Source organism: Clarias gariepinus, chromosome 23 (genome assembly GCF_024256425.1).
Source record: "Clarias gariepinus isolate MV-2021 ecotype Netherlands chromosome 23, CGAR_prim_01v2, whole genome shotgun sequence".
NCBI classification, from domain to species: Eukaryota; Metazoa; Chordata; class Actinopteri; order Siluriformes; family Clariidae; genus Clarias; species Clarias gariepinus.
This window is the reverse complement of record NC_071122.1, coordinates 24,090,931-24,163,019: the sequence shown is the minus strand read 5'-3', so window position 1 is coordinate 24,163,019 and position 72,089 is coordinate 24,090,931. Positions and strand designations below refer to the sequence as shown.

Sequence of the window (72,089 nt, the reverse complement as noted above, 5' to 3'; positions counted from 1 at the left end):
ATGTGGGGATCACCGACTGAGATAAAGAGATGTTGAATATCTCAGTGAACACAGGTGCTAGCTGGTCTGCGCAGGCTCTGAGGATACGGCCTGAGATGCCGTCTGGTCCTGCTGCTTTCCTGGTGTTCACTCTCTTGAAGGCTCTCCTCACGTCATGCTCGGTGATGATGAACGCGCTTCCGGTGCTGGCAGTGACTTCCTGTCTGCAGCCATTAGCGCCGCTAGCATTAGCATCGCTAGCATTAGCATCGCTAGCGTCTTTAGCTGCAGCCTCGAAGCGAGCATAGAAAGTGTTCAGCTCATCTGCCAGAGACACGTCTGCGTTTATCATACCGGATGTTGGTGCTTTATAATCCGTTATTGTCCTTAATCCCTGCCACAGGCTCCTAGAGTCACTCTGTTGGAGTTGTGACTCTAGTTTTCTCCCGTAGCGCTGCTTCGCCTCTTTCACCGCCTTCCGGACGCTGTATGACGCAGCCTTGTACGGTTCCATGTCCCCCGACGCGAGTCCCGTGTTATAGGCAGCGGTGCGAGATCTCAGAGCGTCGCGGATGGTTTTATCCACCCACGGCTTCTGGTTGGGAAACGTTTTAATAGTCTTTTTCTCCACGGTATCATCCGCTAGTTTCCCGATGAATCCCACAACCGCTTCCGTAAACACGCTGACGTCACCATCGGAGCTGTTTCTGAACATGTCCCAGTCTGCGTCATCGAGTGCGTCCTGTAACGCGGCCACCGATTGGTCCGTCCAGCGCGCGACCTCCCTCTGAACCGGAACTTCCTGTTTCAGCCTTTGTTTGTATTTTGGCATGAGGAAGATGGCGGCGTGGTCGGATTTGCCAAACGGAGGGCGAGATTGTGCCTTGTAGCCGTCCTTGACCGTAGTGTAACAATGATCCAGTGTCCTTTCGCCCCTGGTGGGGCAGGTGATATGCTGATAAAAGTTTGGCGCTGCGCGTTTGAGGTTGGCACTATTAAAGTCCCCCGCCACAATAAGCGCAGCGTCCCGGTGTTGTGTTTGTTGTTGTGTGAGTGCCTCATGCAGCTCGCATAAGGCAGTGTCCGTGTCCGCTTGTGGTGGAATATAAACGGCGCTGATTATGACCGATGTGAACTCCCGAGGAAGGTAAAAAGGACGACACATGATGGACAGTAGTTCCAGGTTTGGTGTGCAGGAGCGTGTGAGAGGAACAACGCTCGCGCTGTTGCACCAGCTGCTGTTCACCATTAAACACACGCCGCCTCCCCTTGACTTCCCCGAGTCTCGCGTCCTGTCCATGCGGTGAACCGAGAAGAACTCGGCCGGCTGAATGGCGTGGTCCGGCACCGCTGGGTTCAGCCATGTCTCGGTGAAGCAGAGGAGATTGCAGTCCCGAATGTCTCTCTGGAACTTTACCCTGGCCCTGAGGTCATCGAGCTTGTTCTCCAGTGACTGGACGTTGGCGAGCAGGATGCTAGGCAGAGGTGTGCGGTGTGCACGGGCTCTCAGCCTGTTCCTGACGCCGGCTCGTTTCCCTCGGGGCCGCCGCTTCGCGTCGCGTCCTTTGTTGTCCCTCAGGATCTCACTCGGCCAGCTCGGATCCGGAGTTAAAAACGTCGAATTGTGAGTACATTGTATACCAATAGAAACAAGAGTGTCTCTATCATAACTAATGTACTCCATGGTGGTAATTTGACTGGTTTTAAGACGGTAAAAAACTAACTTAAATAACAAAAACAAAGAAAATCTGGTCGGAGCAGTCGTGACGGCAGCCGACCTCACCGGCGCCATCTTGGAACTCCTTCTCTATTAATCAATATTTGTAAAACATTTAAGCTAACATAATTTTTTTTAAAGGTTTATTTGTTTACTGATAGAAAGGCTTTATAAATGAACACACACTTGATGTACATTATGTATGTACAATATTTTATTGTAATTTCAAAAACATAATAATAATGCGTTTATTCATTTATGCATTTATCTTCTATAATGTTTATCCTGTACAGTGTTGCAGGAAGCCTGGAGCCTATCCCAGGAGTCTTTGCACATGAGGCATGGTAGACCCTGCACAATCCATTGCAGTGTGCGCGCGCACACACACAACGGGCAATTTGGGAATGCCAATTAACCCAATCTGTATGTCTTTGGACTGTGGGAGGAAACCGGAGTACCCAGGAAACGCAACAAGCATGCAAACTCCATACACACAGACACCAAGGTGTGAATCAAACCTGGACCCTGGAGGCCACTGAGCAGCCACTAATCAAAATAATAATAATAATAATAATAATAACAACACAATGAAATAAAATAAATACAGTTTGCCTGCGCTATATTTTACAATGGCTACCGTGTACAGACCCCCATATGCCGATTTTCTTAAAGAATTTGGACATCTGCTATCAGACCTAATTGTTAACTCTGACAAAGTTTTGAAATCAACTCACCGCTGTAATCATACGCTGGATTTAATTATATCTCATGGTATAGATGTCTCTAATATAGAGATTTTACCTCAAAGTAATGATATAACAGATCATCACGTCCTGATATATACTCTACCCGTAGAAGAGATTAGCTGTGTCTCCCCACGTTATCGATTTGTTAGAAATATGAATCCGACTACTAAAGACAGATTCACAAGTATTCTGCCGGATCTGTCCCAATTAGTTATTGGACTCCTAAATGCAGATGATCTAGATGAAATGACTAGCAGCATGGGTACTATTTTTATCAGAACATTAGACACTGTTGCTCCCATCAGATTAAAAAAAAGTCAGAGATAAAACACTTGCTCCTTGGTACAATAGTCATACTCGCGCCCTAAAGAGAGCAACCCGTAACCTTGAGCGAAAATGGAGAAATACTAAATTAGAAGTTTTTCGAATTGCGTTTAAAGATAGTATGTGCAGCTATAGACAGGCTCTAAAAACTGCTAGGACCGAGCATCTTAGCCAACTGATAGCAAGAAACCAAAACAATCCCAAGTTCTTATTTAGTACAGTAGCCCGCCTAACAAAACCTAAGATGCCTGCAGAGAGTACTCCACAACATTTTAGTAGTGAAGATTTTATGGACTTCTTTGATGAAAAAATCGATAGCATAAGGAAGAAAATAACGGAAGTTCAACCTCTAATAGCATCTCTTCATCTAGTTCAGCCTAAAGTTTCACATTTAGTTTTTCAGTGCTTTACAGGTGTAGGACAGGAAGAGCTGTATAAACTTATCACCTCAGCTAAATCAACAACGTGCCTGTTAGACCCAATACCAACCAGATTTTTAAAAGAAGTGATGATTACAGTTGGAGAGCCACTTCTAAACATTATTAATTCTTCATTATATCTAGGTCACGTCCCTAAACCTTTCAAGTTGGCAGTTATTAAGCCGCTTCTTAAAAAATCTAATTTGGACGCAAATGAAATAACAAATTATAGACCGATTTCAAACCTCCCCTTTATATAAAAAATATTAGAAAAAGTAGTATCAGCTCAAATATGCACATTTTTGCAGGAAAACAACATCCTTGAAGAATTTCAATCAGGTTTCAGGCCCCATCATAGTACAGAAACGGCAATAGTTAAGATTGCAAACGACTTGTTTTTAGCTTTGGACCAAGGCTGCACCTCAATTCTAGTCTTGCTTGATCTTAGTGCTGCATTTGACACTATAGATCATAACATTCTCATAGATCGCTTACAAAATCACATAGGTATTCAGGGACAGGCATTAAAATGGTTTAGATCATACCTGTCTGATCGATACCATTTTGTAGATCTAAATGGAGAACTGTCTGTTGTAATGCCAGTGAAATATGGGGTCCCACAAGGGTCAGTTTTAGGACCTCTGCTGTTCTCAATATACATGCTTCCCCTGGGTAACATCATTAGAAGACATGGGATTAGTTTCCATTGTTATGCTGATGATACCCAATTATATATCTCAACAAAACCAGATGAAATACCCAAGTTGTCTAAATTAACCGAGTGTGTCCAGGACATAAAAGATTGGATGACCAATAACTTCCTTTTACTAAACTCAGACAAGACAGAGATATTACTCATCGGCCCAAAAACCAGCACACAACAGCTTTCACAATTCAGCCTGCGTTTAGAAGGATGTACTGTTACTACCAGCTCAACAGTAAAAGACCTGGGCGTAATATTAGACAGTAACTTGTCCTTTGAAAATCATATTTCCAATATCACAAAAACAGCCATCTTAGAAATTCCAAGATTTTTCCATCTTAGAAATATCGCCAAACTTAGGAGTATCCTATCCGTATCTGTTGCAGAAAATCTAGTTCATGCATTCATGACCTCCAGACTGGACTATTGTAATGCATTACTAGGTGGTTGTCCTGCATCCTCAATAAAGAAGCTACAGTTAGTCCAAAATGCAGCCGCCAGGGTTCTCACTAGATCCAGAAGATATGATCATATAACCCCAATATTATCATCCCTGCACTGGCTACCTGTTCAGTTTAGAATTAATTACAAAATAGTATTACTTACATACAAGGCTTTAAATGGTTTAGCTCCCACATACCTAACCAGTCTTCTGAAACGCTATAATCCGCCACGCTCCTTAAGATCACAAAACTCTGGACTTCTTGTAATTCCCAGAATTTTAAAATCTACAAAAGGGGGCAGGGCATTTTCATATTTGGCTCCAAAGCTTTGAAATAGCCTTCCAGACAGTGTTCGGGGCTCAGACACAGTTTCCCAGTTTAAAAGTAGACTCAAGACGCATCTCTTTAATCTGGCATACGCGTAACTTCAGTACATCTATCCTGAATGGCAACTACGCTAATTCTCTCCATCTGTTCTGTACTTTTCTACCCATCCCGAGGCATCTGTAGATTGTACCAGCTTCAGTAGATAAAGGCCAACCCTGTGAGGATCCTAAGGCATCCAGAGAAGGACCAGCTCCAGCTGTATTCTGCTTATTATGGTTGAAGCTACACATCCTGCTCCTGTGCTCCCAGTGATCCAGATCCCATCTGCCCTCTGCATCTACTGACTCATCCCTATGCTGAACTGGACTTCATGTTAATTTTAAGAATTTCTGTTATATTGTACTTTCAGCTGCATAACACACATGGTGTTATATCATCTCTATCTGTTATCACCCAGATGAGGATGGGTTCCCTGTTGAGTCTGGTTCCTCTCAAGGTTTCTTCCTATTACCATCTTAGGGAGTTTTTCCTTGCCACTGTCGCCGTCACCCTTGGCTTGCTCATCAGAGAAATTTAGAAATTCTAGACACATTTTTCTCACACATACACAATTTATTATTATTATTAATATTTTATTGTTATTTTATATATATATATATATATATATATATATATATATATATATATATATATAATTTTTTATTTATTTTATTTTATGTTTTATTTTTTTTATTTATTTGAATTTCTTTCATCTTTGTGAAGCTGCTTTGAGATAATGACCATTGTTAAAAGCGCTATATAAATACAATTGAATTGATTTGAATTGAATAAAAAACAGTTAACCAGTTTATAATAAAGCTCACTATAAATTTAAATAACATCCACATTTTAATTTCAAAAGTGACAGATATAAGCATTAATAAGAATCAGATTAATTGTAGAAATAATTTGTTCTGTTCAGTGTCCATCATTTTGATGAAACTGGAAGCTGCTGAGAGGAGAGTGTGTGTACATCACCTGTGTGTAAATCTCATCTCCATCTGCAGAGAAACAGTTTACACACACACACACACACACACACACACACACACACACACACACACAGTAACATTTAATACACACTAAACAGAGCTTAAAAACTGCCATCTGAGTGTAAAATGTGTTTCTCTTACAGCAGTGATGTTCTCTAACTCAGGGTCGTGTAACATAACATGAGGTTAAGGTTGTATTTAAGGGCGTAATCATTTAAATAATTATGTTTAAGTATTAAATATGCATTTTCTGAATGTGAAAACTACCGTGCATTTTATTTATTTATTCATTTTCTTTTTATTAGTTTATCTTTAAAGAGACAGGCTTTGGTGAGTGGAGGAGCTGATCTAAATCACCTTATCTATCTCAGTATTACAGATCCAATCACACTGAACCCTCAGACACCCTGAACACACGGAAGACGTCTGCTTCTAGTCTCACTTACCTGATTATCAGATGGAGCGGATACAAAAATACTAAATAATTGAAGAAAAGATATACAAAACAGTTAAAATAACTATATTCTTAATTCATTGTAGTTCCTAAAGCAGCATCCTGACTTTAGAACGTGTGAATGAAATATAAACTGACCTTCTCCTCCTCGCTGGGTTTGACTGGACCTACAGTAATAATTAAAAGGAATAATGATTAGATTTTGCATTAAGGACACACTAAGCACCAAGTGCTATAAATAAAAATGTCTGAAAACGTACTGTAAAGTACCAAACGAAGAGGAAGAAAAAGAAAGCTTTATTCCTGCATCATTAATAGCCATATTTGTCTTTTTATTTTTAATTTGACCACATTTCTATTACTGTTTAAATTTATTTTCTGATTTTTAATTATATTTTAAAAGCGATTTTTCCAAATGAATGTAATATATTAATTCATTCTCTACAGTGTGTATCCTGTCCACAGGGTCGCGGGGGAGCTGGTGCCTATCCCAGGAGACTTTGGGTAAAAGGCGAAGGATGCCAATACATGGCACACACTCACATGCTCATTCACACACTGTGGGAGAAAACTGGAATACACAGAGGAAACCCACCAAGCATGAGGAGAACGTGCAAACTCAATGCACACAGACCCTAAAACGGGAATCAAACCCTTAACCCTAGAGATTTTTTTTTTTTTTGTGGTAAAGGCTAGAGTTGGCTAATTGGTGTTTCTCTATAGCCTGTAGTGTGTGAATGAAAATTGGGCATCGAGCTAGCAACCTGACCTCTGGAGTAACTTCTACTGAAACAATAAATACATCTCCAGGGTGGGGAGTCTCCATCACATGATGTACCAGTCGGCACGTGGATGGACCAAAATACAAAAGAATTTTACAGAATATTCACCAGGTGAGCTTCTTGTGGTGATCATGCACACTCATGCACAGAGTAACTTCATGCAGTTGTATTGCATTACTACACTAATACACATGATTAGAGTAAAAGTGAAAAAAAAAAAAAAAAATATATATATATATATATATATGAGATGGACTTAAAGATCTAAAATTCATTCCAGATACACAATATTACCATTTCTCTCAAACATTGTTCACAAATCAGTCTAAATGTGTGATAGTGAGCACTTCTGCTTTGCTGAGATAATCCATCCCACCTCACAGGTGTGCCACATCAAGATGCTGATCTGACATCATGAGTAGTGCACAGGTGTACCTTATACTGCCCACAATAAAAGGCCACCCTGGAATGTGCAGTTTTTTTGCTTTATTGGGGGTCTGGGGACTCAGAACCGGTCAGTATCTGGTGTGACCACCATTTGCCTCATGCAGTGCAACACATCTTCACATAGAGTTTATCAGATTGTCAATTGTGGCCTGTGGAATGTTGGTCCACTCCTCTTCAATGGCTGTGCGAAGTTGTTGGATATTAGTGGGAACTGGTACACGCTGTCGTATACGCCGGTCAAGCACATCCCAAACATGCTCAACGGGTGACATGTCCGGTGAGTATGCTGGCCATGCAAGAACTGGGACATTTTCAGCTTCCAAGAACTGTGTACAGATCCTTGCAACATGGGGCCGTGCATTATCTTGCTGAAACATGAGGTGATGTTCATGGATGTATGGCACAACAATGGGCCTCAGGATCTCATCACGGTATCTCTGTGCATTCAAAATGCCATCAATAAAATGTACCTGTGTTCTTTATCCATAACAGATGCCTGCCCATACCATAACCCCACCACCACCATGGGCCACTCGATCCACAACATTGACATCAGCAAAGCGCTCACCCACACAACGCCACACACGCTGTCTGCCATCTGCCCTGAACAATGTAAACCGAGATTCATCCGTGAAGAGAACACCTCTCCAACATGCCAGACACCATCGAATGTGAGCATTTGCCCACTCAAGTCTGTTACGGCGACGAGCTGGAGTCAGGTCAAGACCCCGATGAGGACGACGAGCATGCAGTTGAGCTTCCCTGAGACGGTTTCTGACAGTTTGTGCAGAAATTGTTTGGTTATGCAAACCAATTGTTTCAGCAGCTGTCTGAGTGGCTGGTCTCAGACGATCTTGAAGGTGAACCTGCTGGATGTGGAGGTCCTGGGCTGGTGTGGTTACACGTGGTCTGCGGTTGTGAGGCCGGTTGGATGTACTGCCATATTCTCTGAAACGCCTTTGGAGATGCCTTATGGTGGAGAAATGAACATTTAATGCACGAGCGACAGATCTGGTTGACATTCCTGCTGTCAGCATGCCAATTGCACGCTTCCTCAATGCTTGTGGCATCTGTGGCATTTTGCTGTGAGACAAAACTGCACATTCCAGGGTGGCCTTTTATTGTGGGCAGTATAAGGTACACCTGTGCACTACTCATGATGTCAGATCAGCATCTTGATGTGGCACACCTGTGAGGTGGGATGGATTATCTCAGCAAAGCAGAAGTGCTCACTATCACACATTTAGACTGATTTGTGAACAATGTTTGAGAGAAATGGTAATATTGTGTATCTGGAATGAATTTTAGATCTTTAAGTCCATCTCATGAAAATCGGAGCAGAAACAAAGGTGTTGCGTTTATATTTTTGTTGAGTGTATATAATAAAAAATAAATTAACTTAATCGACTGACCTGCAGTGGGCTCTTCAGTCGTGGGCGAGTGTGTGAGTGTAGGAAAGAAATCTGACAAAATAAGACATGCAAAAATATTTAAAATATTCAAATGTATAAACAAGGCACATAAAGGCCCAGTCATGTGATTAAATATAACTTACGTATGATGTTGTATTTGTCACTCATTAGAGAGCGAGCAGTCGGGTCAGAGATCAGTGAATAATCACAGCTCACTTCATCACTCTTTACTGACTGCAGACGTCTGAACAGATCATTTCTCTCTGCTGTAAAAATACAAAGCAGATTCCCAGATTGTCTCTTTTGAGATGTTTGGGTTCGATAAGGCTGAGGATTTTCTCCAGTGTAGAGATTACAGCTAAAATCAGCTCTTACTGACTCTGACTCTGGTATTTCACACACAAGTCTGAATTCATCAAACTGATCATCATGAGTGACACTTAGTACCGGTTTCTGATCTGCAGAGGAATAAATGAAATTAAATACATACACACATAAATATCATAAACATAACAGACATTTATGCATTAAACATGTACATTATACAGAGATAGACAAAACGTATAACATAGATCTTACTCAGCACTGTGACTGGAGCTGGGAGAGAGTGAGGAGAAGGAGTACGAATCCCTGATTTATCCACAGTGTAATAACAAATAATATGAAGAGTTCCAGGAGAGCTGCGTCCTGTCCACCTGATCAGTTCAGAACCAGTGACTGAGAGCTGACATGATGGAGAGAGTTTTAGATTTGTGTCGTCTCTCTCTGGGTAGAAATAACACTGAGACACTTTAACACTGTGTGAAACATCACAGTGAAGATACACTGATCCGCTCACTGTGAGAACTTCAGGAGACACGAACAGCCGGGGCTGAGGAACATCTACACACACACACACACACACACACACACACACACACACACACACACACACACACACAGAATACTTACTGTAATACACAGACTAAAAATGAAACTGATTTCTATCGCAAACGTGTAAATAAATACAGAAGTATCTCTAAAAATCTTTAACTTTTTAAACATCTGTTAAAACAAATCCCTCGACTCACAGCACCACAATATCGACTCACATTGAGAGTTAATGTCCAGAATCAGGAGGAAAAAGAGCAGGAGGACGAGCAGAGCCATTTCACAGACACTGAATGAAGTGAACACATCGACACACTCGTCTCAAAATAACGAAATGAAGAAGCACAACATTAGCCACAGGAAAACCACACAGTCTAGTGTTTAACAGAACATTCAGCCCTTCATGTAGCTTAATGAAATGTGACTTTATTGTGAAATGATCAAGCTGATTGTTTATTCAATAAACCCAGAGTGACCAACATTATTACAGTAAAAATCAGGTTAAAACATGACTGAGATAACTCACTCTCAGCCTGTCTGATCATTAGGAGATAAATAACTCTTGGTTAGTAAATAATAAATGAATAATAAAACTCACTATAGATTTAAATGACATGCAGGTTTAGCTTTAAAAAAGACAGATGTAAGCATTACATACAATAATAATTAAAAAGAAAAATTATTAGGTTTTGTATTAAAGATACATGACACACTCGTCTCAAAAAGAAATGTAATAAAGAATCAAAGCATGTAAGCCACAGAAAAACCACTTAGTCTAGCACAGAATTCTCAGTTCTCTACTGCCACCATGAACAAACCAAACACCGGCTGAGTCACACGTACGCCCAGGGGCACGTCAGTGGAAAGCCAAGTGAAGTGAGTTTACATTTTTCTGTGTTTTTTTTTTGCATTTTGTGTAAGATTTAATGAAGACATGGCACCATGTGCCCCAAAAATATTAGCAAAGTATGGTATCTAAATAAAAAGGAAACGGCTTTAGGTTTGGTTTTTAAAGCAGCCGGTCCCAAGAGGAATCATAAATTGAGGTTAAGCAAAGTTTAATGTCTATTCATTACACTTTCTTCACAGGTGACTCAGGTGCTTGTTCAGTCCCTTGTTAGACTGGACTACTGCAACTCACTCTCACAGGTCTGTGTCTGTCCACGATTCGTCCTCTGCAGCTGATACCCCCCCCCCCCTTTAAAAAATTAAATAAATAAAAAATCTCCTTCCCAACAGTGTTTTTGTCTGATGCCACTTAGTTAGTAACCCAGTGTAAATACTGTATCTATCACTTTTTGTAAATGACTCCAGATAAGAGCGTCTACCTAAATGTAAATGTTCATGTCTTTTCTAAATGCTTTGATTGTTTTTATAGGCTGAAATATGATTTTAGTGTTGGAAATTGGTAATATTAGTAATATTTTTGAAATAGATTATCTTGCATTTACAATATTTCCTAAACGAAAACATATATAAATATATAAAATTTCACATATTAAACAACAGGAAATCAGATTTGGAAGACGTTCAATCCAACACACTCATATATGATACAACACAATATATACACACTGTATCAGTAAACTGGGTACAAACACATCACTGTAAAAGGTACCACAATGCAGAAGAACAGACTACAGGCTCCGGCCATGGCAGTGTGAGACACACAGAGTCCATACACCAATCAACAGCTGGCTGGAATAAAGTCCTTGTGATGAAGATCATGCTTAAAAATGTGTTTGTTTCATTTTTATTATAATTTCACTTGAATTCTTTCCGTTTGTTTGTGTAGCTGTTTAAAGGTGATACATTGTGACTTTTTCTTTGATCAAAGTTGTTAAATTCACTCCATTTCCTCACTGTGCCTCCTCTGAGCTAGAGTTTAATTCCTCCACTAGAGGGCGCAAACAGCTAGTCAATACTGACATGAATTATGACTGTAATAAGCTCATGGATTCCATTTTAAACAGATTTACCAGCTCATACTAAAGCTGTCAGACAGTGAAAGGCCTTACTGAGACTCTAATTACTTGTAAAAATCTTTTTTGTGTGTTGTTTAACGAATGATAGTTTAGTTCAGACTTGTAACTGAGACGTGTGTGAGAGGAGAGAAGCAGCGAGTCCAGTTCAGTGTCCATCATTCAGATGAAGCTGGAAGCAGCTGTGTTTCCTCTGAGAGCTGCTGAGAGGAGAGTGTGTGTATACCACCTCTGTGTAAACCTCATCTCCATCTGCAGGGGAACACAACCACACACACACACACACACACACACACACACACACACACACACACACACACACACACACACACACACACACACAGCTGTAACATTTAATACAAAGTTAACAGAGTTTACCAAACTATCATCTGAGTGTAAAATGTGTTCCCCTTACAGCAGTGATGTTCTCTAACTCAGGGTCGTGTGAGGTTAAGGTTGTATTTATGTAGGCTTATATTATGTGAACTGGCTGCTGAAACGCTACAATTTCCCTTTAGAATAAATAAAGCTAGCTATCAATCCATCCATCATGGATCAGCAAAAGAAAACACCAAAATAAACTAAATTTTTTTTAACATAATGCAGAATATACAGTACTTGAATGTATTACCTGCAGCAGGATCCTCTGTAGTGACGAACGTCCACATCGGTTTTAAAAATGTTGTTAAAATGTTAAAATTATGAAATACCAGTTAATTAAATATAAATGTAAAATAGAAACTGTTTAGTTCAAGCACACTGTAGCACATTATATTACATTTAACTGGAAGTACCTGTAAAATGTCAATAAATGATAAATAATCATTTCTCCATAATCAGTATCCATCCTGGGGAAAAATACATGTTTAATATATTTACAGTACATTCAATACAGTAGTCTAAACACAATCTAAAGTTATAAAAGCAAGCTTGTGTGATTAAATATAACAATAATAATAATAATACCTTTATTATAATATTTGTAGTGATTATGTAAGTAGATAAAAACAAATAATGCGAGTAGAAGTGAGAACACAATGATTTTACTTAAAAAATAACTTTCCATCACTACAGTTTTCAGTCCAGTCCCAGGTTCTGCATTCAGATGAGTTTTTTCAGGCATGCCAGGATGCATGATCTGAGTGGTGTTTCAGCTGGAGGGTTATCCCTGATAGCTTAAAATAGAGAAACAAATTTGTTTGTACCATCAAGGACATTATTTGTACTATGGGCAACCAAAATGTACCTTTTGTTTTATAAACTTGCTGGTACATTATTGTACTTTAATCAAAGGTACAAATCTTGTCTTTGAAGATACCAACCCAGTGACAGCCTGAATGGTGTCTAATGTGTCCCTTCCAGAACTATAAAAATAATAATCAATTTATTATGAACATGTATGAAATATGTTTGAACACTGCCAAATATTAAATTACAGTGAAATATTAAGTAATAGTATTTTTTTTCAGGTGTGCAATAAACACATATTTAAACTAAATAAAACACTTCTTTTAGCTGAAAAATCTTTCACAAAATATAATCACACTAAAATTATACAGTATATAAAATACAAATTTCCATCTACAATATAACTTTTCACAAACTGCTTACAATACAATTTAAACTTTTATATTAATTTTTACCCACTTTTAACAAAATATTATTGCATTTACCCAACATTCTTTCAGAGCAGAAATTAAATAAAAAGCACCAACTTGTGTCAACCTGGTGGTTATACATATCTGGAAAACTCCTAAACTACTGAGGCAACTTCGTAAATCATAGCAGTTGCTATTCCCCACTAAAAGGTTATCGTGGGCAGTGGATAATAAATACTACATGCACAATATACAGTACTTAGTATTATGGTCATTAATTGTTTCAAATAAATTAAAAAGAATGCAAAGCTAAATAAGCTAATTTAATTAGCTTTAATCGGGTCTGCAGGTGTTTTTGGCCCTGAAGAAGTTCTGACATGTACTGAAGAAATATAAAGCCACAAACCACATACATAACATTTGTGTACAAGACATTTCTGGCTTCAAAAAGATGTGACAGTCATCCTGCTTAGTCATTCACTGGAAACAATATATTCATTTACACTTTTTAAGATGAACTTAGATGAACTTATTCACAGAAGGCACATTTACGGCATTAATATAGCTTAACGTAGCAGTACGAGTTCTTGGACGTTTCTCCATTCGCGGTGTTGAGTCCAGGTTAGTATGCCCTAGGGCGTACATAAACAGCACGTAGAGTTAGACTTTGTTTAGACACACTAGATAGGAGTGAGAGCTAATTGTTGTACTTATGTTTCGGCTAGTTAGTGTAGTTAGCGGGCATCCCACGCCCTTTTGTTTTCACTTTGTTTATTAGTTTAGATTGACTGCCGCGCATAAGTTAGAAGGTGTTTTGTTTTATTTATTTCTTTGATTTAAGCTCTGCTCGTGGCTCCCACCGTTGAATGCGTATTTGATATTTTGTATATATTTTCTGTAAATATTATTTCTTTCTCTACTTGTACTATTGGTTTCCACTGTGTGTTTTGGTGCTTTGAAATTACTAAAGTTTGCTAAAACTCAGCGCTACTCTCAAGTTGGTCTCATTCTTGTTTATGAGTGACTTCTCAAATAGTAATCAGTGACGGTCTTCAAGATATTATCCTTTCTTTTTTATTTATTTATTTTTCTTATGTCGGCTTCCAATCTCCTTTAGACAAGAGCAAAATAACAACAAAATAGGAAACCGTAACATAATTGGGGGCTCGTCCTAAAAAGTTCACTCTTTACTTTGTACTAACATTGAGGAGGCATTCTTTGAAATTGAACTTGAAACTAAGTGGCTTGGGTGTTTTTGTAAGTTGTGAGTTGGTGCTTAGACAACTCTTAGGTAAATAACGTACCTTAAGAAGCATCAACGCAAATTATAATATTAAGCTTGACCATGGCATTTAACCTGCAAAGTTTTATTGACAATCCCTCATGGGAGGTAATTGAGAAATGCAGGAAAGATGACTTGCTTATAACAGCTACCCACTATCAGATTCCTGTTTCAAAGCAATCTTTAAAGAAGCAAATTAAAGCCGAAGTGATAGATCGGCTATGCGAATTGGGAGGTTTAACACTAGCTGATGCGGAGAGAGAGACTGATCCTCATGGCGAGAGGCAGGATGTGCTTGGGGCAGGTAAAGAGTAGGTAGAGACGGCCGAATCGGACACTAATGTGGGCGTCGGACCTGTTTTGCCACCCTTTGAGCCCTTTTCACCAGGTACTCCTAGTTCAAGGGAGGAGTTACATACAAAGGTGAGACTGGCACGGCTCCGTCTGGAGGCAGAGGAGCGAGCACAAGCCCGCCAAGCAGAGTTGGATCTGCGTCTTGAAGTCCGCAAGCTCGAAATTCAGGCTGATAAGGAAGTGAGGCTGCGTAAATTGGATATTGAAGCAGCTATGAGCGCTGCAATTCCTCCTGTGCAGCCAAGCTTTTCAGCGGTGAGTTATAATTCGACTCATTCTGGCTCCACCACATTTGATGTGGGAAAACATATTGCTTTGGTACCCAATTTTAGAGAATCAGAAGTGGACAGCTATTTTAACGCTTTTGAACGAATAGCGACTTCTTTGGGTTGGCCTAAAGATGTGTGGTCATTGCTACTGCAATGCAAATTAGTCGGCAAGGCTTTAGAAGTCTACTCTACTTTGTCGTTGGAAGATGGCTTAAAATATGATGTGGTTAAGTCAGCCATACTCAGGGCATATGAGTTAGTTCCAGAGGCCTACAGGCAACGGTTTTGGAATCGTAAGAAAAATGCCACTCAAACCTTTGTAGAATTTGTACGGGAGAAGTCAATTCTTTTTGACAAATGGTGCACCGCTAGTAAGGTCGACGACTTCACTTCACTTAGGGAGCTAATGCTACTCGAGGACTTCAAGCAATGTCTTCCGGAGAGGATGGTAAGGTATCTAAATAAGCAAAAAGTGACAACGTTGTCGCAAGCCGCAGTCTTGGCAGACGAGTTCGTGCTTACACACAAAAATGTTTTTCAGACAGTTGGAGTTGAAATGAGTTCAGTCCCCAGGGCTGTAGTGAACGTTCAGCCACCCAAACAAAATGGTGATCAGCCTAAAGAGATTCGAGAATGTTTTTATTGCCATAAGAAAGGACACGTAATAGCTAACTGTCTAACCCTGAAGCGTAAACAGCAGTCTCAAAGAAAGGAGGTGGCATTGGTTAACTCTGCTAGCTCATGTTTGTTATCTGAAAAGGAATTGCCAGACCCCACTTATTTGCCTTTCTTATTTAAACGGTTTGTTTCATTGACTGGTAAGGAGGATGACCAGGTAGAAGTCCAGATATTGCGCGATACAGGAGCCACACAGTCCTTTATACGTACTGACGTTCTGCCCTTTTCAAGTCAATCGTCAGTCGGATCTAGCAGGCTAGTACAGAGCTTCAGTATGGAAGTTATGAAAGTACCCATACATCGCATTCACCTTCAGTCTGATGTGGTTACTGATTTTGTAGAGGTAGGGGTATGCCCTGCACTACCAGTAAAAGGTGTATCTTTCATCTTAGGTAATGACCTGGCCGGTGGTTAGTGCTACAGCACTTCGAGGTCTATGTTGGTTCTTCTACCCATCCTGTTGTGGTTTACACAGATCATAACCTGCTAACTTTTATTTCTCGTATGCGGAATCTCAACATTAGGTATAAAAGAGGTACGGATAACGTAGTGGCAGATGCGCTGTCCCGAGTTTAAACACTAGAATGTGGTGGTATTTTTTTTTTGCAAACATGTATGTTTGTTCTTGAGGGTGTGGGTGTTACGTCCCGCAGTAGTTTCGGGCATTTCGCACGTATTTTAGTGCCTATGTCTTTCCAGGTCTTTTCAGCGCCACTCTCGAGTTGGTCTCATTCTTGTTCATGAGTGACTTCTCAAATAGTAATCAGTGACGGTCTTCAAGATATTATCCTTTCTTTTTTATATATTTATTTTTCTTATGTCGGCTTCCAATCTCCCTTAGACAAGAGCAAAATAACAACAAAATAGGAAACCGTAACACTGTTCAACTGACGATGTGACATGGTATACCTTGCATTTCCATGGTGTTTTTTGCTGCCTACCTCACAGCTTTACAATGCACACAGACCTTGTGAACAGCAAGGGCAACATTTCTGTTAGCCGAGTCAGTCCATGTGTTGGTTGTACACAGACACAGGTGCAGACAGAGACTTATTGTGTGTCCATCCACTTTAAAAATACAAGAGATTCGTCCCGAATCCAGACCCCAGTTGTGGTCTAGGTTCTCATGCGGACAGGAATCTCGGGGTGACATCATCAATCTGTGTTTTTCCATTACAGTGATGGCTGTCTGTTGCCTGCCTACTTGTTTCCATTTGCTTCCTATCAAACATGTGGCTGATCATTTTCGCTGTTACAACTATTTAGAAAAAAAGAAAAAACAAAATGAGCATGATAACACAATAAAATAAATAAATGTACTGTATATCATAACTATCATCATCATCATCATCACCATCACCATCATAAATCACTTATGACCATGCAACATATCATAAATGTTAGCCCATGGTGACTCAGATAATTTCTTATGTACATTACAGATGTTCATGAATATCATCTGTGGTGTAAATGTTCTAACATGCAGTGGCGGCCGGCCCATAGGGGGCGCTGGGGCACCGCCCTCCCTGATAAGAGGGGCTAAAAATGTAAAATATATTTTTACAAATTAAAAATGAAACAAGATAGAAAATTGTAAAAAGTGGGTCACATCTGTCTTAGTTTAGGAGGAATAAAATGCAGGGGTTTAAGGAAACCTGGAGCCTATCCAGAAGAATTTGTGCAGGGTTACATCGTGGATGGGGTGCCAATACATCAGAGGGCATGCACACACACTTTAAGTACCCGTTTACCCCGAGGAAACCCATCAAGCAGTGGGAGAACATGCAAACTCCATGCATACAGACGAGAACCCCAACTCTGGTGGCCACTGAGCCACCCCTAATAATAACAATAACAATAACAATAATAATAATAATAATACGTCTCCTCTTTTATTTATACAATGAAAAATAATTAGTTCATGTCCAGCCTTAAATTAATACCTGGGCTGGTAAATAAATAGGGGGAATTCTAATTATGTAAATTCTAAAAAATTTAAAAACTGCACCTTAAAATAAATTAAAATATGAAATAAAAAAATACCATGGAAATAAAAATAAAAAATTACAGACAACAGCTTGCCTTTGGAGAAACAGATTATATTCAAGCTCACTAAATGACATGCAGATTTTAGATCCTAAAGTGGCTGATATAAGCATTAATAAGAATCAGATTAATTGTTAAAAATCATTTGTTCTGTTCAGTGTCCATCATTCAGAGGAAGCTGGAAGCAACTGTTTTTCCTCCTTGGAGCTGCTGAGAGGAGAGTCTGTGTACATCACCTCTGTGTAAATCTCCATCTGCAGGGGAACCGTTTATACACATACACACACACTTAGGCCTTGTTCACACGGCGTTGAATTTTTGGATAAACGAATGCACTCTGAATGTCCTAGACCTGCGTATTTATACGGCGTCAAAAAGAACGTTGCATGCAGCTTTTTCTTGACTTTCAAATCCCAATGAACTCAAGGAAAACGCTTCTAGTGCGTTTTCTTCGCAGTAGCGAAGGACAGGATATATCCCATGATCCTACATGCTATACATAGGGAAATGCGGAAAAAAAGCTAAATAAAGTGACAATTAGTCTCTCTTCATGGTTAACACCAAATCGCATATTGGTTGATCGCCGTGCAATGTGGCAGTGCACCAGCTGCAGCAGACAATCAAAAGTGGAAACTGACATCCGACAGTAATTGAAAAACTTGAAATTTTCGCATTTCTTCATAAACCACAAAAAAAAAATTCCTTCAATCCGACGTTGTGCAGTCAGAGGGTGAACCCAGTAGCAGCAGCGATTTTTTCTCTCCCTACGTCGCCGTATTACGAGAATTTTTAAAAGAAGAAGTTTAATGTCTAATATAGGGAAATGGTCCATATTAAAAGGAGGCACCTCGAATAAAACAACACGTTCCCGACATTGCGTCCACAGGTTAACACACAAACTACAATTTGGGGTGCAGGCTGGCATTAGACAGAGCCAAATGAATGCCAGTGTAGAATTTAAAACATAAATGCTACACTACAAAATGCGGCCTTGTTCACATGGGCATTAAATTTTTGGATAAACAAATACGCTCTGGACGTTCTAGACGTTTATGTTGCGTTTGGTAGTGGTGCTCGATTGACTTCCACACTGGCGTTCGTTTGGCTTTGTCTAACGTCAAAAAAATCACCGCTACTGAGTTTACCCTCTTTATTTTGCTTTTTTCCGCATTTCCCTATGTATAGCATGTAGGATCATGGGATATATCCGATCCTCCGAAGCGTAAAATGAACGCCAAGAAAACGTACTAGAAGCTTTTTCCTTGTGTTCGTTGGGATTTAAACGGCAAGAAAAAGCTGCATGCAACTTATTTTGACGCTGTATAAACGCACAGTCAGACAAAAGCATGGCACCAAAGCCCGTGTGAACACGCCCATTGACTCCTATTTGTAGAAAATCCTCGCCGCTTGATCCGGGTTCAATGGACGCTACGAACGCCAGAAAAACGCTCGGTTTTAACGCCTGTGTGAACAAGACCTTAGCTATAACATTCAATACAAAACAAACAGAGCTTAAAAAGAGACAGTGTGTGTAAAATTCTTTACAGAAGTAATGCTCTATAATTCAGGCCATGTTAACAATGTTATTTAAAGTTGCAATTAGTTTAAATAATTTTGTCAATATATTAAATATGCATTGAATGTGGTGATTGTGGTGTTTTATTTATTTGATTTTTAAAAGAGACAGGCTTTGGTGAGTGTTAAGATGACTGCTTCTATTTAACTTACCTTATTATCAGACAGGGCGGGTACAAAAGTACTGAATAGTTGAAGAAAATATAAAAACAATATTAAAATATATATTCTTAATTCGCTATAATTCCTGAAGCAACATCCTGACTTTAGAGTGTGTGATTAAAATATATCTAAAACAGACAGGTTAAACTGACCTCCTCCTCTTGACTGAATTTTACTGGACCTACAATCATAATAGTTAAAAAGAAAATATTGGGTTTTGCATTAAAGGCACAGTGAGCACCAAGAAATGTAAATAAAAATGTCTAAAAAAAAAAACTGAAAAGCGGTGCAGTACTAAATAAGGTAGAAAAAGAAAGATTCATTCTTTCAAAACAAATTGTCTTAGGATAACTTTTATTACTTAGTGGTGAAGAGATCTTGATAATGGAATAATGAGAGATGATGGACATTAGTTTAAGCCATAAAGTGATGTAACACTAGCCGAACAACATTACAACATGTAAGTTGGGATTTAATTTATTAAATATAATATATTTAGATTCTTTCTCTAAATATCTCTAGTCTTTTTTTAAACTGACTTGACAGCTTTTTTCTGTAAAGTGCAGTATATAGAGAGTGTAAATACCATGGATTTACTAAGAGTGTAGCCTTTGTTGCAGCCTAAACTATACAGTACGGTGGAATTGTATTGCATTACCACAATATATAAATTAACAAAGTAAAATGACACCACAAAGTTCTAACTTCAGTCACTAACCCGCTTTTGATTCTTCAGTTGTGGCTGAGTGTGTTGGATGGAAACCTGACAAAATAAGACATGCATAAATATTAAAAATAATTTACATGTATAAAGCAATGCACATAAAAGTCCAGTCATGTGATGAAATATAACGGAAATAACTTTACACACAGTGAATTTTTTGGCCGTTACTAAACCAATTCAAATGACCAGAGTAAAATGAAGACCTCCAGTGTAATGTGCATTAAATCTGAGTCAGTTACCAGTAGTAGGTCTGTTCGTTGTGGATGACTGTGTTGCTTCAGGAAAGAAATCTAAAATACATTTTTTACAATTAAAAAATACATAAAATGTCAATAAAAAAAATTGCACATAAAGGACCAGTCATGTGATTAAATATAACTTACGTCTCATGTTGTATTTGTCACTCATTAGAGAGCGAGCAGTCGGGTCAGAGATCAGTGAATAATCACAGCTCACTTCATCACTCTTTACTGACTGCAGACGTCTGAACAGATCATTTCTCTCTGCTGTAAAAATACAAACCAGATTCCCAGATTGTCTCTTTTGAGATGTTTGGGTTCGATAAGGCTGAGGATTTTCTCCAGTGTAGAGATTACAGCTAAAATCAGCTCTTACTGACTCTGACTCTGGTATTTCACACACAAGTTTGAATTCATCAAACTGATCATCATGAGTGACACTTAGTACTGGTTTCTGATCTGCAAATATAAACAAATAAAAAACATGAATAAATATGTATGACAATAACAGTTGTATAAAAGGAAGCAGCACATATTATCCATTCATCCTGCAGTGAGAGTCCTCTTTAAAACCAGAAGATGCGAGCACATCACCCCTACAGTATCTTATCACTGCACACTGCATTGGCTCCCAGGAAAAATTTTCATTAATTTTAAAATACTACTTTTAAAATATAAAGTATTAAATGGTCTCGCGCTGCAGTATCTGAGTGAACTGCTAGTGTCTTGTGATCAGCCGCGTCTACTTCGATCAAAGGATGCAGGCTGCTTGTCAGTACCATGTATTATAAAAATACAGCAGGAGACAGAGCCATCTTCCTAACAGGAATAAATTTAATTTTATCTTGTGGTTTTGTCTTGTTTGCTTGTGTCAACAGATCTTCATGTGTAAACATTATTTTAGTTGTCATTTGCTTAATGTAATTAAGTGTAATTTTGGTTACACATATTATTTTTGTAAAAACCTAACAACATACTGTATCTAAGGCAAAAATCAATGTCTTTTTTTCATGTTTCCTCTGTCCCTCGTGTATGAAAGTTCTCTTGGGGAGATAGGGAAGTTGGTTATCATCCGATTGCGGCTTAGGAAAGTTCATGACCGGTGTGCGCCCTTTCTCACTTCTTCTCCGACCTGCAGACTGTCGTTACCTTCTCGGAACCTCACGTCATCGCTATGGCTTTGGGGAGGCAGTAGATTTTTTTCCTATACGGGTGTCGTTTGTTTTAAATGTAAAGTGTAAAAATCACTTTAAACTTCATAGTAAACAAGCTGACAATCAGGGAACCTTGTGATTATTATTATTTGTTTTGAATGTTTCGTAAGGAAAATTATGTAACTATTTTTAGGTCTTTTTCTGTTAGGATTTTAAGATTTTTCTGATTTCTGAAGTGAGAATATACTGTCAAAAAAGTGAAAAAAAAAGTGAAAATAAAAGTCAGTAAAAAAAAAAAAAAAAGTAGACCTAAATAAATACATGTAATACAATGATGTATAAAATTAGATAAATGTAACATATTAATTCTGTGATAGACCAGTATGATTTAAATTTCATTAAAATATATTTAGTAAATGTAGCACATGTTTGTTAAATGATAGTTTAGTTTTCAGTTTGTTCTAACTTACAAATTTTTAAACTTATTTTCATTTAGGGTAACCATTGCATTCACTTGTGATTTTTATTACATTTACTCCATTTTATATGTCATTGTATTACTGTACATGTAGTTATTCTATGTATTATAGTTATTCATGTAGGTCTACTTTTTCTAACTTTTACTTAATTAAAAAACATAAAACATTAGAAATAAACAATAATAATCGGGAGATGGGGTCAGCCAGCATACAATCCCCCTAAAGCAGCAGGCAGGGTTGAAGGCTTTGATTAAGTGCTCAATTGTGGTAACGTGGCGGTGCTGGGGCTCAAAACGCCGACCTTCCAATCAGATTTATGTAACTGTATAATTCATTCACAAAGGTTTTACTCATAAAACATATTATTAAATGGTGTGTGTAACATCAATCTTACTCAGCACTGTGACTGAAGCTGGGAGAGAGTGAGGAGAAGGAGTACGAACTGAGAAATCCACAGTGAAGTAACAAATAATATGAAGAGTTCCAGGAGAGCTGCGTCCTGTCCACCTGATCAGTTCAGAACCAGTGACTGAGAGCTGACATGATGGAGAGAGTTTTAGATTTGTGTTGTCTCTCTCTGGGTAGAAATAACACTGGGACACGTTGACACTGTGTGGAACATCACAGTGAAGACGCACTGATCCGCTCACTGTGAGAACTTCAGGAGACACGAACAGCCGGGGCTGAAGAACATCTACACACACACACACACACACACACACACACACATTACAATGTCAATTACTGAAATGTACAATGTCCATTTGAATTAAATGCCAAACTGATTCCAGTTGTAATTCCTGTGATTTGTGTAAGCTCACAATAAATTATAACTACTTTTTCGGAATATCATACACAAAACAAAATCACGTTTGTTTTAATAAAAAAATAAATCAAACATTAACTGATTCATTACAATTGTGTCCCATTTTCTTTGCTAAAAAAAATATCACACATAATTTACAATGTTTGTTGTTTAAAAAAAGAAATGCATAAAATTATCACATCTTACAAGTGTAACATAATGAACATTAAACTTCATTTTTTTCTGTTTTGTTTTTTAAAAAGTAACAACTAAACAGCAGGAAATAAATAAAAGTAACTTAGATTTAGTGGATTTCTCAGGAGTGATGGACGACTGTGTGAATGTAAAAGAGAAACCTGATAGACGGAAGTTTAAACATCAATCAATGTTATAAAAGCTGAGGAATAACTTAAATATAACTTACGTATCATGTTAAATTTGTCACTCATTAGGGATCGAGCAGTCGGGTCAGAGATCAGTGAATAATCACAGCTCACTTCATCACTCTTTACTGACTGCAGACGTCTGAACAGATCATTTCTCTCTGCTGTAAAAATACAAACCAGATTCCCAGATTGTCTCTTTTGAGATGTTTGGGTTCGATAAGGCTGAGGATTTTCTCCAGTGTAGAGATTACAGCTAAAATCAGCTCTTACTGACTCTGACTCTGGTATTACACACACAAGTCTGACTTCATCAAACTGATCATCATGAGAGACACTTAGTACTGGTTTCTGATCTGCAGAGGAATAAATAAAATAAATGGATATTTTAAAATAAAATTAATGAATTACACTAACATGAATGTCACAGTACATTAAGGTAATTTTATGATTCACACAGACAGTAATACGTACATAAAGTGCATATATTATATAAAGGTCTACTATAAGTTGTAACACAGATCTTACTCAGCACTGTGACTGGAGCTGGGAGAGAGTGAGGAGAAGGAGTACGAATCCCTGATTTCTCCACAGTGTAGTAACAAATAATATGAAGAGTTCCAGGAGAGCTGCGTCCTGTCCACCTGATCAGTTCAGAACCAGTGACTGAGAGCTGACATGATGGAGAGACTTTTGTATTTGTGTCGTCTCTCTCTGGGTAGAAATAACACTGAGACACTTTAACACTGTGTGGAACATTACAGTGAAGATACACTGATCCGCTCACTGTGAGAACTTCAGGAGACACGAACAGCCGGGGCTGAGGATCATCTACACATACACACACACACACACAGATCATGTTTTTATACACACACTGAAGATCAAACTGAATGTAAGTAATTTGTTATAATCTTTTTTTATGTAAATTCAAAAGTACTTCTAGAATTACTTTAAAACTCACAGCACCACGACTCACATTGAGAGTTAATGTTCGGAATCAGGTGAAAGTAAAGCAGGAGGAGGAGCAGAGCCATTTCACAGACACTGGATGAAGTTAACACACCGACACACAAACGTGTCTAATGTAAGTACATCAGAAAGCAGAACATGTTAGTCGCAGGTAAACCACATAGTCTAGCACAGAATTCCCACTTCTGCAGTTTCCATGTAACTATATTAACTACGCAGTAGAGTAAAGAGCTTTATTGTCATTTTTACTCCATACAGTAGAACAGTGTATTGTTCTCTAGGGCTTTGGTGCAGTATAATAAAAGAAATAATAATGAGGTACAAGATGCAAATTAGGAAGTAATTCACTTCACCACACACATATAGATAGTATAAGTATATTGTATTATGGAAATGAGTACAGTAATTATAACAAATGACATCACTGATAAAGGTGGCATATCACAGCAAACACAACAAACTCCAGGGTCCAGACCATGGAAGTGTGGGACACACTGAGTACATACACCAAACAACAACTTACTTACAGTCGGCCAACTTCTCCACCATTGGAGAGAAATTGTTCCAACTGACTCAAGGAAAAGACTCCATAAATGACTGTGTTGACTTTTCGAACCCTAGCAGCCTCCGGTGGTTGGAATAAAGCGGCCGTACGATTCCGTCAGCTTAGGAAAATTTATCAGCACATCCATCCAAGTCTCCAATCGTCTACAATTTAATTTATTATTTATTTAAGCTGGTAAGAGGAGAGTGTGTGTACATCACCTCTGTGTAAATCATCATCTGCAGGGGAACAGTTTACACATGTAGCCCTGTGCTTTACTGTATGTGTATATATTTGTATGTTTTATTTTCAGTTGTAGAATGTTGAGAAATATAAATTCTAAATGTACTATGCCGACATGTATTTATTTTCTGGAGGCCTGTATTTTATTTGAATGTTTAAATGTTTCTTATTTTATTTTAAAAGTGTATGGTGACCTGTGTACCCTAATCAGTTAGAGGGGAAGCAGGAAATTATGGGAAGAAGAGAGGAATTAGTGGAGAGCAGACGGCTAATCTAAGCTCATTAACAAGAGAGTAAGAATTACACAGTTATTTCCCGCATCTAAGTTTAGAAGTGGACTGATGATGATATAAGTTTACCGGACTGATAAAGTGCATTATTAGTGACTGTGTGCGTGTGATATTCGCCGAGTTAAACCTGCCGAGAGAGCATGCCTCCGGGAGCCATCTGGCCGTCATTTTGACTACGTGAGTCCGACGCGGTTTTATCCTCAGTGCACAAGGACTGCCGACTGCATTGCTGAGACAGCGAACTCGAAATTCATCTGGATTAGGTGGATTCGACAAGGGTTTGGTGAGTCCGCGTGAGAAACGACTTTTTCCCCTCATCTGAAACTTCAGGTACCTGCTCCATTTTGTTTGCTCCTAGAGTGAAGTGACCGCTCATGCACCACTCCCAAGCATCGTAATCAGGCCTGCAACGAGAGTTTAATTTAAGCCCAATCCCAATTCTATTTTCTCCCCCTTCCCCTACCCCTTGCCTCTTCCCCTAAGAAATGGGACACCACTACAACACTGTTATACGTCATCATACGTATCCGTTAATTTACATGTACACATATGGCCGTAAGCAAAACATACAATGCGTTTTCAAATGCTTGGCAAACTGCCGTGCTACTAACCTTCCATATTTGTTTGTAGCATGCAGTAAAGTGTATATGACAAAAATATATTTTTGTAATATCGTGCAATCAGTGCTATGGTCGAAGAATCGAAGAAATTCTACAATGCCGTACGGTGTTGGGGGCGTGTCAGAGTGAGGGGTGGGAGATTTAGCAGCGATGCTGATGGTCTTTTAGTTCTTTGCGAATGCAGAGAAGTGATTAATCCTAACTCCACCCCCCGAAGTTACGCCTGCTGATAGTGATGCTGTGAGAAAAATTGTGACAGTTGGCCAAGCCCTAGCTGCCCCTGAAGATTTCTCAGCTAGGTTGAGGAACTTTTTAATGGCTGACCCCAGTTGACTTACAAGGTTTGTGCAGTCCCTCTTCTCCTCCACGAGGGCCTGATGAGTCGGTTTTGCGTGCTATAATTGACGTTGTCAGCCAAACTAGCAAAAGGCAGACTGAGGAGTATGGTTATCGCCCTCCCCGAATTTTTTCAGGCATCACTCCTACTCCCGTTGGGGAGGATTCTGTGGAGTACTGGCTTGAACAGGCAACTTTAATGGTTCAGGAGAGTGAATTGGCTAAGCAAGTAAAGAGATGTCGAATCCTAGAGTGTTTGAGAGGGCCTGCTTTAGAGGTTGTAAAGTCACTGCGACTCGGTGAGCAAGGTGCCACTGCCAAAGATTTCCTTGACGCACTGGATAGTGCATTTGGTTCAGCAGAGTCTGCTGAAGATCTTTACTTCTCTTTTCGTCTTATTCATCAGAAGGCTGGTGAGTAATTGTCAGACCATGTTCGGTGGATTGAACCCTTTCTGGCCAAAGTAGTAAAAAGAGGTGGTATTTCAGCACAAGGTGAAGATAGGGTAAGTGTAGAACAGCTGCTTCGTGGAGCAATTGATTCAGACTTAAAGTTATTGCAGCTACGGTTGAAGGAGAGACGAAGTGATCCTCCCAATTTTCTTGATTTGCTTTTTGAGATTAGAATGGAGGAAGAGCACCAGCGAACACGACAAAGAGTGAATGCTCGTGTTCAGAATGTTGCTACTCGAGATAAATCCGCAGAGATGAGTATAGACATTGAAGGGCTAAAGGCTGATTTTAAAGCTTAAAGGACTCAAGTGGTTAAGATAAGTAAGAGATGGCCCTCTGCTGAGAGAGCTGTTGCTCCCCTATCAGCGGTCCAGATGCCTCAATCTGGCCCCAGCAGATCTGAAGCTGTTGCTTTAAGCAGGGCTTAAAGTATTCCGGCACCGTGCCGGATCTCCGGCGTGCGGCCGTGAGGGGAAAAAATTATAATATTTTAAAGCCTGCGCATGCGGTTTAATATTTTCGAGCCAATTTATTTCACCTACCAATCATATGAGAGGAAGAGCAAGGTGCCACTGCCAAAGATTTCCTTGACGCACTGGATAGTGCATTTAGTTCAGCAGAGTCTGCTGAGGACCTTTACTTCTCTTTTCGTCTTATTCAACAGAAGGCTGGTGAGTAATTGTCAGACCATGTTCGGAGAATTGAACCCTTTCTGGCCAAAGTAGTGAAAAGAGGTGGTATTTCAGCACAAGGTGAAGATAGGGTAAGTGTAGAACAGCTGCTTCGTGGAGCAATTGATTCAGACTTAATGTTATTGCAGCTACGGCTGAAGGAGAGACAAAGTGATCCTCCCAATTTTCTTGATTTGCTTTCTGAGATTAGAATTGGGGCCAGGGGTAGCTCAGTGGTTAAGGCATTGGACTACGGTTCGGAAGATCCCAGGTTCAAACCCCACAACGACCAAGTTGCCACTGTTGGGCCCTTGAGCGCGGCCCTTAACCCTCAACTGCTCAGATGTGTAATGAGATAAAAATGTAAGTTGCTCTGGATAAGAGCGTCTGCCTAATGCCTAAATGTAAATGAATGGAGGAAGAGCACCAGCGACCACGACAAATAGTGAATGCTTATGTTCGGAATGCTGCTACTCGAGATAAATCCGCAGAGATGAGCGTAGACATTGAAGCTGAAGGCTGATTTTAAAGCTTAAAGGACTCAAGTGGTTGAGATGAGTAAGAGACAGTCCTCTGCTGAGAGAACTGTTGCTCCCCTATCAGCAGTCTCTCAAGCAAGGAAGGAGAACCCATACCTCCTTGACAAGTCTGGAGACACCGTGCACATGGTTTCCAATGCTGCCAAGGCCCTCATGAGTCCGTTCAGCACAGAAGTGGAAAATTTCTGCTCCGATGTCTATTATGATATTGAGAAGTCACCAAAACAGAAGGAGATTTTCTCAGAGTTTCAGAGTCTGCTCCATCTTCCTTCCAAGAGCTTGATAAGACCTATTAGCAACAGATTTCTTCAGATGCTGGAGGTGTGCACCAGGCTGAATGAACTCATGGATGTACTGGTGGTGCATTATTACTATGTGCTGGATCCAAATGAAGAACACAAATACAGGTAATGCTTATCATTTTGTAGTATAAATATAAGTATTTTTTTAATGTTCTGTCTCTGCAGTTAACCATTTTTATTGTATTATATTGCATGTAGAGTGATGTGCTAGTTTAGAGTGTTGTTAGATTTTATGTAGGAATAAGCAATGAAAATAGCCACAGTGGTGTGTGTGTGTGTGTGTGTGATACAGAAGCCTTCTTAACGAAGTGCTGACGTGATATGCATAACAGTTGAGGAAAAGACCAGAGTAGAAATTCTTCAACAAGAACAAGCCACAACATCCCGAATGGGAACACAAGCCAACCTTGACCGGAAGGCACGAATCTCTGTGCTCTTTACAGAGTTTGACCGATTCAAAGTCATGGTCGACATGTTCAGAGATATCTTGTAGCAGGCTAACTTTTGTAGGCAAAAACTTTAGGCTAAATGTAATGAAAGCTGTTGTTTTTTTTTTTTACAAAGGGAACAGCCAGGTCTTCTCTACAGCAATCATAACCAGCTTTAGAAGTTATGCATAGTTATATAGAAGTGTTCAAATAAATAGCAGTTTATTGTTAAAAAAAGTGAATAAAGTGAAATTATTTTTAATCAGTATGTTATTTCCATATTTCAAATGTAATGAAAAGATTAGACATTCAATTCCAAGGCAAAAAATGTAAAATACTTTATTAAGTCTGCATTTTTTTTTTACAGGAAATAAAGAAAAGGAATATTTATCTTAAGAAAAAAATATAGCAGTGTTGCGATTTTTTTCTTTTTTCTTCAGCCACAAACATTGACATACACTTAAAACATTTTAAAGACTTAACTGATGATAACATCTGATTATGATCTGATTAACATCTGACTAAAACAATGATTATGCACCAAAATATTACTTCAGTAATTTAAAGTTAAGTTAAATCTTGAAAAATGTCTTAAGTTTATGTCAAGTGTTTGAAAAATCTCAACACTGCAATTTTTCTCCTTTTTTTGGGGCAGATTAATATTCTGTTTCCTTTTCTTCCAGTAAAAAAAAAAAAAAAAAACTGCAGACCTGGTCAAATTCGTTAATAATTTAATTTGGAGTAATTTACATCTGATATATGGAAATAAAAGCTATTAAAAGTATTTATACTTTATTCACTTCTTTAAAATGCACTGCTATTTATTTGAACTGTATGCAACTTGTCTTTAATTCTGTTTTCTTGTTGTGTTTTCTTTACGCATGTGAAAATGTCAAATAATTTTTTTCTTTTATGTTTGCAGGCGTACTTTCAACATTTTAGGGATTTTTGAAAAAAATGCAACATGAAAAACCAATGGCGTACTTGCTGCACGTGGAGATGGTGGCCCTAGTTCAAGAGCTCTTTAGCAAATTTATGAAGCTATCCCACTGAGTGCAAAGGATATCATCAAGGTTGATGTCTCGAGTCAAGATTTGCAACTATCAGACAAAAGGTTGTCTGTTGGAAGATACTGCTACTCTGCACTAAACATGGCCCGTGTGGAGAGGAAGATATGGGTAAGAACCATTTACAACTCACTCAGAGAAGGATACATGAAGTCAACAAAGTTCCTTCTCAAAAACCTTCCTCTGGACAACAAGATAATCACCTCACTTTCTGCACTCACTCCCTCTTTGATTCAAAATGACTCCATTTGTGGGGCTTTTATCACATTAGGAGAGGCCTTGTCTAATGTGACCGCACCAGAGGAGATTGGTCAACTAGAGGAAGAGATACGGGCGTACCAAATAGATGTGGACCTGGTAACGTGTGCCCAGAACTACATTGAAGAGGAAGGCTGAGTTGATGTAGTTTGTTGGAGCAGAGTTGTATCCATGAAAAATCCAGAAAAGGTGTGAGATTTCCCATTCTGGGTCAGCTGGTCAAAGCACTACTTAGCATTTTCACAGGCCCCCTGGTTGAGGGATCATTTAATCTCATGGATGATATTCTTGAAGCAGACAGATGCTCCATGAATGTGGAAACTTATGAGAGCCTTGCAATTGTAAAATCCATGATTAAAGCAAGGCAGTGGACAGCATCGACAATGACAATAGACCAGCCATTAAGGTGGTCTTGCCTGTCATCGTATCAAACATATCAAAAACATCTGCAGAAAAAGAAAGAGGCACAACAGGCACAAAAGAAGAAAAGGGTGAGTGAGGCAGCAAGGATTCGGCCATCACAGATGGCAAACAAACTCATACGGCAGGCCAGGAATATCGCTGGATCAGCCAAAGCCTCCTCTAGACGAGCCAAACACTCATCCTCCTCCACTGGACCATCCAGACCCTCTTTAACCTCCTCTGGACAATCCAGACCCGCACCAACCTCCTCTGGACCATCCAGACACTTACCAACCTCCTCTGGACCATCCAGACCCTCACAAACCTGCTCTGGACCATCCAGACCCTCTTCAACCTCCTCTGGACCATCCAGACCCTTACCAACCTCCTCTGGACCACCCAGACCCTCACCAACCTCCTCTGGACCATCCAGACCCTCTTCAACCTCCTCTGGACCATCCAGATCCTCACAAACCTCTACTGGACCAGCCAAACCCTTTCCCCCCTTCCTATGGACCAGCCAAAGCCTCATCCTCATCATCTGGACCAGCGAAAGCCTCATCCTCCTTCTCTGGACCAGACAAAACCTTTTCTGGACTAGCCAAACTCTTTCTCCCTCCCTCTGGACCAGCCAAAGCCTCATCCTCATCATCTGGACCAGCCAAAGCCTTATCCTCCTCCTCTAGACCAGCCAGACCCTCAGCCTCCTCCACTGTACCAGCTCCATCTTCTGGTCCAAATGTCTTCAAAAGAAAGAGTTTGCAGGACTTTGCTTACAACCCAGAAAAAGAAAAAAAAAAGTGCTAATGGCCTTGATTTCACTTTTAATCTTCAGTTTAGCAGTTCAATTCTTTAGCACTTCGAGCACTTGTTATTTAAGCACTTTAAGCACTTGCTATTGTTTAGCAGTTTTTAAAGCACTTTAAGCTTTTGTTACTTTATTTTTGGTATTTTTGTCAATATTTGAAGTAACTCCTTCAAATAAAAAAGTCCCCCCCAAAAAAAGTTCAGGCTCAGGATTTTTTTTTTACTTTAACCTCTGTTTAAGTAAGAATGTTAGAAGATTAAGCTACAAATTAAAGTCTAAGGGAGTTGATGCAGCTGAGCCAGTTGCCGCTGTTGGAACTAAGCCTGATGATTGTGGTTCTCCTAGGAAAGTGCAGAGCCATCGAGGTGATGATGTCCGCTTCTGTTACAGGTGTGGGGAAGATGGCCATATCGCTACCAGGTGTTCCTCTGATGAGAATGAAAATAAAAAGTGATTAGGAGACTTATAGCTTCCCTTAAAAAAGGATAAGTGTGCCGCTGACAATAGATCTATTAGTAAAACCGCTCACTGTTTTGCCAAGAAACAGGCAGTGCACGCTAAGACTTCAAATCCATTTTTGGCTTATTGGTCCTCCATCCACTGTGCAGGTTAAGGTGAATGATCACCCCTGTACTGCAATTTTGGATAGTGGGTCACAGGTGATCATCATTTTCGAGAAATGGTATGAGAATTACTTATCAGGTATAGCCATACAACCAGTGTCTGGCTTAGCCATCTGGGGACTCAGTGATACAAGTTACCCATAATTAGGATATGTTGTGGTTGACATGCAGTTCCCAAAAGAGCTTGTTGGTAAACCAGAGACACTAGCTGTGTTAGCGTTGATTTGCCCTGGGCCTAACACACCAGACCAGGTCCTTGTTATTCTGGGCACCAATGCTAGTTTGTTCCATAGACTTGCTGCGTTATGTGGTCGTTCAAAGAGTGACGCTCTGGCTCATGCATTGAATGTCAGCAGTGTAGGGCCCAAGAGGGACCTTGCCTCGCACAGCCTTAGTGATAGGGACACAGATGACATGGGATAGGGACATGAGGTGGATGGGCCCTGATCAGCTGTCCCTCCCGCCACAAGCGTCTTGTTGTGTGCTATGCCAAGTGGACTTCTGCAAGCTAATGCCTAAGGGTATTGTTGTGGTGGAGGTGTAAGCATATTTTAATTAAATATATTTGTGTATGCAGCAATGTAACAATATGATAATATTAATCAACATAATATTAATCTTAGTGAAATAATATAAAGGTTAAGTGAGAAAAGCAGACAGGACGTAAAACATAGCAGTAAGAGAAGGGTTAGAGTGACCCAGATAAGACAAGATAAGGTGCCAGGTGTCGGACTTGGCCTAATGAAGGATTGAAACAAGTGTTGGATACACGTATACATGTCTAAGTAAAAATATAGACAAATATCCAAGAGACACACAATCAGTTTTAGGAATACTGAGTTTAATAAAAGTAGACACAAAAATAAACTAGTATGTGCATCTACCAAATAAAGAGATGCTCATACATGGTCTGTCTCTTGAGAACTGTAGAATAAACCAGGAACAACCAACTGATAGAAAAAACCAAGGGCAAAGCAGGGAGGATAGAAAAATCCTGGAAAAACCAACTAAAACCCAAGGACAGAAGAAATAATCAGGTGACAGACACCAGATAAGCACAAGAAACTAGAAACCAGATAAAAAGAGGGGCTAACGAGGTGTACGGGAAACTATGTAATAAACTATACACTGAAACTAAACTTGAAAGAATCAGGGGAATCTCCCTGCGAGACAGTGTGTGTGTGTGTGTGTGTGTGTGTGTGTGTGTAGATGGCCATGTGGGCAGACTGGACGGGCAGATAAGAAATAGAAAATATCTGAGACACAGAGCTAGTCTTGTGAATAAAATATTTTAATAAGAGTAGACAAAGAATAAAAAGGCATATCTACATGGTAATAATATAAAATACAAAGTATAAAAGCCCAATGTAAAATACAAAACATAAGGGGCCAGGGTAAAAGCATCAATAGAAATAAAATTCCTCAGAAGGAACACGGTCTGAACTGCTCTGGCTGTCCGAATCATCCAAAGGGATGAAGTCATCAATGGAGAAGTCGCAGTTGGCTATAAAATAGAATAAAATGTATAAAAACATTGAATGGGGTAAAATAAGGCAAATAAGTAAAATAGTGTAAAGGAGATGCTTACCCATGGTTGGTCTCTTGAAAAATGAAGAACATACAAAAGAAAAACAAGGAAAAAGCCTTGAAAACAAGCGGCACCCCTATATTTTTATAAAAAGATATGAAAAGTGTAAAGATAATAGAAAATAATTATTAAAGAAGATGTATTATAATGGAGAGAAGTTTCGAGCATAGTAAGAGTCAGATAAGCGCAGGGAGAAGTCAAATAACGAGGTGTAAATATAAAGGGAAAGAGTTATAAGCATGGAGAGGAGTCAGATAGCGAGGTGTAAGACATAATGGTACAAAATAAGAGAAATGTAATTTTAATGGAAAAATTAATTGATAAAAACTGAATTATAATGGATTATAATTTTGCTGTGGTCAAACGAGGTGAAGGTACAGGGGAGGAGACTGGAGATCCCCCTCTTAGAAACTGTATAAAAGGAGCATGATTTTGACTGTGAATTCAGTCTGGACTTGGCACTGCTTTGGTTCTGATCCAAGGCATGGCTAGGCTGGCTCATCTGGGTTCTTATTGCTGCAATAAAAGCCTGACTTACTTCATCCAGCTCTGTGTGGTGTAATGTTCTTTAATTCTTCTTTAATTCTCTTTGTTAATGACTTGTTAACTGATTGATATTTTAAATTAACAGCAACATCAACAGGTGGAAGAATTTTCTCCCACATTTATTGGTGACCCCCGACTGCGATTGCCGTTGAGGGGTGACCCCTCTGGGGACCTGGGACCACCGCGGGCTGACAGACCATTAACTTGTGCCGGCATAGAAAAGGTAAGCAGAAAACCTGTTTGATCAAATTTCTGCATTAGAAGTTCATGGTCTGTTAGTGTGCGTGTTTCCAGCTGGAGGGAGTAACTCCTAAGGTATATTGAACATATTTTGTTGAATGTTGCTAATATTGATAAAATAAGCGCTACATTTATTTTAATATAAAAAGACTGGATGAAGTAACAAAGAACTGGGAGATCTCCAAAAGTTTTTGTTTTCTGATTTTTGTTGCTTATATTCTCTTTATTATTTTTTTTGTGTTGTGTGACATCTGAGGTAACGCCACTTTGTTGGGGCTAGAGCCCGTATATGAGGAATCGCCAACAAGTGGGGCTGGACCCAGATGGTCCGTTTTGATATATGGTATAAGAGATCTGAGGTAACGCCACCGTGTTGGGGCTAGAGCCCGTACACGAGGATTCGCCAACAGGTGGGGCTGGACCCAGATGGTTTAAAGTCCTGCAGATCACTAAGTAGAGGACGGAAGCAAATCCTCAGACGTGGCAGGTGGAAAAAGTCCTGTAATAAGCCGCTAGGTATAGAACTCATTAAAAAGCGAGGTGTTTCTAAGACGCGGAGCTGAACAGGTGGTTATTGTGAAAAAGTCCTGTAGGTGGTTGTGCTGTAATCTCGAGTCCTAGGGCTAGAACCCACTTGTGTGAGGTATCGCTAGGAACAGTGCTGCAATCACATTCCCTAGGGCTTGAACCCATATATATGAGGTATCGCTAGGGAACGAAAGGAGATTGCTATTTGAAAATTCCTACAGGTGGTATTGAAGTTTTCTGGGCCCAGGTTGTGTTGTGTGATAAAAGGTTTTACTGTTGATGTTGTTTTGAGTACTCAAATTGTTAAAAACTGTTGTGAAAAGTAAAAAAACGCTTGTGCTGTGTGTCTTTTGTATCTGTGAGTGTCCTTTAAAAGTGTGCGTGCATTAAATTTATGTGCACAGTCCTGAATTTATGTGTATGTGTAAGAATATAGTAACTGATACGATATTAGAGATAACTTAATAAGAAGATAGAAGAATTCAAAAACACCTTTTTGGATTTTCTGATTTGCTATAATTATTAGCATAGAGATCACTAGGCCATTTTTAGGGGGGCCTTAGCCCCCCTAACATTTGTACTCAGCCCCCCTAAAAATTCTCTATAAACTTCACACACATTGCTGGTCGCCCATCGTCCCCTTTAAATTTGATATGAAAGCGATGACAGACTTCGGCTCCTTCGTGTCTTTCAGCGGGTCTTTAATTCACCATCACAGAGGGAGGATTAAGTCAAGGTGTGTTTTTCCATAAATTGTTATATCTGCATCAGTTCAGTCCTTTTTCATAAATACAGTTTACTAAATATCATGAGGGATTAATCAGTTAAATCTTCGCTGTGTTCACCCTCATCACACCAGCTGTTTCCTCTAGTGAAAATGAAGCCCTTAATACACTCTATAAACCTATAGTCTACTTTATACAACAATTATGCCGTTACTGTTTTAATTGGAAAAACTGTCTATATAAAACATTGCACAGTGCATATGGCATTAACTACCATAGAGTTATACACATAAATTATTAAAAATACTGACAGACAACATTCAGTGCACTCGGTTTAACTGTATAGCAGTGTGATTTACAGAGATAGAAAAATAATTTTTTGTAATAAATGTATTGTATTAAAAAATATCCCAAATCGTAAAATACATTTATTAGTCTTAGAGTAGGGGTTTTGTCACTTTGATTTAGAAAAAGTTACTTTTTAATGAATAGAAACAACAACAAAAAAAGAATGATAACATTGAAAATGATTAACAGATAAATGTTTGCCACAATTGGCACCCACACAGTTTATTCCATTGTCCAGCCTCATAGGTGTGTTGTTTATTTTGCTAATCGATGTAAGTTTAAAGTTATATGCTGTTTTCTGGTTAAATTTTTCTGATTGTACCTGTACATAGAAAAAGGTTTATACAGTAAACAGTGTGTGTGCGTGCATGTGTGATCAGAAAGACTTATTTAAGTACTGATTATGAACAAGCCAAATATGTGTTAAACATCTATGGGGGCTGAGCCCCCCTTAACTGAAAATCCTAGAAACGTCCCTGATTTTAATAAATATGATAAATACATAATAATAAGTTTAAATAATAGCGTATAAGATAAAAGCATATAAGTGATACATATAATATTTATAGTATTAAAGGAAACGTGTGGTTATGGTACGCGCCGTTAGACATAGAACTCACTGTGACATAAGCTTCCTCTGTAACACGAAAGTGGTACAGGTGTTGAATGTACCAGCATAGTAGTATTATAAAATAATAATATTTTTGGATTAGTGTACATATGCGCAGCAACATATTAGTTATTGAAGATAAGCTTAAGTAAGATATAAAAGGTAACTTTAAGTGTTGTGTTGTCAACGACACAATACTAAGAACAATAAACATAGTGCATAAAGTAATAAATGCACCTAGGTTACACATAAAACAAATATTAAATATAACAAATGGAGGAGATCAGATGATAAGCGGAGTTAGAGAAATTAACTGGGATGAGCAGATAAGAGAAGAAGAAGTTTTAACTAAGCGCGAACAGGGGTTTAGAATTTTGGAGTCAGATCAGAGTGAAAGATATAGATGTTTATTGAATAATCCTGAGAAGGATTTACTTTTAGAAAAAGAGTGTGACAAGGGAGAGTGGATACATAGGCTCTCATTAAGACCTGTTGTGTTAGATCTTGACGGCAACACACACTTTATTACTTACATCATATTTTAGGATGGAGAAATTATTTTTTCATTGGGTTAGTTCTTAGAGAGATTCGTTTAAAAGTAATAAATAGTACGATAGAATTTGGAGGAATAAGTGGACCCCCCTCCACTTCCTTGTTTAACGCTCATTTTACTGCTGCAAGCATACCCAGATTTTGATATATTGCGTTTAGAGGAAAGCGCGGGAGGTTGGAAAGTAAAAAGATATAGACTAATAAGAGCAGAGGCAGGTCCGGTAGTGCTGAGTCGTATGTGGGTGATTAATAACAATAGTGAATTTGCGTTAATACATGTGGGACCAGACGGGAGAATAATTTTTCAGACCCTTGACAAGATAGTTATGCCTCTGATATTGACACCAGTGGAATATTAATGCTTAAATATGTATGTATGTGTGTATATGTATGTATGTGTGTATATATGTATATTATAAATCGGTAGCAGCTAAAAAGTACACAGTAAGGGAGCTATAGGGAAGAGGCACAGGAATTTACACCATAAATCAAGACAGAGGTGTGTGATGGGGAAGCTATTCTGCAGTAAACAAAAAGCAAAACAAATAAAAACAAAAAAAACATGGCCAAAGCCAGCAACACCTGCAGACATAAATTATAACTAAACATAAAGAAGATGAAAAATATTAGAAAGTGCATGATAAATTGGCATGACGGGACATCAGGAGAATTGCAATGGCTTAAACAAGGAACTTTTAACGAAGAATGTTGTAAGGAAGTAAAAAAAAATGCTCAGACACACAACTACAGGAAAGGGTAGCAAAAAAAAAAAAAAGGACATTGTCGAATGGTTTAATAAGTAAGAATAAGAAAAGGATAAAAGAAGACAAACTGAAGAAGAAAAACAGGAAACAAAGTTAGAGAAAGAGGATCAGGAGTCAGGAGGGAGCGAAGACAGGAAAGAAAAAGCTCATGAGGGAAGAAAAGAGAAGACAAACTCAGAGACCACCACCATACACTGAGGAACACATACAACAGAGGAATAGGGGAATGTACCCACTACAGGAGCTGCATGAACAAGATAAAGGAACATGGGGATGTGAAGGACATGTGTTGGAAGAAGGAAAAAAAAAAACTGATGTCATTTGACTCTGAGTGGATGCCCAGACAAACAGAAGAAACAAGACAAGAGTCAACAACTCCCAGGCATGATAGTGACAACGAAAAAGAATGGAGTGAAGAAGAAGAAAAAGAGTCACACATACTAACAGAGAATGAGGAGCTGGAGAGAATGAGAAAACAAAGTACACAATACCTGAGGGAAAGAAAAGGGCTCGGAGATAAACGGCAAGCCATATCTGACAAGGGAATAATGGAACAAGTGGAATGTGCCATGAAGGAAAGAAAGAGAGAAGAAGAAGACCTGGAAGAAAGGGAAGACACAGACGTATGTCCCAGAGAATCATGCTCATCGTCATGTCACAAGTCTGACACAGAAGAGGTAGAAACCGAGGAGGATAAGATAATCGAAAGAGCTCAGAAGGAATGAGTGAAAAGGAAAGTAAAAGGGTTCATGACCATTGAACCTAAAAAAGATGCAATAAAAAGAACAGAAAGGAAAGACCAGATGAGCACTTCAAGACGCAGCGTTTAAACATACCCAAGAGGTGGAGAACGCACGCAAAGACGACCAGACTGCAGAAGAGTGACCCTGCCATTGCACTGCATCATGTATTATGACACAGGAAGTCAAGATGAAGAATATGCACAGCTGTGGACCGATGTTATGGAAGACTATCACATATATGGCACTAGGAGACATAATCTTAGGTGCCGCAGGAGCAGCCATTACTGTACATTTGACTGAACAACTGGAACACTGGCATCAAGCATCTAACACAGCACCTCACATTTCTCTGCTAGTGGGAGAAGAAAACACAATCTAAAGAACTATGACTGATGATCAAGCAAGCAGCTGAAGTGACTAGGTGGGAACAAACCTCTAATCCTTCTGTACATATTTTACAAGATCAAAGATTTTTTTGAAAAAACATTTTCAGGATTAGAATGAGGGTAACACACACAGAGATAGATGGGAACATGCTGTTGTCAACACACCCTCAGAGGGGGATGTGTAACATTCTGTTGTCATCGCACACACAAATGTCATTTAAGATGGCAGGACGGATAGATAAAAAAGAATTAGCAATAGAGGAGGAATAGCTGAAAACAATCCCAGAGAAACTATGGACAAGACATTCCACAGAGGTAGGATTAGTTAAGGCTGGAGGACAAGCGTTAATAACAATAAGACAAATGCAACATTGCCTCATCAAAGACAATATCCACTGACACCTCAAGCTATAACAGGTATTAAGCTTACAATAGACGGGTTATTAGAAGCTGGAGTATTAATGCCCACTAAAAGTCCTTGTAATACTCCAATATTTCCTGTCAGAAAGCCAAATTAGATAATAGAGACTTGTGCATGACTTATAACCCATAGATAAAATTGTAGAAGCAGAATTGCCTGTAATGCCTGATCCTCACACACCACTGTCTAATATATCAGAAGATACTCAGTGGCACACTGTCATAGATTTATGTTTAGCATTTGTTAGTATTCCACTACATATGAAAATGGACAAAGCTAGTAGAAGAGAATTGAAAGGCCTAGAAACATCTAGACACATATCTCCTGAACATATAGAAGCAATATTAAAAGCCCCTAAACCACGGACTATAAAATAGATGCTGTCTTTTCTAGGTAGGATTTAGTAGAGACTGGATTTGTGATCCATTGAGAGCAATAGTTAAAGCAGCTGAACAGACAAAAAAATAGTGCAGTGTTAGAATGGACACCTGAAGCACTGGAGGCTTTTGAACAGCTAAAGAGAGAACTCTGTACAGCACCAGCACTCGCTAGTCCAGAGTATAATAAGCCATTCCACCTGTATGTCTCAGAGTGTAGCTGTTTTGCCACAGGGGTTCTGACTCAACAACAAGGTCCTAGCAAGCAACCAATCGCTTATTATAGTACAGCGCTTGATAATATTGGAAAAGGCATGCCACCCTGCTACCGAGCAGCAGCATTTGTTTATTGACAAGTCTCATCAATTACCATGGGACATCCAGTCGTATACCACCCACCTATTACATGCACTCCTGACCAGCCATAGTTTGTAATTACAAATGCTAGAAGAAAAGAATATTATGTAATACTTTCTGCACCTGAGTTAACTATATATATATATATATATAGACACGCCAAGATTTAGAGAATTAACCTCTGTCACATGAAGATTGTATATTTTTTGTAGATCGGTTGTGTTTTAGAGATGGGGATAGCAATAAAGCAGGCTATGCGATAATAACAGCAGCTCTAGATGGAAAAGCATTTAGAATAGTACAAGCAGAACATGTGCCACTACCTTGTACCAGTTAGCCGAGTTGATCGCTTTGTCAGGCGCCTGTAAGATAGCAGAAGGAAAAGCATGTACAATATATACTGATTTGGCTTACGCATATGGAATATGCCATTTGTATGGCCCCATATGGGCACAAAGAGGTTACGAAAGAGCGGACGGAACATCAGTAGTACATGGAGAAGCAATAGCAGAGCTATTACATGCAATCAAACTACCATTAAGTCTAGCCATAGTCAAATGTGTACAGCACATAGAAAAGATAGTACTTTTGTTAGTGATGGAAATGAAGCAGCAGATGAAGTAGCAAAGAAACCAGCAGTAAAACAGATAAACAGGAAGCCAGAATAAAAATAATGACACTAATTTATGACAAAGTACAGATGGGCGTTGTTTTGCTCCACCAAGTTTTCTCATAACCTTGATAAAACAAGCTCATGGTAAAGATCATGTAGCAAGAGCTGGGAAGTGATAAAAAGAATCCAAAAGAATGGTGGTCACCCTATTTAGGCCCCATGGTTCATCGAACGCTATCATAGTTCTGCGACATCTGTGCTAGATTAAACAATAGAAAGCACTTTACATCACCAATAGAACATATTCCAGAACCAGACGGACCATTTAGACACATAATGTGTGACTTTGTAGACATGGGTGAGCCTAGGTTCCAAGAAAAACAATACATCTTAGTGGTTGTTGATAGATTCAGCAGATGGGTAGAAGCTGTAGCAACAGCTAAGGAGGATGCAACTGCTGTAGTAAAATTTCTATGTAGAGAAGTAATACCAAGATTTGGAATCCCGGACACCCTAAGCTCAGATAACGAAAAGTACTTATAAACAAGGTAATACAGAAACATCAAGCATAGATTCGGATGTGTATATTGCCCCAATCTACACTGGTATCTGGTAGAGAGAGAGCGAACGGAATTTTAAAAATGAAATTGGCTAAAATATGTGCAGATACAGGTATGAGCTGGTCACAAGCTTTACCGCTAGCTCTAATGTGCATGAGATCGCAAACTAACCAAAACGCACATTTAACACCGTATGAAATGCTTACTGGCAGACCAATGCTGACATCCTTTGTTCGAGGACCCTATAAAGGTCCATCTCACGAATAACTACAAAGTGAACTTGATCATTATGTAAAACACTAATCTGAAATACACAAAGTTATTTTCCAACAGGTTAAGGGAGCGACAGTGCTTGATGACAACAGGCAGAGACCAGCTAACGACGCAGAGGAGACAGACGAAAGAACAGTGCTGCCTGGTGATTGGGTATTTATTCGAGTGTCCAGAAGAAGGTGGAATCAAGCTAGAAGAGAAGGACCATACAAGAATGGACCCTATAGAACCTGTACCAGAGGGGGAAGCAAGGCCGTATCCACAGTAGAAAATCTCCTGTACGATCTGCACCGAGATCTGGAAGCAGACTACGGCACGGACCCCCAGGAAAGATGGGATGCATTACGACATGATCTGGTCGACTGGTATCCACGCTACCCAACACAGCCTAAGAAATTCATCACCATAGCAGACGTAGTGTCTCAGGACCTCAAGTGGGTTACAGCAAAGGCACGGGACATGGTTTCCCTTGATGAGAACTGAGGACTTCTAGAGACAACATCATACCAACTAGGGAGATACTTTAAGTTTGGCTGCTGCACTACTGCAAACGGTAAAGAGCATGGCGAAAGGTATGGACTGTTGGGACGATTGAATTCGAACATGTCTATCTAACAGCATTAAAGACCATAACTAAGGTACGGTTGGGAGAAGACGTTTATGAACAGATACTCCGATCGCCACACAACGAATGTTGGATGCATTGCCCACGCCAGGGCACTGGTTAGATCTTCTTTGTCAAGGAGGAGACAAACTGTTGGAGACGAACCGCTATCATTCCTCCTGACCTGTACAGACTTACACATCCTTGACTACACTAAGGAGGACCGCAAACTGATGATGTACGAGGGAAGTGAAGACCTGGACTCTCTATCTTTGTTCTACAGGGACCCTAATTCTATGTTCGACCCGTCTTTCAATGTATACGTATGATATTTGCTTTATATCCAAAGGGTATAGAGTTCAGGTGATTCAGGTGAATACACTGTCGAGCATAAGATGCTGGCAAGGTGTGGAATTTTCCCTCTGGATTGGCTAAACTTGAGGGTTTTTCGCCCACCTCTGAACTCATCATATATACCCATCATATATACCCGTTAATTACTCATTATATGTACCCGCTATTTACTCAGGTTTGTAACCAACATTTATTTCTCATTTACTCATTATTACTTCTAATTTAATCACCATATGTTGACACCTGATTATACTGTATACGTTTATGCTTACTAATTTCAGGGTGGTCCGTTGATTAAGGGGGTAATATGTAAGAAGGACAGAAATATGTAAGAAGGACAGAAATATGTAAGAAGGACAGTAATATGTAAGAAGGACAGAAAAATGTAAGAAGGACAGAAAAATGGATTGATAAGAAAAGTTGCAGAGTTTTTCTTTATGCGACTTAAAAGTCGCAGAGGGGGAAATATGTAAGCATATTTTAATTAAATATATTTGTGTATGCAGCAATGTAACAATATGATAATATTAATCAACATAATATTAATCTTAGTGAAATAATATAAAGGTTAAGTGAGAAAAGGCTACAGGACGTAAAACATAGCAGTAAGAGAAGGGTTAGAGTGACCCAGATAAGACAAGATAAGGTGCCAGGTGTCGGACTTGGCCTAATGAAGGATTGAAACAAGTGTTGGATACGCGTATACATGTCTAAGTAAAAATATAGACAAATATCCAAGAGACACACAATCAGTTTTAGGAATACTGAGTTTAATAAAAGTAGACACAAAAATAAACTAGTATGTGCATCTACCAAATAAAGAGATGCTTATACATGGTCTGTCTCTTGAGAACTGTAGAATAAACCAGGAACAACCAACTGATAGAAAAAACCAAGGGCAAAGCAGGGAGGATAGAAAAATCCTGGAAAAACCAACTAAAACCCAAGGACAGAAGAAATAATCAGGTGACAGACACCAGATAAGCACAAGAAACTAGAAACCAGATAAAAAGAGGGGCTAACGAGGTGTACGGGAAACTATGTAATAAACTATACACTGAAACTAAACTTGAAAGAATCAGGGGAATCTCCCTGCGAGACAGTGTGTGTGTGTGTGTGTGTGTGTGTGTAGATGGCCATGTGGGCAGACTGGACGGGCAGATAAGAAATAGAAAATATCTGAGACACAGAGCTAGTCTTGTGAATAAAATATTTTAATAAGAGTAGACAAAGAATAAAAAGGCATATCTACATGGTAATAATATAAAATACAAAGTATAAAAGCCCAATGTAAAATACAAAACATAAGGGGCCAGGGTAAAAGCATCAATAGAAATAAAATTCCTCAGAAGGAACACGGTCTGAACTGCTCTGGCTGTCCGAATCATCCAAAGGGATGAAGTCATCAATGGAGAAGTCGCAGTTGGCTATAAAATAGAATAAAATGTATAAAAACATTGAATGGGGTAAAATAAGGCAAATAAGTAAAATAGTGTAAAGGAGATGCTTACCCATGGTTGGTCTCTTGAAAAATGAAGAACATACAAAAGAAAAACAAGGAAAAAGCCTTGAAAACAAGCGGCACCCCTATATTTTTATAAAAAGATATGAAAAGTGTAAAGATAATAGAAAATAATTATTAAAGAAGATGTATTATAATGGAGAGAAGTTTCGAGCATAGTAAGAGTCAGATAAGCGCAGGGAGAAGTCAAATAACGAGGTGTAAATATAAAGGGAAAGAGTTATAAGCATGGAGAGGAGTCAGATAGCGAGGTGTAAGACATAATGGTACAAAATAAGAGAAATGTAATTTTAATGGAAAAATTAATTGATAAAAACTGAATTATAATGGATTATAATTTTGCTGTGGTCAAACGAGGTGAAGGTACAGGGGAGGAGACTGGAGATCCCCCTCTTAGAAACTGTATAAAAGGAGCATGATTTTGACTGTGAATTCAGTCTGGACTTGGCACTGCTTTGGTTCTGATCCAAGGCATGGCTAGGCTGGCTCATCTGGGTTCTTATTGCTGCAATAAAAGCCTGACTTACTTCATCCAGCTCTGTGTGGTGTAATGTTCTTTAATTCTTCTTTAATTCTCTTTGTTAATGACTTGTTAACTGATTGATATTTTAAATTAACAGCAACATCAACAGGTGGAAGAATTTTCTCCCACAGAGGCAAGTGATGCCACACCATTGCCGCAAGGTGTAATGGTTCAGCCTATGGTAGCTCCAGTTAGTGCCACTGACCCTAGTTGTTTCTCCTTGTTAATACAGAATAAGACGAAGAAAGAGGTTGGCATACCCCGAGGTACGCCTCTGGGTAAAGTCCAGACTGCTGAATTGACAAGTCCACGGGTGGAAAGGCGAGCATCTGGAGAGGTAGATCCCTCTGCACTGATTGTGTGCGTATGTGTATTGACTATCGGACTCTGAATATTAAGACAATACCTGATCAATACTTGACTCTGCGCATTGATGATGCGTTGGATTGTTTAGCTGGAAGTTGCTGGTTCTCTGTGTTAGACCTCCGTAGTGGTTACTACCAAATAGCCATGGCGGAGGAAGACAAGGAGAAGACTGTGTTTACTTGTCCGCTCGGTTTCTATCAGTTCGAGCTGTAGGCTGTAGGGGACATGAACTTGCTACAAGTCCTAGTTTATTTAGACGATTTGATTGTGTTTGGTGCGACGTTGGAGGAGCATGAGGAGAGGCTCATTAAGGTTTTAAACCGCCTCGAGGAGGGGGGTCTCGAAATGTCATTGGACAAATGCCAGTTCTGTCAGCCCAAAGTAAAATATGTGGGTCATATAGTGTCTGCTGATGGGATTGCCATAGACCCATCTAAGGTGGAAGCTGTAATCCGGTGGCCACTGCCCACTAAGTTGAAGTCGTTGAGGTCATTCCTTGGGTACTGTGGTTACTATTGCAGATTTGTTGCCAGCTATTCTTCTGTTGTGAAGCCACTGAATGACCTCACTAATGGTTATCCTCCTGTAAGGAAGGGCAAAAAGCTGAATATTATGGGAGAAAAGCATTACAGATGGAGCCACGCCAAATAGCCGCGGCCGTGTGAATTGCGTGCGAATGGCGTACGGCTGCCCTATGCACGCCGTAGTCCCCCCTCCTTTTTCTTCGAGAAAGGCGTGTCAAGATTTCACAGTAAACACGCCCATTCAAGCCTTATTTATGCATTTACCTGGTTCCACCACTAGATGGCGCTTCGTTCTCAAGGACACGTTAACACAAGCCAGCAATTTAGCTGCGCTGAGTTGCAATCACGTGATTTTAACAACCCACCCCGCTGAACTGACGCTGCCAAACTGCACTAGAGATAAAGATGGCGGCTTAATGGACTATTCGCGGGAAGTGGTGTTTTTATTTATAAAAATTTTTTGGGATTAGTTTACAGTTTATTTCCCAGTTTAGTTTTTTATCGGCCGTTTTGAAAATCACTGGCAGCACCAGCAGAGGTCAGATGTAACTTTAGATAACTTAATGATCTGTTTACCAAGTCTAGAGTTAACATTACAGCTTACTGTCAGTGTCACAAACTCACAATGTCACTCCTCTTTAACTAAAAAAGACACTAAAGCTTAAAAAATACTATTAATGTCCCTATTACAAAAGCTGCACTACCGGATGAAGAGTGTTTGTGCTTTATAAAAATGCCTTTAGAGTCTGACCGCGTGTTGTCTGGTGTAATTCAGCATTTATTTATTCTTTGGGTAAGAGTTAATCTGCAGGTTATATCCAGTGGCGGCCGGCCCATAGGGGGCGCTGGGGCACCGCCCTCCCTGATAAGAGGGGCTAAAAATGTACAATATATTTTTACAAATTAAGTTTTTAAATTTGGTTTACCCACCAGTATGTGCCTACATGCGATATGAATAACATATACAACATTTCCCACCTAGTGACATTCATTCACCAGTGAATTTCCACAGACAGACTTGTATTGTTTCTGTCATGGGGCGCTGAGAAAAAGCGCCCCTGAGTGCAGCCAAATAGCCCGTCATGTACTGTTGCTAGGGTAAATTAATAAATATGCGGCCAATCAGTTTCTCAAAATTTTATGGTCTTGGGGCGCTGAAAATTCTGCCCCAAGCAGCAGAAAATACCGCGAGATTTAAGTAACTGTTTTTTTTTGTGCGAACCACTTTGAGATGCAACTTTGCTTGAAAGGTGTTTGGTTTTAAATGACGATGTAGCGTGTCCGAGCTAAGTTTTAAGCTAACAGAAGAAGAGTTATTTCTTGTTGTGTCCGCCGCACCTTGATACACTTACCGGTCCGGGCCCGATCGACCGGGAGAGACAAACACACACACACACGCAGGCATGATGTCTGAAGATCCCGGTTAATCTCAGCAAAGAGAGCACATTTAAACGGTGCTACGTCCCGAACATCAAAAGAACCAGTCATTAACATGTCAGTCATAGAGGGACCCGGAGACAGACAGGTGAGAGGAGATGCATTTACATTCTCCTGATTAAACAAAAGGATTCTAGCAGACAGGAGCCATTTGGATGTATTCTCGTCTGGATACAGGATATAGAAGGTATTACCACAGAAGGCATGAGGAAGCACAGTGAGGGGTCTGTTCTTAAGGGACAGGAATCTTCTTAGTAGATTACATTGTCTTACTACATTATAAAACCTTACAAAAGGTGATCCAGCTGATCATGCCCTTTGATGTTGATTATTGTATTTGATACTCTCTTAAGCATGCATGGCGTATTATACAAGGGAAATTTGTTAATTTACTTTATCTGAGAAACTGGTGATTTTGAGGAGGAGATTAAATCATTACTGTTAATTGTAATCATCGTCTGACTGTTGATTTTAATTCTTATATTGGACTAAGCAAAGAAATATTTTGTCACATCAGCCCCACCAGGAAAAATTTTTACCAGCCGCCACTGGTTATATCTGTGAATATTATGTGATGCAGTTCATGAAGGACACAAGCTGAGGATAGATGTACAGGAGCTCGCGAGCTAATCACTCATAACCAGGTTTATATTTTTCTTAATTTGCCCGTGACTTTGCGCGGTAGCGCGAGCGCTTAGTTACCGAGCTGGATAAAAACTCTGAAGTGTTTATCAGTTAAGGAGTGGGGGGAGGGGGAGGTGTGTGTGTGGGAGGAGGTGTGTGTGTGTGGGGATGTGAAGGGGGCTTCAGTACTCGGGAAGTTATAGTTTGGCTTCAGAGATGAACTAATATATACGAGTGTTATATCGCCTAACTTATTTGTATGAAAAGCGCATTTTAATTTAATGCAGACGATAATACAGACAGACCGGGGTTAACACTAACAAAGTTCAATGGTTAAAGTTATCCCAGTTTATTTACATTCCAGAATTTCCCAAAACAGTATTTTACACACTCTGTGGTGTAGGTTTACTAATATCTTTTATATTTATTACAACTAGATATTCTGTAAAGTTTATTTATCTTTGTCTTCACTAAATTATCCTGTTTTCTTTAATCAGAGCTCTGCTGTGGAGGATTGGGGGGTCAGACGGATGACGGTTGGCCTTTTGGAGCTACTGGAGGAGCCTGAACAAGCTGTTGAGGAAGCTGTAGGAGGGATGACGTCACAGTGCGACAGCTTTAGAATGATGTTTGGTCAGGTCTACTGTATATTCTGAACATAGAATTGCAAAACGTCTGATACTTTAGGGGGGAAACAAAGAATTAAAAAGTTCCATCTTTAATATTTTTTAAAAAATTATATTTTAATATAAAAGAACCAGGTAGAGACTGATAAGCAGCTGGTGTTATCCGGGTATTTTAAAGACCTTTAAGCAAAAATTAAACATGTTTTCACCTGTTTTATACAAATTATTGTTTTACCTTTGACTAGTTTTGGAAGAATAAATTATATTTTTAAAGTCATGTGTGCGTGTTTTAATTGTTGGAGGATTGTTTGTGTATTTAAAAATACATTTACGTAAACCAACAACTTCAATGTGCAAAAAACGGTAACGCTCCGGACGAGCGTTTTTTAGGGGGGGGGTACTGTAACGGTTAACCCCGAGAGGGCGCCAAAGCGCCTGGGTTTGTTTTATGTTGGAGTTTATGTTTAAGTTGGACTGTGAGTCCCAGACTGCACCTCGGTCAGGTGACGTGGGAAGTCACCTGAACCGAGGTAAGATAATTAAGTTAATTATAAATAGCCTGACTGGAGCGCAGTCAGGCGTCTAGCTTTTGTTGTAGTTGTTATTTAGTTGATTTATGTCGGTGTTTATTTATGTGCTTTAATAATAAAAGCCATTACTAAACCGCCAGCTCGCCTCCTGCAATTATGCCATGCACACACACACGCCGACTGAAGAATCGTGACAAGGGGTATAACCTTGTCACTTTTTAATAATAAAAGTATTATTTTATGTATTTTATTTTTGTGTAATTTAGTTTTTTCCAAAAGAAAGACATAAGAGCAAGTAAAGAAATTAATTTTTATATAAAATTCATGGTTGTGGAAATAATTTATTTTTGAGTGCTTACTCATACAAGAGCACACAAACTCCTAGTTATATGCATATATTGTGTTATCACTGTTAGTTATACGAATTCGGGCATCCCATTGGGGAGTTAAATCCATTACATGCTTGTTTGCGCTACACACACACGCATATTATTTAAAAAAATATATAATATATATTTTTACAATACGTAATATAATAATATTTCTATAGTACATAACCTCACAGAAGAAACGGCCGATGCAGGTAATCAGTCTGTTAGGAAAACTCCAACTGCACTCACACAGCATTAAAATTCCCCAAGTGAAGAAAGCTGCAATTACAGATGAGAAGGCTTCTATTCATTCATCATCGAGCAGAGAAGGTAATAATCATTACAATATGAACTTACAGGCCTTAATTTATTATTAGAAAAGAGAAACCAAAGAGGAAATAATGCTGCATTGTAGAGGTCTGGACTCTGATCAGAAGATATTGATTAATTTATAATTAAGAGAATGTTAATACAGAGAGAGAGGGAAGGAGAGAGAGGGGGAGAGAGGGAAGAGAGAGAGCAGAAGAGAAAGATAAACAGTAAGGTCTGGTCACAGTCATATAATGTATAATGTGAATGTATATTAACTGTAGAGTGCAAGCAAGACTCCGGCAGGACTAACTATGACATCATAACTAAAAGGGAGAGCCAGAAGGAAACACAAACATGAGGGCTTCGTGAGATGTAAAGCAACCAATCACCTCACTGTCAACAAACCTGAGTGATCAATGAGAGTGAGGAAGACAGCATCCAAACATACCAGTTCACCATAATACTCTACGTCCATGAGTCCCCCAGATCTGCTCCTTTACCTAAGGCTAATCTATTTATAAAAATGCTTGATTAAATAAATAGGTTTTTAGCCTGGACTTAAACACTAAGACTGTGTTTGAGTCCCTAACACTATTTGGAAGATTAATTCCATAATTTCGAGGCTTTGTAAGAAAAAGCTCTGCCCCCAGCTGTAGTTTTCATAATACGCGGTACTGACAAGCAGCCTGCATCCTTTGATCGAAGTAGGCGTGGCAGATCATAAGACACTAGCAGTTCACTCAGATACTGCGGTGCGAGACCATTTAATGCTTTATATGTCAAGAGTAGTATTTTAAAATCAATGCAAAATTTCACAGGGAGCCAATGAAGTGAAGATAAGAGGGGTGATGTGCTCCTATCTTCTGGTTCTAGTAAGGAATCGCGCTGCTGCATTCTGGACTAGCTGAAGCTTATTTATGCATCTAGCTGAACAACCAGACAGTAAGGCATTACAATAGTCCAACCTAGAGGTGATAAAAGCATAAACTATTTTTTCTGCATCGTTTAGAGACAATATATTTCTTATCTTGGCAATATTTCTGAGGTAAAAGAATGCTATCCTGGTAATATTATTTACATGAGCTTTAAATGAAAGGCTGAAATCTATAATCACACCGAGGTCTTTTACTGGTACATTTGATGGAACAGAAAGGCCATCTAAATTTACAGAGTGATCTAGAATCTTAATTCTAGCTGTATGCGGTCCTATGACTAGAACTTGTCTTATCTGGATTAAGCAGAAGGAAGTTAATTAGTATCCAATTTCTTATGTCCTGCACACATTGCTCAACTTTAGTAAGCTGGTTTATCTCATCAGGTTTTCCTGAGACATATTACTGTGTATCGTCAGCATAACAATGAAAACTAATACCATGCTTACGGATTATGTCTTATAGATATTTTTATTCATGTATTAGTGAAATAATAAAACAGTCTGTGGAATAACTTAAATATAACTTCTGTATCATGTTGTATTTGTCACTCATTAGAGAGCAAGCAGTCGGGTCAGAGATCAGTAAATAATCACAGCTCACTTCACAACCACATTGTTTCTTTGTCTGATTAACCTTTTATTTATTATTCATTAGTTATATTATCATTAATTCATATTACCAATGTTTATGATCCATACTAGCCCACTGGATTCTTCACCCTTCTTCTCTTAATCTCATAATTATTCACATGTGGGTTGTCGAGCTGGGCCACATCTATTGCTAAGGCCTACTTAATTTCTTGTTTTTGATGGGTGATTTGGTAAGCTCCTCTTTTTGACCAGATTCAATTCAATTTTATTTATATAGCACTTTTAACAATGGACATTGTCTCAAAGCAGGTTCACAAAATGAAAAGAAAATTTATGGATGTGTGTATGAGTGAGAAAAAATGTGTTTAGATAATAATAAAATTGTAAGATAGTCCCTGATGAGCAAGCTGAGGGTGTCGGCGACATTGGCAAGGAAAGGAAAATCTCCCTGAGATGGCAATAGGAAGAAACCTTGAGAAGCAGCATATGTACTGTAGATCCAAACCATCATAAAGCAGAATCCAGCTGGAGATGGTCCTTCTCTGGATGCCCCAGGATCCTCACAGAGTTGGCCTTTGTCTACTGCAGCAGGCACAATCTCCAGATGCCTCGGGATGAATGGAAAAATAAAGAACAGGTGAAAAGAATTAGCGCAGATGCCATTTAGGATATTAGCAGCACTAGATAAGAGTGTGCATTTAGATGTACTGGAGTACAAGGTTATGGGATGAATTATGTGTATGCCAGATGTGTCTTGATTCTGCTTTTAAACTGGTAGATTGTGACATTCCATCACGTCACTTTACTTCACAATCTTTCTTTTAACCTTGTAACACTATGTAAAAATTGTGTTTGCACAATTCTAAAAATGGAAAGTTTATTAGGCCTTTGATTTCCTTCTTATTGGCCTGTGGTGTGTATTTAATGCTTTATGAATTACTGGAGTATAACTAAGTCTACTAATCAACATGGATATCTAATGTGTAAAATGTGTTCTAATTCTATTATGCGTTAATGATTATGTGTGTAGTATATTGCATATTTCAAATATTTAATATTTATTATTTCATATTTTTCTGTGCACACTTTTCTTTTCTACTTTATGTCTCTTATAGTACTTAAACTGATTATTTTTATGGCCATACATAAATAATTATTTTCATTTAGTCTGTTAATAATTTTTTTCTAAAAATGTATACACAATCTCTAAACAAAGACAAAGTTAGTTTTCCCATCTGTGCTAGAACGTACTGCTGCTTAAGGGAAAGTTATTAATACAGTAATAACTTCTCCAGCTGGTTAAGAAAGTCATAAAAGTTCCCTGATCACAGCGGCTTGTGTTTAGTTTACATCTGTTAAAATTTTTTTTTACAATATCTGTAATACAAGAAGAAACTTTTCTAAATGATATGTGAAAAAGTTTTAGATCAGAGAATGTGCAGTCAGTCAGTTTTCCTGTGTTTATGATAAAAGTTTCTCCTGCAACTTTATTAGTTGGAGGAACATTAACACAATTAAGGTTAGTTTTTGTTGTAACCTGGAGCAAAAGTGTTATAAATATAAAAAAATATATATTTATGCTACTGCTTTCTGGACATTATTTTGTATTTATTGAACTTGTTGCAGAGATTATTAAACTGCCATATGTGTTCGCTTAGCTGGAAAAATGTTCAAATATCACTCGTATTTCTACCAAAGTGTGAACATGATGGATATCGTGGTTTAAAAGAACATTTCAGAACAATTAGAATTTGAGAAAATGTTAATAAGTTATATTCTTTTGTGGTGGTTCTGCTGGTTAGTCAATACTACTTATTACTACCACTACTAATTATTGTTGTTGTTGTTATTATTATTATTATTATTATAAAACAATAATAACACCTCAAATTGCAGTATTGCATTATTTATACTAAAACAGAAGACCAAAGTAAAATTAACTACAATAATTTAAACATAATGCAGAATAAACCTGAATGACTGACCTGCAGCGAGTTTCTCTGTAGTGATGGATGTCTGTCTCAACTCAGGAGACGACTGTGTCAATTGAGTAGACAAATCCAACATGCAAAGGGATTACATGTCAGGAAAACATAACTGACTTAATATACTGTAAGTGTAGATTGGAGTCTTTATATCTGCACCACACTTTAATATATATTATATAATATTATGACACACATACATGTATTGTAGCGCTTAGACAGCACTGTGATCACAACCAAACACACAAATCACTCAGGCCAGGCCACTAAGAAAATGGTACAATTGATGAAACTTGAAACGCTGCTAAAAAAAAAAAAAAAAAAAAAAACAGTATATGAAAAAACTAAATATAATTTTAAAAGAAGATATTATAAGTGGTTTCAGAACTTAAGGCAAATCTGATTTAAACAGCTAGTTACACTAAATAAATACCACAATCATGAAGTACATTAATTTAGTGGAACCTCAAATTGCAAATAACAGCAAGACAAGCAAAGATTTTTAATAGATTTTGACTTGAAAAACGAGCAAGTTTTGGTGTACGAGTACCGAGTATCATGTATCACACATGCGCTTCTTGTTTTGACGCCACATGATCACAACTGAGCCAACGTTTTTTCTTTGTCTTGCGCTGCGGAATCATCCCTCCTGCTGGGTCTTAGTGCGCGTCTCTTACTGGTATAATCAACATCTGTTTACGCATTTTCTCCCTCAGTCTGTCATTATGTGTGCGCGCGCGCGTAATTTGACACGGTGCCGGTTCACACACACTCTCTCTCTCTCTCTCTCTTCTCGCCTTTTCGTGCTCTCGGACTGATTTATTGTAACCGGTGAGACTCATTTCTCCCTCACACACACGGACACATAAAATATACCTGACTTTAAACATTTTATACATTCACTTACACACTGAAAATATTCTATACTGTATAATATTTTTGGTATAAATATTGGTATCTGGTGCAATGCAGTGTCTATTTTTTGTACAATACACATAAGCTACTTCCGCTATTTTGTTTGCATCTACAAATGTTCATAGATCCCGTTTGTATCTGCGGAAATTCAGAACTCAAATAATCGTAAGTCGGGGACTACCGGTATTACAATACAGTGAGTCATGCCTCGCCAAAAAAGCTTTTAGCGGATCAAGAAGTGTTGATTTACATAATGCTGGAAAGGGTAGAAAGTGATTTCAATACTTTAGAAATTCACCAGCCTATAGGTAGACAAATGGAAACAGTTTGGAACTGTGACTACCACAAATGGGGACGAACAGTCAAAATAACCAAAAGACCACAATGGAGACTCATCAGTGAGGTAAAGAAACAACCGAGAGTAACAGCCAAAGATTTAAAGGCATCATCAGAACTGGCCAACATCTGTGCTCACGAGTCTAAAGTACATAAAATATTAAAGAGGAAGGGTGTCCATGGCAGGACACCACAAATGAAAACTGCTTACCAAAAATAACTTGGCTGCCCATCTGAAGTTTGCGAAAGAGCACACTGATACTCCGCAGCTGGCAAAATGTTTTGTGCACTGATGAAAAGATTGAACTATTTGGATTGAACATGCAGATGAGATAATGCGCACTACAAGCTTTAATCCAGATCCAGTAGAAGAGTAACACCTTATGACCCATAGTTAGCACATCTGGATATACAGACAGTTTCCTGCTGTATATGATATGTTTATTATGTTATGTTGCTGATGTATGCAATAGGACACATGAATGTCTTTCTCCCAGTCATTACACATGTAAGCTGAGAAAAATTGTGCGTGTGCATCTTTCATTTAAATACCTCCCTTTTCAGGTATGAGACCTTCATAATAACTGCTCATGATTACATGGGCTTTAAGTAACTGTATGCAAACATCAATGAAAACCTTTGCAGTACTTTATGCTTAATTATTAAGAAGTTATAAAATAAATTGAATGATGCTAACCACATTAGCCTTGTTATGCTAACCGCATGGTAGTCTACATACTGTAGTAATGGTTCACGGTAACCATAGTAACAGCTGCATGGCGGATTCAATTCAATTCAATTTTATTTATATAGCGCTTTTAACAATGGTCATTGTCTCAAAGCAGCTTCACAAAAACAAATTCTGTAAAATGTTGTAGGTATACTGTCAAAATCTATATCACCGAGTGAAAGAACTGTTATTGATGTATGTGTTGACTGGGAGTCTGAGTATAGTACAGTAGGAACAAGCTGAATTGCAGTATCTTTAATTTTTGTTTGTTTATTCTGTTTCACATTATTTATGAGTTTCACATTTTTGTAGTGTATGTATGTATATTTTTATAGCTTACATTTTTTATTTTATTTTATTTATAGATCATTTGTTTCTTGCAATTAAGTACTGTATTGTTTGTCCTGAGAGATCTGTGAGAACATAATGCCATTTGTTTTTGCCATATTTGTGATTTGCATTGTATGAAGTTATGCTGATAAACCAGTCATTGCACATGTAAGCTAAGGAAAGTTGTGTCTGTGCATCTTTCATTTAAATACCTCCGTTTTTAGAGCTTTTACACATTTTTTCAGGTCTGATCCACACCTACAGGAAGCACCTGGTTGAGGTTTTTGCTGCCAGGAAGGGCAGGGTCACTTCCTTTTTCCACTACCATTTTTAATGTTGGATGAAGACATTTAAGATCAGAATTTTATTTCTATTTCTACAGTTTTAGAAAAGACATTTAATTAACGCAAATAATCCCAACATCTGTTACATTACAGCTGTTCATATAGCATGGCACTGCACTTATAAAGCTCATGTTTATTTGTAACTCTATGTGTAGCTTCCTCCACTTGCTGAGACATCTTCACATTCAGCTGGTGAAACTGAGGCACATGTAAAAGCATCAGCTGATTAACTCAGTCTATGAGCTCTATTCAGTCACGCCACAATTACACACGAGGAGATCTCGAGCCATTTTAAATCGAAAAGAAAACTCTTACATTAAGGGATGAAAGAAAAAGAAATACTGTATATAACAGTATATAATCTGTAAGGTGTAATAAAGATCAGTGTTTTTGCGGCAGGCTGTACACTGGGTCTTCAGTTTTAGCGATCACTTGCGTGTCAGAGATGGAGTAATGCTCGTAAATAACATTGTCCTGTTAAAACAAAACAAAATGTCAGATGTTATCAGTGTCTCTTTTTGATAATTATTCACTTGTCATGCGTTCATATGTAAGTATAATCTGATTAGATTGTTTTGCAAAACCCACTGCTGAACACACGCCTGACTGTGCTGCAGAAATCTCTAAACCCTGACGAGAGAGCGGCCTAACAGTTTATTTATCAGCCTACTCACCAGTGTTTTCCTGTCTCCTCTGGGGTCTGAAAAATTTACACATAGTGACATGATATTCAGATTATAAAACTGTTTCAGACAGCTACATCAATAATTCTTTACTGGATTAGATTTTTACTTTAAGGGGGAAAACATAAGTCTTGTTCTTAATGTTTTAAAAATTATAAAACACATCAATTATCTATCAACTAGAAGATTGGTTCCCAAACACCAGTTACCTTCAGTGGTTCAGTAGATTTAGACTTTCATTAATTCACCTCGACACTTAATGGATGTTTGAGACCTGAGTGTTTCTGCAAACTCTTTCTCTCTGTTTAGTGTTAGATCCAGTGTCTGACCTCAACACCTCCTTCTTTATAGCTTTAATAGCCCTCTGGGCTGCTCAGATCACCTTATTGATTACTCAGTCATATGTGAAATTGCTTGATGCAACCAGACGAGCTGTTAATCACGTGACTACAGTCACAAGGCCCGCATTTCATATTCATATTTACAAATTTCAGTATAATTTACCTAAAGGCTGAGACCGTGAATGTACTGAGCTGATCATAGAATTTTCTGAAGTTTCAGCAGCTTCTGAGCCGGACTAAACAGCAGGAAAAAAATGGTAAACTTTATGATTCCTTCTAATTTTAACAATATATTAACTTTTATTAATTCATAATAAAACACAGTGCCTTATTTATGAAGCAGAAATGCTACTTACATTATTCTTGTCAGACATGGACATCATGACTCCTAAAGTGAAAGAAACAATACTTTTTCATCTATGTATTTTTTTTTATACTTTTTCTGCTGATTCGTAAACATAGTCATAAACATACCCTGATCACAGTGACTCCTGTTCAATTTACATCTATTGAAAAACAAAATCAATAATGCAGAAATACACGGCTATTATACACTTCAAATTCAAATTTTATTCGTCACATACACAAACATACACAGTATGATATGAAGTGAAATGCTTATACGTTGACCTTTATATTACAAAAAAAGGTTCAAAAAAAAGTTTTAGTGCGAATAAGAAAATAAAAAAAACTTTTAAATTTACATAATATAGAAGCAATAAAATAATGAAAATAAAAGAGTAGAATAAAATAGAAATATAAAAAATATAAGAATATATAATAAAAATAGGAAAATATATATAGTAAAATGAAATATATTTGAAAAGTAATGTAGTGCAGTTTAGAACCATGTTCAGTTATTGGCAAGATAATGTGCAATGTTGCAGTTTAAGTTCACAGTGTGTAAAAATGTGTGCATGACACTTATATACACAGTGTTCAGCTGAATGCAGTGAAGCTCTAACCTTGCAGGCTTCTTCTTCCCTAAAACCACAAAAACACATTTTTATCAGCACAATCAAATTTATCAATTGTGTCAAAAATTTTGCTTAAAGATGAAGTTAAAGACTTACTGATGCGGATGCAGAGACAGACGATCACCAGTCCAACCAGCAAAACACAGACACCAGTAACTGACAGGACGCTAAGCAGTGACCCTGAATAAAATCACACACGTAGATAAATAAAGTGTTTTATTCTCCTTATACCAGAGCAACTTGCTAGCCATTTTTATTAATTAATGAAGGACACTGTATCACATTATATTACGTGGACTTTTACGTATAGATAGGTAAATGTTATGTAGCACTTTTTGACTTTAATGTAACACATCTGACTATGTCTAATGTTTGTGTGTGTCCATTTGTCTAAGTATGTGTGAGCACATGTGCTTGGTTGAGTCAGAGTCTCTATCGGTAAACACATGTGTGTGCACGTGGGTATGTGTGTTAAAGTCATCCTAAACAGCCCCCCCCCCTCCCCAACCACTGCCTTCTCCTCTCCTGTCAAGGTTTAACTGTGTAAATATATATTTATTAATAGGAATAGCAGTTTAACACTGTATATATACATACAGTGGCAATATGTTTAACAAGTACTGTACTGTATATGAACATTTTGCAATTTTTTCGTTTTTTGCATTAATTTGTCAAAAAATGTGAATTGACAAATTAGATGTGCTTAAAATAATAACACAAAAACATTTTGATTCTGATTTCATGTTTTTTATGAGAACAAACAGAAAAACATCATAGTGCAAGTGGGAAAAAAAAATATGAATCCCTGAGTAAATGACCTCAAAAAAGCTAACTGGTGTTAGTGAACCCGGAGTCTTATTAAGAGCATGAGTTCGGAAGTGTGGACTAGAGCTACTTTAAATGACTAAAAACTATTTAAACTTTTTATGTTTAAGCCATGACCTCGCCAAAAGGGGCTTTCAGAGGATCTCTTATCAAGAATTGTTAATTTTTATGAAGCTGAAAAGAGTTACAGTACAAAGAGATTTCTAATACTTTAGAAATTCACAAGTCGACAGTTAGGCGAATGGAGACACTTTGGGACTGTGGCTACGCTACCAAAAAGTGGACAACGGTATTGGCAACAATGGTTTCATGAGTTATTTACAAGTTTTTGACCACTTATAAAGCAGTTATTAGCAGTTTGCTAACTGTAGCATGGGAGATGGGTGGTCTCGTAGGGTGTCTTGCATTGAAATCTGCTGCAATGACCCGGTTACTGTGTTCACCGGACATCAACACACAATTTCTATCCGCTCCTCACGTGTCATTAGTATGTAAACTGCTAATAACTGCTTTATAATTCCCAATAAGTTTGATGTGTCACATGACCCTCTTCGTATTGAAAAAACAAAAGTTGGATCCAAAATAGCCGACTTCAAAATGGCCACCATGGTCACCACCCATCTTGAAAGATTTTCCTCCTCACATATACTAATGTGCCACAAACAGGAAGTTAATATCACCAACCATTCCCATTTTATTAAGGTGTATCCATATAAATGGCCGACCCTGTACAGTATTTGTCCATTCTCTTGACTTAACCATAAAATTTTACCATAAAAAAGTTTAACATTTGAAATACATGTGTAGATTAACCCTCTGTGATAAAAAAAAACAGCATTAGACAGCAGCAGATGAAAATTAACTCACATGATTTTTTAGTACTAATGGGTGACCGTGTGAATGTAGAAAAAAAACCTAATGCAAAAATACATGTGAAGAATTTTAAACAAATTAAAAAAATTACAAAAGCAAGCTCATGTGATTAAATAAAACTTATTATAACTTTATAACTTTTATTATAATATTTGTGGTGATTGTTTAAGTAGATAAAAGTAAACTTTAAAAGCTACAGAAAACAAATATTTGTCACGGTTAACTCCTTGCCTTAGTTTAGTTATTGTACAGTTTAGATCCTGTTTTGCTTAGCCTTTGGTTTCTCTTGGAACCCGTGTTGCTATCCCTTATTTACTTTATGTAAGTGATTGTTCTGTCTTCCTTTATTAAAAGACCTTTTCCCACCTGATCACCTCTGTCGCTTTACGTTTCTCAAAGCCCACACAGCACCCGTTACAATATTATAGTAAATCAAAAGCTATTTTGTAAATAAAATCACTGCTCGGTTTACTTTAAGTTGATGACTAGGGTTAGCCCTGGAACCCTGGAAACATGTGAAGCCAATACAAATGATACCATGTAAGGGAACTATAAAATATTTATAAATCTATATATTACAGATTATTCACTAGATGTGTTTCTTGTGGTGATCATACACTCTTATGCACAGAGTAAGATTCAAAGGAGATACTGAAAGTAGTTTTAGAGCAAAAGGCAAATCTGATTTAACCAGCTGGTTGCATTAAAAATGCACAACAGTAATGCAGTTGCATTAAACTAATAAAAACTACCAGAGTAAAAGTGAGAACACAAAGTTATAACATATAAGGAAACGTCAGCGACTGACCTGCAGTGGATGAGTGTGTTAGTGTAAGAAAGACACCTGATAAATAAGGCATGCAAAAATATTTTTTTTAAATATTCATATGTATAAAGCCATGCACATAAAAGCCTGTTCATGTGATTAAATATAACTTGTGTCAAGTTGTATTTGTCACTCATTAGACATCTTTTGAGATGTTTGGGTTCGATAAGGCTGAGGATTTTCTCCAGTGTAGAGATTACAGCTAAAATCAGCTTTTACTGACTCTGACTCTTCCTGGAGGAAACCCACCAAGCATGGAGAGAAAATGCAAACTCAATGGGCACCGACCCTGAGGTGGGAATCGAACCCTCAACCATAGAGATAAATTTTATCTCTTAGTGGTGAAGACTAGATTAGGCTGATTGGCGTTCCTAAATTACCTGTAGTGTGTGAATGCCAATCGGCCATCGAGCTTCTTGTGGTGATCACACTCATGCAGAGAGTAACCTTATGCAGTTGTATTGCATTACTACACTAATACACATGATCAGAGTAAAAGTGACAACACAAAGTTCTAAGATAAAAAAAATAAATTAACTTGATCGACTGACCTGCAGTGGGTTCTTCAGTTGTGGGCGAGTATGTTAGTGTAGGAAAGAAATCTGACAAAATAAGACATGCAAAAATATTTAAAATATTCAAATGTATGTAAAATATTCAAAACAATGTAAATAAAGCTCTGTCGTGGTATTTAAGCATAACTTACGTATCATGTTGTATTTGTCACTCATTAGAGAGCGAGCAGTCGGGTCAGAGATCAGTGAATAATCACAGCTCACTTCATCACTCTTTACTGACTGCAGACGTCTGAACAGATCATTTCTCTCTGCTGTAAAAATACAAACCAGATTCCCAGATTGTCTCTTTTGAGATGTTTGGGTTCGATAAGGCTGAGGATTTTCTCCAGTGTAGAGATTACAGCTAAAATCAGCTCTTACTGACTCTGACTCTGGTATTTCACACACAAGTCTGAATTCATCAAACTGATCATCATGAGTGACACTTAGTACCGGTTTCTGATCTGCAGAGAAATAAATGAAATTAAATACGCATTAAACATGTACATTATACAGAGATAGACAAAACGTATAACATAGATCTTACACCGCACTGTGACTGGAGCTGGGAGAGAGTGAGGAGAAGGAGTACGAATCCCTGATTTATCTACAGCGTAGTAACAAATAATATGAAGAGTTCCAGGAGAGCTGTGTCCTGTCCACCTGATCAGTTCAGAACCAGTGACTGAGAGCTGACATGATGGAGAGAGTTTTATACTTGTGTCGTCTCTCTCTGGGTAGAAATAACACTGAGACACTTTAACACTGTGTGGAACATCACAGTGAAGACGCGCTGATCCGCTCACTGTGAGAACTTCAGGAGACACGAACAGCCGGGGCTGAGGATCATCTAAAGTACAAACACACACACACACACACACACACACACACACACACAGAATACTTACTGTAATACACAGACTAAAGATGAAACTGATTTTTGTCGTAGTCTTTGCGAATAAATGCAGAAGTATCTCTAGAAATCTTTAGCTTTTTAAACATCTGTTAAAACAAATCCCTCGACTCACAGCACCACAATATCGACTCACATTGAGAGTTAATGTCCAGAATCAGGTGGAAGAAGAGCAGGAGGACGAGCAGAGCCATTTCACAGACACTGGATGAAGTGAACACATCGACACACTCGTCTCAAAATAACAGAATAAAGAAGCACAAAATTAGCCACAGGAAAACCACACAGTCTAGTGTTTAACAGAACATTCAGCCCTTCATGTAGCTAAATGAAATGTGACTTTATTGTGAAATTATCTGACTGGTTGTTTATTTAATAAACCCTGAGTGACCAACATTATTACCGCCTGTCTGTTCATTAGAAATAAATAACTCTTGGTTAGTAAATAATAAATGAATAATAAAACTCACTATAGATTTAAATGACATGCAGGTTTTAGCTTAAAAAAAGAAAGATGTAAGCATTACATACAATAATAATTAAAAAGAAAAATTATGAGGTTTTGTATTAAAGATACATGACACACTCGTCTCAAAAAGAAATGTAACAAAGAATCAAAGCATGTGAGCCACAGGAAAACCACTTAGTCTAGCACAGAATTCTCAGTTCTCTACTGCCACCATGAACAAACCAAACACCGGCTGAGTCACACGTACTTCCAGGCGCGTCAGTGGAAAGCCAAGCGAAGTGAGTTTACATTTTTCTGTGTTTTTTTTTTGCATTTTGTGTAAGATTTTTTGTGTAAGATTTTTTGCGGCCGTGTGAATTGCGTACGAATGGCGTACGGCTGCCCTATGCACGCCGTAGTCCCCCCTCCTTTTCCTTCGAGAAAGGCGTGTCAAGATTTCACAGTAAACACGCCCATTCAAGCCCTATTTATGCATTTACCTGGTTCCACCACTAGATGGTGCTTTGTTTTCAAGGACACGTTAACACAAGGCAGCAATTTAGCTGCGCTGAGTTGCAATCACGTGATTTTGACAACCCGCTCCCACCCCCGCCGAACTGACGCTGCCAAACTGCACTAGAGATGAAGATGGCGGCTTAATGGACTATTCGCGGTAAGTGGTGTTTTCATTTATAAAATTTGTTTGGGATTAGTTTACAGTTTATTTCCCAGTTTAGTTTTTTACCAGCCGTTTTGAAAATCACTGGCAGCACCAGCAGCGGTCAGATGTAACTTTAGATAACTTAATGATCTGTTTACCAAGTCTGGAGTTAACATTACAGCTTACTGTCAGTGTCACAAACTCACAATGTCACTTCTTTTCAACTAAAAAAGACACTAAAGCTTCGAAAATACTATTAATGTCCCTATTACAAAAGCTGCACTACCGGATGAAGAGTGTTTGTGCTCTATAAAAATGCCTTTAGAGTCTGACCGCGTGTTGTCTGAATAAATTCAGCATTTATTTATTCTTTGGGTAAGAGTTAATCTGCAGGTTATATCTGTGAATATTATGTGATGCAGTTCATGAAGGACACAAGCTGAGGATAGATGTACAGGAGCTTGCGAGCTAAACGCTCATAACCCGGTTTATATTTTTCTCAATTTGGCCGTGACTTTGCGCGGTAGCGTGAGCGCTTAGTTACCGAGCTGGATAAAAACTCTGAAGTGTTTATCAGTTAGGGAGTGGGGGGAGGGGGAGGTGTGTGTGTGTGGGGAGGTGAGGGGGGCTTCAGTACTCGGGAAGTTATAGTTTGGCTTCAGAGATGAACTAATATATACGAGTGTTATATCGCCTAACTTATTTGTATGAAAAGCGCATTTTAATTTAATGCAGACGATAATACAGACAGACAGTGGTTAACACTAACAAAGTTCAATGGTTAAAGTTATCCCAGTTTATTTACATTCCAGAATTCCCCAAAACAGTATTTTACACACTCTGTGGTGTAGGTTTACTAATATCTTTTATATTTATTACAACTAGATATTCTGTAAAGTTTATTTATCTTTGTCTTCACTAAATTCTAGGATGACGGTTGGCCTTTTGAAGCTACTGGAGGAGCCTAAACAAGCTGTTGAGGGAGCTGTAGGAGGGATGATGTCACAGTGCAACAGCTTTAGAATGATGTTTGGTCAGGTCTGCTGTATATTCTGAACATAGAATTGCCAAACGTCTGATACTTTAGGGGGGAAACAAAGAATTAAACAGTTCAATCTTTAATATTTTTTAAAAATTATATTTTAATATAAAAGAACCAGATAGAGACTGATAAGCAGCTGGTGTTATTCGGGTATTTTAATGACCTTTAAGCAAAAATTAAACATGTTTTCACCTGTTTTATACAAATTATTGTTTTACCTTTGACTAGTTTTGGAAGAATAAATTTTATTTTTAAAGTCATGTGTGTGTGTTTTAATTGTTGGGGGATTGTTTGTGTATTTAAAAATACATTTACTTAAACCAACAACTTCAATGTGCAAAAAATGGGACCCGACATTGTTTTAAATAGTCAAAGAGTTGGGCTAATAATAATGATAATAATAATAATAATAATAATAATTATTATTATTATTATTATTATTACTGGTTATAGAAACAAACGAAAACAACAGTTAAACACTTGATCATATGTATCTGTGCTAGTTTGTGTTTGTGATTATGTGACCCATAATAATTTTTTTCTCAGTATAATTTTTGGGGGGGTTTTAAGAACTAAATTGAAAGAGCAAAGACAAACTTAGAAGGAGTGGAAGGTAAGAAACCTCAGTGGAGAATACTGACTGTGACATGGTGCTAATTGCTCTGTGTGTGTGTGGTTTTGGCGGGTGGGGGTGGGGGGGGGGTGGTTACTTCAGACTTACTTGTCTGTGCGCAAATGTTTGTGTTAAACCAACGGAGAAATGCAGGAGCGCGCGCGCGCACACACACACACCTCTCATCCACAAACGCTTTAACTGTTGTCGTGTAAATCGTTGATTAAACCTATTAACACAGCTGTTCAGCATCAGTCCTAAACACAAGCGCAGGGTCTGTTTTTGTCCTTAATTAAAAGACACCAATATAATTAATAATTTACACAATGATAACATGTTGTTTATGTTTAATGTTTATTTTGCGGGAAAAGGTAATAAGCAATATTTAAAATAAAACAAACCAGGAAGTACAGTGGTGTGAAAAACTATTTGCCCCTTCCTGATTTCTTATTCTTTTGCATGTTTGTCACACTTAAATGTTTCTGCTCATCAAAAACCGTTAACTATTAGTCAAAGATAACACAATTGAACACAAAATGCAGTTTTTAAATGAAGGTTTAAGTAATTAAGGGAGAAAAAAAAAACTCTAAATCTACATGGCCCTGTGTGAAAAAGTGATTGCCCCCCTTGTTAAAAAATAACTTAACTGTTGTTTATCACACCTGAGTTCAATTTCTGTAGTCACTACCAGGCCTGATTACTGCCACACCTGTTTCAATCAAGAAATCACTTAAATAGGAGCTACCTGACACAGAGAAGTAGACCAAAAGCACCTCAAAAGCTAGACATCATGCCAAGATCCGAAGAAATTCAGGAACAAATGAGAACAAAAGTAATTGACCGACGAGACAAAAGTTGAACTTTTTGGAAGGTGCATGTCCCGTTACATCTGGCGTAAAAGTAACACAGCATTTCAGAAAAAGAACATCATACCAACAGTAAAATATGGTGGTGGTAGTGTGATGGTCTGGGGTAGTTTTGCTGCTTCAGGACCTGGAAGGCTCGCTGTGATAGATGGAACCATCAATTCTACTGTCTACCAAAAAATCCTGAAGGAGAATGTCCGGCCATCTGTTCGTCAACTCAAGCTGAAGCGATCTTGGGTGCTGCAGCAGGACAATGACCCAAAACACACCAGCAAATCCACCTCTGAATGGCTGAAGAAAAACAAAATGAAGACTTTGGAGTGGCCTAGTCAAAGTCCTGACCTGAATCCTATTAAGATGTTGTGGCATGACCTTAAAAAGGCGGTTCATGCTAGAAAACCTTCGAATAAAGCTGAATTACAACAATTCTGCAAAGATGAGTGGGCCAAAATTCCTCCAGAGCGCTGTAAAAGACTCGTTGCAAGTTATCGCAAACGCTTGATTGCAGTTATTGCTGCTAAGGGTGGCCCAACCAGTTATTAGGTTCAGGGGGCATTTACTTTTTCACACAGGGCCATGTAGGTTTGGATTTTTTTTCTCCCTAAATAATAAAAACCATCATTTAAAAACTGCATTTTGTGTTTACTTGTGTTATCTTTGACTAATAGTTAAATGTGTTTGATGATCAGAAACATTTTGTGTGACAAACAGGCAAAAGAATAAGAAATCAGAAAGGGGGCAAATAGTTTTTCACACCACTGTAAGTGTTTCATACATTAAAGTGCTGTGTATAACCAAGTGCCCCAACAGACATAGCAACAGTGTGTGCGCTGTGGGGGATTGGAAGGTGAACGAAGATAATCATTTACAAGACAAAAGACGTTCAGAGGTGTGTTATTACTTCCTTTTTGCATCGCACGTAATGCACTCTAAAATCGACACTATCAAACTTGGAAATTATATAATATTCAATCAAACATCAAGTTATTAAAAGTAACGAATTTGTCGCTACTCTTCTCTCATGCAGCACGGCTAAAAAGATAATAAAAATTACACCAAAGTGCTGCAGGTTTGGTGTCCGTGAGCTTTTCCTAATCAGAGTTAGACGGGGGGCATTTTGTGGCTGCTCCAGTTACACTCTACTTACAGTAGATATTGCACAGAGGGGTGTTCACTTCTGTTCTCTTCATCCTAGCTTAATTTCATCTCATGAAATAATAGTAAGTTTTGTAAAGTCTGAGTTCATCTCCCCAGCCAGTGTTGTGTATGGGCAGGGTAGCGTCATGGCAGGATTGGTGTAACTTTTATTATCTTTTTAGCCGTGCTGCGTAGGAGGAGAGTAGTGACAAATTCGTTACTTTCGTTACTAGACTATTTTGTCTGCAAGTGAAATACATCGATACGTTAATAATTTACACCACGATAACATTACTGCAGAAGGATCTAGAGACGTGACTTTGAGACGTTTACAGTATATTCGAACCGTAGACAGTGTTTATTCTGCAGAACATTACAAAACAGCCATGTCCAATAAAACAGTGCATCTTTAATAAGCCACATTGGTTTCGAGTCAGTAGTAAAATTAACGAAAGACTGAGAAGCCCCGTATTTTTTTTATATATATATTTTTTTAAATGTTCAAATTAACGTTTCAGAGTAGCCTATATAATTTGTCTTGTCATCTGTTTACAGCGTTGGCTGATTTTGTGATTGAGACCCATGGATTACATTGAAATATTTTTATTAGTAGTAGTAAGCCAGTCTTTAGTAACCTTGGGTAAATCACAATATAAGCCCTCTCCCGCGCGCACGCTCTCTCTCTCTCACACACACACACACACACACACACACACACACACACACACACACGGACACACACAAACAAATAAAACATGAAATCGCGTAAAACCAAATGAAACTAAGTCAAAAATATATAAGCAGTAAAAATTACAGTAGTATCCTGTAGGTGATTTCTGTCCTGATAACAGTCACTAACCCTCTGGAACTGTTTAGTTTTGTTAGTATTGTGTTCAAGTGTGAATGTTTATGGGGATTTAGTCTGTCTCTGCTGCCGCATCTATTCACCGTAGTGATAAGTGATTAATGTCCCATCAGATCTTTGATGGGGGACGTTATCCTGGTTAAATGACTAAAGACATACTGATCCGTATGAACAGATATTTATTCCAGATATTATGCGTTATTAATCGATTTGTTATGCCAATTTTGACTATCAGCGAAAAAAAAACATCAGCAAAAACATCAAAAATATAACAAATAAAACAAACTCAAGCAGAAGTTAAAATTTAAGCTTTACTTTGCAGCAAAATATTATCTACCAGTGTATTAAACGTAAATAGATAAAATACACCATAATGTAAAATACTGTACATAGCCCGCATTTGTATTCCGTACCTACAACGACCGGTATAGATAAATTACAGATGTTACCATGTCTTTAAGGATTATTAATGATGTCATGAAAAATATTGCAATAAGTAGTTTTATTAATTAATTAAATTAATCATTAATTAAAAATAGCATAAGCATCATGGGTTGTGTATTGAGTGATTTAAATCTGTTTTATGAATCGTTTTTTATTCCTCATTTTTACCACATCATCAATTTATGAAACTATGTTGACGTAAGTTATGTTATATATTAAATATAGTAACCGGTTGCTTGGACACTGCAGTTAACTGAAGCAGTCAATGCTCCATCTGGCGGAATTATACAGCATTGCAACCATCTTTTTAGAAAGCGCATGGGGGCGTTTATGGGGAGGGGCATCGTTAACTACGTCATCGCGGGGGATCACATTCCGTGCACGGATCGATCATGGTCCTGTCATGGACCTATCATGCTCCAAGCGGCTGTTTGACGTGGCTCCCACTGTACGGAGGAGGACGACAAGAGGATGCAGAGGTGGAAGGAAGTGGCGCAGAGGAGCAAAAGAGGAAGAGAAACGCGCGGCGCATAGGGAAAAAATTAGAAAGTACAAGCCGTATGTCCCGTCTTTCATCATGGGCAACGTGAGATCTCTGGACAATAAGATGGACGACTTGACAGCTTTGTTAAGGACTGAAAACATCTTCCGCGAGTGCAGTCTGATGTGTTTTACAGAGACTTGGTTACACAGTGATGTGCCTGATTCGAGGACGAGGAGAGAGAGCGGTAAAAGGAAAGGAGGGGGGCTGGCTGTTTACATCAACAACGTGTGGTGTAACCCCGGTCATGTGACTGTTAAGGAGCGCGTTTGTAGTCCAGATATTGAACTGTTGGCTGTCGGACTTCGCCCATATTATTTACCCAGAGAATTCTTCCATGTGATAATAACGGCTGTGTACATTCCTCCATCTGCGAATGCCACTGCCGCCTGTGACGTCATTCATTCTGTACAGATCTGGCCTTTAAAAACGCACGTTTTCGGAAAAGGGATCCCACGACTTGCCGCGGTTGCGCGCGGGAAGCTGTGAAAATGCCCTTCAATACCTGTAGGGGGCAGTCGTGTTTCAGTCTAAAGTATTGTGTGTCTACTAAGGCCGAAAAATGTTATGTCTCTTAGGCGCCCATTGACAGCAAGCGACAGAGCTCATAAACGTGTCAAGCTCAAACTGATATGTATTTATTCTTCATTTTCATTCAGAATTATTATTATTAGTAGTAGTTCTCCCAATTTTTGTATTATTATTATTATTATTATTATTATTGTAACGCACCCGCGGGTACTGGTGGCTCAGTGGTAGATTAATTGCCTGCCATGCGGAAGACCCGGGTTCGATTCCCAGCCAGTGCTCAAAATGCCGGTGTTATGCGCTAAAATGCCACGATATAGCCATTACATTATTAAGTTATGCTTCAGTACTAAATGCATGTTTGCAATTCAGAATTTTTTTTTCTTAAGCTATGAAATGCATTAGCACTCACCTCACAGTTGCTATAATTTAATGATAATCATAAGCAAAAAGTGTAAAACAAAGGATTCACATTTATTACATTTTCACCCAGAGCGGGATTTGAACCAGGGTCAGGACGAGTTTATACTATTATTTAAGCAACGCTACACCACGTTTTAAGCAGCAAAAACGCTTCAATTTCATTGGTTGTCACTGAGTGTCAGCTATTCACGACTGGCCCCCATTGGCTCATTAATGTGGAGTTACATTTTTAACACCAGTTACTAGTATAAAAATATAACACAATACAGAAATCAATGCTATTTAAACATATTATTTGAAGTATCACTGAACATATATTGGGTCATATTAGTAAAACAAAGAAACGAAAAAAAAAGAACATCAAGACAAGCATATAAATCTATAAAGACAATATTTTAAAAGAAATGGCAAAACTGAACAGGTAACCTAAAATAAAATCAGTAGCAGCATTAGCTCACGCTAGTAAACTAGTTACTTATTTTAATTATTATGGTAGTCAATATTAATACGAAATAATGCTGAGAAACATTATTTCAATTAACATTGACCACCATAATAATTACTAGCACAAGTTAGTGCTGCTACTAATTTTATTCTGTTTGATTGCCATTCTTTTTACTTGGCTTCTCCAAAACATCAGCTCACTAGTTAGGCGGCCCCGCTTCTTCGCATATCTGAAGTGGAGGCCGCCTAACTAGTGAGCTTCTTCTTTGTCTTTCGGCTGTTCCCTTTCAGGGGTCGCCACTTAATTCCTAATCCTATCCATCCTTGTCACTCCCAAAGAGAACCTCAACATCTTCAGCTCTGCTACCTCCAACTCTGCCTCCTGTCTTTTCTTCAGCGCCACTGTCTCTAAGCCGTAGAGCATCGCTGGTCTCACCACTGTCCTGTACACCTTTCCTTTCATTCTCGCTGATACTCTTTTATCGCACAACACACCTGACACTTTTCTCCACCCATTCCAACCTGCCTGTACCCGCCTCTTCACCTCCTTTTCACACTCTCCGTTGCTCTGGACCGTTGACCCTAAGTACTTAAAATCCTGCACCTTCTTTACCTCTGCTCCCTGTAGCCTCACCGATCCTCCTGGGTCCCTCTCATTTACACACATGTATTCCGTCTTGCTGCGGCTAACCTTCATTCCTCTGCTTTCCAGAGCATACCTCCACCTCTCCAAATTTTCCTCCACCTGTTCCCTGCTCTCGCTACAGAGCACAATGTCATCTGCAAACATCATAGTCCATGGGGACTTCTGTCTTACCTCATCTGTCATCCTGTCCATCACCAGAGCAAACAAAAAGGGGCTTAGAGCCGATCCTTGATGCAGACCCACCTCCACCTTAAACTCTTCTGTCACACCTACAGCACATCTTACCACTGTCTTACAGCTCTCATACATGTCCTGCACCACTCTAACATACTTCTCTGCCACTCCAGACTTCCTCATACAATACCACAGCTTCTCTCTTGGCACCCTGTCATACGCTTTCTCTAAATCTAAAAAGACACAATGCAACTCCCTGTTACCTTCTCTGTACTTCTCCGCCAGCATCCTCAAAGCAAATACTGCATCTGATGTACTCTTTCTAGGCATAAAACCATATTGCTGCTCACAAATGCTCACCTCTGCCCTTAACCTAGCTTCCACTACTCTTTCCCACAGCTTCATTGTCTGGCTCATTAGCTTTATACCTCTATAATTGCCACAGCTTTGCACATCTCCCTTGTTCTTAAAAATTGGCACCAATACTCTTCTCCTCCATTCCTCTGGAATCCTCTCACTCTCCAAGATCTTGTTAAACAAACTTGTCAAAAACTCTACTGCCACCTCTCCTAAGCACTTCCATACCTCCACAGGTATGTCATCAGGACCAACAGCCTTTCCACTCTTCATCCTCTTCAACGCCATTCTCACCTCACTTCTACCAATATTTGCTACTTCCTGTTCCACAACAGTCACCTCTTCTACTCTTTGTTCTCTTTCGTTTTCCTCATTCATCAACTCCTTAAAGTACTCCTTCCATCTTCCCATCACCCTCCTGGCATCTGTCAGTACATTTCCATCTCTATCTTTAATCACTCTAACCTGCTGCACATCCTTCCCATCTCTATCTCTCTGCCTTGCCAACCTGTACAGATCCACCTCTCCCTCCTTACTGTCAAGCCTAGCATACAAGTCCTCGTATGCTCTTTGTTTGGCCTTTGCCACCTCTACCTTCACCTTACTCTGCATCTCCCTGTACTTCTGTCTACTCTCTTCAGTCCTCTCAGTGTCCCACTTCTTCTTAGCTAGCCTCTTTCCCTGTATACACTCCTGGACTTCCTCATTCCACCACCAAGTCTCCTTGTCCACTTTCCCTTTACCTGATGATACACCAAGTACCCTCCTACCTGTCTCCCTGATCACATTGGCTGTAGTTGTCCAGTCAACTGAAAGCACCTCCTGACCACCCATAGCCTGTCTCAACTCCTCCCTAAAGACTTCACAATATTCTTCCTTTCTCAGCTTCCACCACTTTGTCCTCTGCTCTGCCTTTGTCCTCTTCGCCTTCCTCACCACCAGGGTTATTTTACACACCACCATTCTGTGTTGTCTGGCTACACTCTCCCCTACCAACACTTTGCAGTCACTGATCTCTTTCAGGTTACAACGTCGACACAAGATGTAGTCGACCTGAGTGCTTCTGCCTCCACTCTTATATGTCACCCTATGTTCCTGCCTCTTCTGGAAGAAAGTATTTACTACTGCCATTTCCATCCTCTTTGCAAAGTCCACCACCATCTGTCCTTCTACATTCCTGTCCTGAAGACCAAACCTGCCCATCACATTTTCATCACCTCTGTTCCCTTCCCCAACATGTCCATTGAAGTCTGCACCAATCACCACTCTCTCACCTCTGGGGATGCTCTGCATTACTTCATCTAACTCAATCCAGAATTTCTCCTTCTCTTTTAACTCACATCCTACCTGTGGGGCATAACCACTAACAACATTGAA

At 38.7% G+C, this 72,089-nt stretch overlaps 1 protein-coding gene and 1 long non-coding RNA gene across 2 annotated transcripts; both read right to left on the bottom strand.

Moving 5' to 3' along the window:
• Nucleotides 1-19,590: 19,590 nt before the first annotated feature.
• LOC128510943 (uncharacterized) lies at nucleotides 19,591-61,717 on the bottom strand. Its single transcript, XM_053483484.1, has 8 exons — nucleotides 61,660-61,717; nucleotides 61,329-61,460; nucleotides 61,158-61,217; nucleotides 60,760-61,074; nucleotides 20,564-20,614; nucleotides 20,319-20,363; nucleotides 19,753-19,781; nucleotides 19,591-19,622 (listed from the first exon to the last, which is right to left on the bottom strand). Exons 1-8 carry the CDS (start codon nucleotides 61,715-61,717, stop codon nucleotides 19,599-19,601), a joined length of 714 nt encoding a protein of 237 aa, XP_053339459.1. The 3' UTR covers nucleotides 19,591-19,598.
• LOC128511221 (uncharacterized) lies at nucleotides 55,866-56,788 on the bottom strand. The gene is made up of 3 exons (XR_008356169.1): nucleotides 56,716-56,788; nucleotides 56,203-56,228; nucleotides 55,866-56,002 (listed from the first exon to the last, which is right to left on the bottom strand). It is a non-coding gene; the product is annotated as an uncharacterized LOC128511221 (long non-coding RNA).
• Nucleotides 61,718-72,089: the final 10,372 nt, after the last annotated feature.

Bases quoted from the DNA above. Each gene is read 5' to 3' on its own strand.
- LOC128510943 (XM_053483484.1), bottom strand. From the start codon at position 61,717: ATGGCTCTGCTCGTCCTCCTGCTCTTCTTCCACCTGATTCTGGACATT. The intron at 61,218-61,328 runs GTATAAAACTCT...ACTACGCTGTAG, and splicing joins CCCAGAGAGAGACGACACAA to ATAAATCAGGGATTCGTACT. The intron at 19,623-19,752 runs GTCAGTTTAACC...TCAACTATTCAG, and splicing joins AATTCAGTCAAGAGGAGGAG to TACTTTTGTACCCGCCCTGT.